The 72,089-nt window shown below is 41.5% G+C and overlaps 2 protein-coding genes, 1 long non-coding RNA gene and 3 other non-coding genes across 7 annotated transcripts in view; 2 read left to right on the top strand and 4 right to left on the bottom strand.

The window, feature by feature from the left end:
- Positions 1-51,942: 51,942 nt before the first annotated feature.
- On the bottom strand, positions 51,943-56,003 carry RPS12 (ribosomal protein S12). Of its 2 annotated transcripts, none has more exons than XM_037392096.1 (6): positions 55,897-56,003; positions 55,707-55,758; positions 55,192-55,308; positions 53,406-53,508; positions 52,805-52,906; positions 51,943-52,029 (listed from the first exon to the last, which is right to left on the bottom strand). In XM_037392096.1, the coding sequence occupies exons 2-6, from the start codon at positions 55,718-55,720 to the stop codon at positions 51,967-51,969; spliced, it is 399 nt and encodes a 132-aa protein (XP_037247993.1). In that variant the 5' UTR covers positions 55,721-55,758; positions 55,897-56,003; the 3' UTR covers positions 51,943-51,966. The 2 variants fall into 2 exon arrangements, with proteins under 2 accessions (XP_037247993.1, XP_037247994.1); XM_037392097.1 differs by having other exon boundaries at positions 55,707-55,755; positions 55,897-55,983.
- Positions 52,361-52,492, bottom strand: LOC119150617. Its single transcript, XR_005105159.1, has one exon. It is a non-coding gene; the product is annotated as a small nucleolar RNA SNORA33 (small nucleolar RNA).
- Positions 52,973-53,059, bottom strand: LOC119150618. The gene has a single exon (XR_005105160.1). It is a non-coding gene; the product is annotated as a small nucleolar RNA SNORD100 (small nucleolar RNA).
- Positions 54,390-54,464, bottom strand: LOC119150609. The gene has a single exon (XR_005105151.1). It is a non-coding gene; the product is annotated as a small nucleolar RNA SNORD101 (small nucleolar RNA).
- Positions 56,004-56,171: 168 nt separating the features above from the next.
- LOC119150031 lies at positions 56,172-60,142 on the top strand. The gene is made up of 3 exons (XR_005104917.1): positions 56,172-56,901; positions 57,388-57,504; positions 59,623-60,142. It is a non-coding gene; the product is annotated as an uncharacterized LOC119150031 (long non-coding RNA).
- A 3,914-nt stretch (positions 60,143-64,056) lies between these two features.
- Positions 64,057-72,089, top strand: part of SLC18B1 (solute carrier family 18 member B1) — an 18,000-nt gene continuing 9,967 nt past the window's right edge. The window contains exons 1-6 of the mRNA XM_037393036.1: positions 64,057-64,203; positions 64,701-64,840; positions 65,948-66,043; positions 67,728-67,801; positions 68,574-68,721; positions 71,541-71,697. Coding sequence (XP_037248933.1) covers positions 64,158-64,203; positions 64,701-64,840; positions 65,948-66,043; positions 67,728-67,801; positions 68,574-68,721; positions 71,541-71,697 — 661 coding nt within the window. The 5' untranslated portion in view covers positions 64,057-64,157. The remainder of the gene's footprint in view (positions 64,204-64,700; positions 64,841-65,947; positions 66,044-67,727; positions 67,802-68,573; positions 68,722-71,540; positions 71,698-72,089) is intronic.

Below are 72,089 nucleotides of genomic sequence, written 5' to 3'. Positions count from 1 at the left end.
TTCTCTATACACTTTTAAACTTCATTACTTCTGTGGTTCTTAGACAGCTATGTTAAACTGAACGCAAAATTACATATGCTGGACATACATTGGGATTAAAAGTTTCATTTTTTCATGAAGCCGGTAAATACAGCATCACTTTTAGACATAAAAGGCATCCCTACTTTTTAAGGTATGGAAATCATCAAACAATAGAACTAAGAAATGAAAATTAATCTGTGAGGAATGGTTGGGTTAGCACTGATAATGAAATCACTTGTTAATGACATGCTACTGACCTAACTGTAATTCTAACTATTAATAATGTCTTCCTTAAAAACAGCTTCATGCAAGGTTCACCTGTATGTGATTTCACCTGTGTGTGTGTCCAGGCACATACAGAATAAGTCTGTGCAGCTTCATTTTTGAAACTATCTGTTCAAGCAAAACCAAGATAAATTTTGCATTTCTTGAAGGACTCACTTATTAAACTCAATCAATGAACTAATTTGAGATTTACTTTTAAAATGTTAAAACATCAAATAATGCATACAAGGGAAAAGATTCTGAGCACTAAAAGGATATGATTTGTGTACAATGTTTTTGAAGGAAAACTTCAAATTAGCTTTCATTGATGAAGACCTGTTATAAACTGACGGGGAACTAGTTCTAGAAGTTGGTCTTTATTTGGGTTAGATTAGGGTAGTGAATTACCACATGGGTTTTGAGTGGTGAAGAACTGAAGAATAAATCCAACGGTGCAAAATGTGAATTCCCTAATATGGAGCTCTTGGTGAGAAAATGCCATCTTCATGTGGCATATTCAATTTATATGGGATCTGTAAGTGTTATAATGCTAATACTGACTTCAAAATATCAATGCAGTTTTCAGAAAACAGCAGTGTTGGAGTAGTGTTTCTGCCTCAGTCTTGTGATCCAAGGTGATAACAGAGGTTGGTGAAGAAGCTGTGGTGAGGGTACAAGTTTACTGACACAGCTCATTGCTCTGTGAACAGTGTGGGACAGAGAACAAGACTCCAACAAAACCAGCTGCTTGTGAACCAGGTTCTCAGCAGGTACAAACAACAGTTTCCTCATCTGCAACACCATACCCTTATTGAGTGCTGCCAACATTTATTTTATACATAGCGTTACAATCAGTGTTAGCTACAGAGGTGGCAGAGGACAGTCTTGGCACTGCTGCTTTGACGTTTAGAGCATGTTCTCCAGCCCGCAGTTCAGCTGCTGTTCCTGTAAGCATCATATGCCAAAGACAAAAGCATACAAAACCCATTTGCATTTCTAGCAGATCCACAGAGGAAACCATCAGCTTTGCAAGTAGGTATGTTTGGCCATTTTGCTACAAATCCTTCCTTCTAAGAACTCAATAATAGATTATTTCTGGGTTTGAAGTAATGAGATAGCTGCACTTCAACAGGCAATTCTCATTTGGGTGTATGTATAGGAATAAGGTGGGGGTTTTAAGTGGGATTTCTATAATTTCCTATTATAAAAAGTTGAGTTCACTAGAATTGGAAAAGAAGTCATATTTGGCTATTGCAAAGCAGTCAGGTTAATATGTGGTATGAAGCTCTGGCTTCTCGCTTGAGATACTACAGTTAATATTTGCAACCCCAAGCTATTGCAATACAGATTAAGCAGGTTAGCTGGAGCTGTCAGTGCTGGGCAGGCTAATGAGAATGCTCCCATTACTTGGAATTGCATGGAATAAAGAGCAGAGTTGTAGGAACTGTGGTACTTCAGCTAGACACGGGACATTCCTAGAATGCACTGTTGCATGGAGTTTAATGAGCAGGGCTTAAATTTGGGACACTTTCAAAGAAAACTCAGAGTGACAAATAAATCTGAAGAAATACTTAATTTTCAGAACAGAAAATTCATCCCAGGAAAACTCAGTAAGCAAAAGATCCCTGCTTTTACAAAAGTCACTGTGTGCATGTGTGCATGCATGCATGCATGTGGTTCCTGTGGTTATGGTAGAACAGACCATTGAATTATCAAACCAGTAATTTTGCCATTAGTTTTTCAGTTTGCTTCTTGCATGCATATTCTGTGGTCAAATCCATTAGTAAGTTATAGTGATAAACACCTGGAGTCTATCAAAAACAAAGAGAGTCTTATTCTGTAGGTACAACCAGCCTGGTGAACATAACAAGCAGAGATTAACTGCATAATATAGAACTCAAACAGGAATATGTTTTTTTATGATGTGCCAGCATAAGGGAGATCAAAGACTAAAGCCAAATAAATAGCAACTGGGTACCAGCAAAGGAAACATATTTAGAACTTAAAGTAATCAGAAACAAACCCAGTGTATGCCAACACCCTCTGAATTCAAAAGTAACATTTTCCTCTTTTTCATAAAACATTCAAGAGCTGGCAGATTTTGTTTTGGTGTTAAATCGACTGTTTTTATGACTGGAAGGGAATTTTCATTTCTTACAGACAATGGAAGATGAAGCACAAGAATCATCCCATCACCCGCTTCTCTCTGGTGGTTTTAGAGACTTACACCCTCTGCTGCCCTCTGATTGAATTTTCCTTGGCTGCTTTGAGGCATTTGCCAGCTTACATTAACCATTTATTGAGCTTGACTCCTTATCTGGAACATCGCCTGGCAAACTGCAACAATCTGTCTGGCATCTGGGGACTGGCAGAGCAAATTTTTCCAAGTGGCACAAGCAGACACACAGAATTACATGCCAACAGTATTTTGTGAGATGGTTTCATCAAAAGGAAAAAGCCCAAATGCCTAATGTTCGGTGTCATGCTTAGTACCTGCAATGCATCTACATAAACAGTTTGAAATGACTACTAGTACTTAAAAAACACTTGCAGGGTGGTGGGGATGGCAGAAGGGTTGGAGGGGGGAGCAGGGGGAAGATACAAGGGTGGCAGTGAACCAGCAGGCTGAGCCTAGGGGCAAACAGTTACATCTGTGTTTGATTTGTCAGGGATTTACATTAGTGAAACTTCAACTCTGCAGATGATAAGTAAGATTACACTTACAGAACAAGTTTATGCAAATAAAGCTTAGTCTACAGAGCATGTGAGTCCAGACACAGTGGACTTGGCAGGTTTCATTGAGGTTGGTGGCTGGGTTTAATAAGTTCATTTACATAAAGGATTAGGACATCTGGAAAAGTAGCATGGCAGTTTACTGAGATATAAATAACGTTAATTGAAAGGTCACAGTATGCAAAACACTTCATACATGCAAAAGAAAATAATGGAAAATGAAGGGGCAGAGACTTGCATCTTATTCTTGGTTACATCAAGCTAAGCTGTAGGTACTAGCTGCCTCATGCCTTTCTAAATGCCACTCCTGATTTTAGTTCCCATTACAGAGCCCTACTTCATGACAGGTACGCACATAAACAGTTCTTTTTCCTTAAAGAAACCAAAACTAAAATCAGTGGTTCCTATCAACTAGCATCAGAAGGCAGCCAGGATTCAAAGAATCTGTAGGAAATTACTTTAAAATTGTGATCTAAATAAGCAGTGGGATAGATAATTCAGTTTTACCCAAAAGCCTGATAACCTGCTCCAATGGCAACAACATCTCTTTTCAGCAGCAAAAGTAACACTGAAAAGTATGTTTACACTGGATTCCAACTTGCTTTACAAGTTCTGTGATACATACTTACTAGAATTCTGGTTTTGCAAACTAACATTCTAGTGAACTGGTAAGCATGAAACAACAAGTTGTACATGATCAAGCAGTCTGCAAGAACTATACTGTCCTGCAGGATTAACTTATACCTTGGTAAGCAATTCTAGGTCTTTTTCATTATTTTTAAGAGTATGAGATGACAGTTTCTCAGCATAAACAAACAGTTCAGCAGAGCGCAGGCAAACCTTTTGCAAAGGACTATAATGTCCATATGGTTATACTTCAAGCAGTTTCCAGTATAGATTATTTTAAAACAATTGAACTGTTGATTATACAAAGCTAAAAATAGCTTACTTTCAGAGTTTTTTTTTTCCTTTTCCCAGGGTTTTTGATAAGCTTTGCTTAGTTCTGTCCCTTCTCCAAGATATTAAGTACATACAAACAAAAGATTTCTCCACATGCATGCTCATTTAGACATAGCACTGTACACATACCACATTGGCATGTACAGGGGAAAACAACAGCAAACTCATTTGAAGTAATATATTGCTCTCTGACCTCGTTGTGCAAAAGCCCCATCTGAAGTGACTTGGATTTAATTCTTACCTGAGATAGAGCGATCTGTTAGAATTGCTGCAAAATACACTGAAGAAATATATATGCACAAAGCAAAATATTTCTACCACCTGGACTTAAAATGGTCAGTTTTGCTCTTATGCAATCCATTATATCATTGCTATATTCAGATGGAGTGAAAATCTGGTTGAAATATGGGGCAGGAGCAGCTGGTCTTATGTAGTCAGTAGGAATGTTGTTGTTGTACATATTGACCTTATGCAAGCGATTCAATATGTAAAACTAAAAGCCAAGACATATAAGCATGAGGTATGAACATATCGGCAGCCATGTTCAAAAGGGATTAGGTTTTGGAAGGGCCAGTTCAGCTGTGTGCTGCTCCTGGCATCTGTTAAGAGCAGGGGAAAATACTCTTCACGTCTTGGTCCATGAGCCAGATGTATCACTTCATTCATCCTTGTGGTGGGATGTTGATAACATCTGAAAGCAAACAAAGGTGATGATTTGGAGTGGCTGCTAGTAGGCACTCGCAGTTCTCTTTCTACATAGCATGCTCTGCTTTGGTTGGATCTTGCTCCCAACAGACAAGATTATAACTTGCCTTAGAAAAGTGGCCACGTTTACTAATGATTACAAATTGTGATCAGTCCAAATGTAGATGAGGCTACAGCACCCCAAGAAATACAGCCTAGATAAGTTAATGGAGGTTGTACAATCTTGATTCTGTTTGTGAACTTCTCACCTAAGGAAATACATGCCTCGGTAATTTCTTCCCCTCCAGTGTTTATGGTAGACATATGCCAGCAACCTTCAGCTATTCCATTCTCTTTGTGGGTGGACAGGTTAGTTGCAGCCTGCCACTGGTACAGGCTGAGGGGAGAGAACTTCTAGCCTCTGCTGCTCCTCTCTGGCACTCAAGCCATTACCCGCTCCTGACTCAGCTAGCCCTGTAAAGTCAGAGTTCAATTTCATGCTCCTTGAAATTACATTACAAAAATTATCTGCAAGTTACTGTAAACCTCTACATCAAATTCCAGTTATTGTCAATGCATCAAATCTATTTTTAGTTCTTACTGCAGAATATTCATGTCTAAAAGAACTATTTAAGTAAACTGCATACTAACTACCCAGCAGGTTACAGGTAAAATTGCCCCAGAACAGCCCCAGATCTGAGCTAGAGAGGTAATATTGCAGAGGGCAGAGCATCTCATGCCACTGTGAGTTATTCTGGTCAGCACTGCCCACTACAAAATTTCTCTTTTCCCCATTTCATGCAGTTTGTTCCTGAGGACACTTGATAAAACCAGTCTTATTTCCCTTGAAGTGAAGGTACAGCATTTTCCTAACACAGTATGAAATGTACAGAAAAGCAGCTTATTATTCCCTGTCTCTAAGTTAATTGGATATTAGAATTGGAATCATGTTAAGTAATCTCTGTCAAATCCTATTAGCTCCCTTGCTCTCTTCCAGAGTATCTGCTGAATGGTACAAAGCTTGTAGAAGAGTTAATCCTTATATAACTTATGAGTGCAGTCGAAATATTTTGTTTGTCAAGGTAAAAGAGACCCCCGGCCTTCCCATCATCCACACCACAGGGACAGCTCACCATTCTTCCCATGTCACCCTTGGCAGTAACCAAGAACAGCAAACTGTAGATACTAACCTCTGCTGCAATCATAATTTTCACAGTTGTTCATGACCTGGGTTGAGAATTTAAATGCATAAATATACCAAAGTCCAAAGCTATAGTTCCCACAGCAGCTATAACTCAGTCATTGGTATTTGGACATACATTGTGGAGTACAGACACGGTAATGCAAAACGCTAAAGCTACCCCTGGTTATGGTTGGCTGGGGGAACCATAACTCTGAGTTTCCTGACTTTTGTGTTAAGATCTAAACCATAAATATTGCTTTAATGTAGCTTTGTGCAGTGGGTTTACATTGGCATTGGGAGGTGCTCATACGGAAACAGTAGAGAATTAGTGTGGTATGCTTATTAAATGAGTAATGCTTTTAGAATAATTCCTGGGGTGAAATCATGGCCCCAGTGAAGTCAACAGAGCCAGGGCTTCAACTCAGAAACATCTTATTTATTGAGGAAAGAAAGCAGCAGATGTCCTAGTGGTTTTGATCTTTACTATAAAGGAAAAAATTCAGATCAGCTACCTCCCTCCAAATCAGGGCTCTAAAAGAGTAATAAGTTTATTCTAAAGGAATGATCAATGCCCCCAACCAGCAAATGGTTGGGGGGGGAGGTGGCTGCCTCCAAAGAAAAGCTTAGAGGTTATTGGGGTTTTTTGCTTTGCTTTGCTTTTTTTTCACATTAAATATCCCAAGGTGTCTGGTTTTTCACAGAAAGTTATTTGCCAACTAAAAAAATGTATTACTTTGTCTAACTTTTCCCTATTTATTGGTAGATGACAGTCAAGTTAATGATCTTGTAGATTATGAAGCAACTGAAAAAGGGTCCCCAGTGAAAAACTTTCAGGAAAGAAGGTTTGGCCAATCTTGGTATTAACTTCAGTTGTTAACTTCTGCATGCTTACTTTGAAGAAAGAAGTGACATAGTTTCTTTGCCTGGCAGGATGCTAGAGAATATTCCTCCTAGAGGGCTGGTTTATAGCTTATCATGATTCATCTTGCACAAAACGGTCTACCTCATTATGCAAATAAAAAGTAAAGAAATGAGAGATGGGCTGGTCACAAGAGCAGGAAAAATTTTGTATCTTGCAGCCTGTGACCAGCCAGAGGAATGCTCCACTTGTGCCAATCTGCCTTGTGTTTTCAGCTGGGAAAGACACTGTGCAAACTGATAGCAGATGGTAGAGCTGAAAATAGGTGCTTTACATGCTTGATTGAGAGCCAGCATTTTGTCATTTAGTTGTCTCACGTCATTGCACTGTGTTATGTTGTGCAATCGTGTGTGACATCCGAAATCAGTCTTACCAACACAGTATCTTCTGAAACAGGACTCTTACCTTGATGCAGTGGGCAACAGTTTGGTGTGTTTACTATTTACTTTCTTGGAAAGGCTTCCTCTGTTGGAAGCCACCATCTCAGAAAAATTTCTGCCAGCTTATCCCGATGAGAAGGGCCAGTGGTGGCACTTGGAGAAATCTCTTTCAAAGACTCTCAGGGGAAGAAATCCAGAGCCCTTGGCAAAGGCTGGTGCAGGGAGGGGGTCTGTGGAGAAAGAGAGAGAGGGTGGTCCCTGCACAGTGGTTGTGAGCCATGCAAATCCAGTGCTACTGGCTTGCCTTGCAAAATGAAAATGTTCCAGCTCCCTGCCAAAAAATGTCATGTGGCAGCACACTGACATCCCCTATTTTTAGCTGCAAAGGCAGCTATGAGTTCAGTTCATTCTTTCTTCACTGAAGCAAGGCTCTTAGATTGCTCTGCCATGAGCATGAAGTGGTGCATGTTGGTGAAGACTGAAGTCAGATTATTCAGAGGCTAAATCTCTGCCTCAGTGCATAGTAACCGTACTGTAAGCTGTTGAGGTTTTTTACTCATGAATCTCAGATCTACCCATTTCCGTGCTGCTCAGCCAATAGCTCCTTTTCTCCATTACATTTTCTCATCTGAGAAAGACAAAGGAGGGAACAGGAAAGGATAGAAGACAAAGATCACTGCACGTAATAATCTATGACAATCTTCTTCCATAAGACTGTTTCCATCACACTGCATTTGCTTCTTTCTAGACTTTTTAGAATCTCCTTTGTGTGCTAATAAAAATAATAAAGCTAAGAACAGGAAAACAGGCCTCCAAAATGTCCAGTTAGAAGCTAATGAATACAGGTCATTAGTTTCACGGTAATTTTTAGTTTAGACTTGCTGTGCTTGTCTTGCCTGTTAGTCTCTTCCCTTGGTGATGTTTCACTGAGGTGTTATCTCTCCTTGTTCTGCTTTTCAAACTTCCTGCAGTCAGGGGACACCATTCTGATAATTTCCACTTATACTGGCACTCCCAAACCACATCAGATGTTTTCCCCCTTTTATTGTTGAAAGCTGTGTTATAAATTGAGAAGTATGAAGTTGAAACTGTAACACAGGGATAAAAAGCTTGACCACAGTGCTTCAGATGTCTTCCCTGAGTTTCTCTTGTAAGTAGACTTGTTTCCTCTGCAGGAAAACATCCATCAGTTCCAATAGTGTCAGGTGTTGGGACAACATAACACAACAAAGTAAAGAAATTCTTGTATTCAGTGTATTCATCAGACCTGGTAATCAGTGCCACTACTACCTCAGCCCTCGTATAACTGCTGATTCCTTCCTCTTAGCTTCTTAAGTAAATCTGAAAGTAGTTAGTGAAGGAGCAGACAGGTAAGTTGGCTGGAATGTTCTCTTTGCTGTCTCCTTATAAAAATAAATGTCAGTATTTTCTTTTGATTAAGCATTTTTAATGAAAAAAAAAGATTTCTTTTGACAGAAGTATCTCAGGGAATTATGGCAAATCAAAGCAGCTGAGGATGCTCATCACAAAATGGTCAGTAGGAGCCCATACGTATAGGCACCCATGCGGGAGGGGATGAAGAAAGCATACTTGGTAAGCTTTGCTTCGCAGAACAAACATATTCATGGACATTTTACTCCCAAAATAAGGGAGGTTATGCCTGCTGCATTGCAACTGGAATAGAATATTCTCTAGAAACAAAGACTTGCTATGTTTTCTAAACTGTGTATTAAAATTACAAAAACTGTAAGCAGTAAGATATAGTGATTTAAATTTTCCAATCAAAAGTCATTGCATGCATATCTTTGGTAGATGTTATGGCTATTGAAAGAAATATAATCAAATGGACCTTAACATAAACCCTTATGAATATCACCATTGCAAAAATTGTCAGGAAAAGATCCTTGTTTAAAATACTGCAGTCTTCTATGACATAGGTATTTTTGGTGGGACTTTTACTTTGCATTCAACACGGCTTTATGTTTACAATTTGTTACATGGTTTTAGTTCTGGGTTTTGTAGTACTTAAGGTATGGGTATGGGTTTTGTTTTAAACTACACCAGTTATTTATTGATTTCTGATAGAACCTGGAAACTAAACAAAAATTAGGGAAGTTTTAAAGACTTATTTAAAATGTTTGTCAGATTTTTAAGTTAGAAAATCAAAACCAGATTGCACAAATGTTAAAGATAACACACAAATTACCTATGACATAGAAACATAAATCCTTCTACATAGTTCCAAACAGATTTTACTTGAGATTTGCATCCAAAGAGTCCATCAGCTTCAGTGGGAATTTGGAGTGGTACCTTATGGCACAATCACTCCTTTCTGCTAGCAGTTTCTGCAGGACATGCCCTCACATGAGATGCAGGGCCTTCTCAGCCCCTTGTGCCCTCAGCTTCTGGGTAGCTCACTCTCCATGCCTAGAAGGGAGCTCAGAGCCCCTGTAAGAAATGGGGCCTTTTCCACATGCTTCTACAAGTTTTTCAGGCATATTCTGTTTGGGTCCAAAGACTTTAAAAGAAAGAGCCAAGAAATGCAAAATTACTGAATAGGTTAAAAGTTATGCCTTCAGCTGAGACATGCATGCAGACCCTCTTCTCAGCAGAAATTGTCTTGCAGTCACCAGTTCCACTTTGATTGGAACACATTTAGCCATTTGATATTTATTCCTTTTCTAACTTTTTGCATTGACATGTAGCAATAATCGGTCCAATCCATGACTCCCATGGGACAAAGAACTAGTACAGGTCTGTGGAAACTACTGAAATCAATAGAGCTACTTCAGACCTGGACAGGTTTATATGGAAAAGAAATCTTGCCCATGCTTCATACAAGGGAGCTTTGTTGCTGAAATCTGTGTCATAATTGAGAGTTTGTTTGGTTTTTTAGCTTTCTTACTGGCAAGTGCACCATCCTGACCTCTGTCTTTCTTTTGGAGGCTTTTTGCGTAATAAAGAAGTATTTGGCAGAGGTTTAGTTTCTTCTTTTTTTTTTTTTTTTTTTCTTTTTGGGGGGGAGCGGGGAAAGAGCAGTAATCTTTCCCTAGGGTACATTTGGATGCTGAAGCAAATGTAATTTGGAAAAGCAACTTTTTTAAAAAAAAAAAAGAATATTTGAAGTTTGATCAAAGACATGTTTTTATCTAAGAGGATAATTCTTTTAATGCTAAGCTGAAATGGCAAAGGCTTTATTGCCTAGGAGGTACCCTATTCTGTACAGAGGAGTTAATTTGCTCTTTATAAAACTGTAGCGCAATAAATCATGTTGTTTAAAGCAAACCTCCCCCAATATCATACATCTGATGAAGGAAAAATTCATCTTGCATATTACCAAAGTAGTATTTTTATCTCAGCACAGAGCTAGTGGTATTCACAGACTTGCCTCTTCTCCTGTTTGCTTCAATAGTAACAAATGGGAGATTTCAAATAATGTCTCAAAGGTCATCCACAATTTGAAGGTCAAACCACTGCTGCAAATGAATCTGAACTACATCATCGTCTTGGCGATATGATGGTTGAGCTACTGTTGTTGATACTGTTCAGCTACACAGTGCACAGAAAAAACCTTTCAAAGAAACTACTTGGAGTTCTTTGCCATGCACACAGTCTGTAAAATCACAAAGTACAGTCTGAGGGAAAGGTAAAGAGTGAGATACAGACCGCTCCCTACAGTATGCAAATCAGAACCAAAAAGCTTTAATCCCTTCAAAATCTGAGGGAATGATTCAACCAGCTCCAACCACCCTCCAGGTCTGGTGGTACCGACACTCAGTACATGCAGCTCATTTTGGAACACAGAGTGCCTGGTGGCTGTGTTCAAGCTCTCAGGCACGCACAGAAGCACTTTTCAATGGACCACATAGAAAGCTTAGCTCCTGTGCAAGCAACATCTCTGAATCTGTGCAGGATGGGGTCTCAACTCAGCCTTACCCTGGCTATTTGGCAGGTGGCCCTGGGCACAGCTCCTGCATTTCAACAGCAGGAAACAGAGTCCAAAGGAAAGCAGACATTGCTGCCTTTGCTCAAAATAAGAAAAGAAAATTGTTGACAGTGCTAATCCATGCTTAGGATTTTAAAATATTGTAGAAATTGTCATTGCAAAGCACCCGTAGGATCAGCATCAGTGGGGAACAATAGGTCAAGATAAAGGCTGGCAAAAAAGGGATCTCAAAACCAGGACAGTCAGAGAGCAGAGCCAGATCCATACCTTCCCTGTTGCCTCCAAAAGAGCCTCAGAGATAAAAGGATCCAGGACAGAACAATGGGCAAGCTCAGCGGCTGTGGAGGATATTTAGCCACATCCTGCTCCCTGCCCTGGAAGGAAGAAAGTGACCATCAGCAGGCACTTCCAATGGTCAAAATATCAGAATATATAAAGTTATGACCTACAAATTGCTAATGGTTATTTTCTATTTTTTGAGATATCTCCTCAAAAAAACTCTCATACCCTCTGGTGTGAAATTCTAAAATGAAATTTTGGTGGAGAAATTCTAAATCCTGGAGGGATGCTGGGGTGACCACCAGTTCAGTCCAAAGCAGATGATAGTAATGAAGTAATTTTACAAGCAACCTATACTTAAAGAATATCTTAATCGCTTTAAGGAGACTGCAGGGGAGTCTGAACAAGCTGACCCAAATGCAACTCTCAAACCTGATGAACTTCAGCTACTGTTGTTAGTAACATCCAGAATAGAAACAAAAGCCTTCTAACCCATTAGGTACAGCAACTTGTTTCCACCCTATCATCTTTGTCTGCTCTGTGTGCTTTCCTAACTCATTCTTATCATATTTAGATTTGTATCTTCACTTGCCTGCTGTTTCACAGAGTACACCAAGTAATGTATATATTTCTCTAAAATGTGAGGGAGCTGAGAATGCAAAGGCATTGATTCAGATTAATATCTACCTTTTGACTCATATAATAAAGGAGGAAACTTAACATCAGGTTCTCCTGGTGCTCCCTGTAATATCGCATCATCATAACACGATGGCAAAGACTGGAAATGGCATATAATCACACATTCATAATTTAACAGTTTCCTTTCACGGTAGGACAAAAAAATGGCAAAGCAGCAAAACACAGCTATGATGAGGTCTGGTTTGCAACACTCAAACTGGTGTTCATGATGCTTGGAAAAGAAGGAAGAATTCGCTTCCGACATTTTGGGAAAGTGGCAATCTTAAATCAGCTCTGCTAGTTTTGTCTGAGAGTTGGCATGGATTTACTCAGATAACTTCATCCAAGTTCTGTTGGTTGGCCAAGGAGATCTTAAAGTTAAAAACCAGATAATCTAGTAAAACAAAATAAAAGGCCTAATTAGTGATGGTAGCTCTGGCCTCATAAGAAAATTATGTGATGGATTTGGAACACAGATCAGAGCACTAGCTCTACAAAAGTGTTATTCCAGCCACAGAAGGTCTTAAATACACCTTTTAAAATGTATAATATAGTGCCAGATGCTTGAGCCACATCTGAGTTTTTCAGGGTATGCAGTATTTGATCAAAGTTAGGCAATCACTGAAAAAGAGTAAAGTTGCTAAGGACCTGCCATTATAGTTAGTGTGAGCACTGATAAACTGATTCTTGATCTTGTTCAGAAAAACTCTTGGTGGGTGGCATATCTGTGAAATAGGTGTTAACTGGAATAGCCCAGTTTCAGGTCATGTTTTTCAGCTGAAAATGTAGTTCTTTCTAGTACTTTAATAAAATAAAATAATACAAAGCAATAGTTTGTCTAACTAATAGCCAGACTTCTGAACTGTCTTGTTATAGCCAAAATGTCATCCAGCTCTGAATCAAAATCTAGACAGTTTCACTCTTGCACACAACCAGTCCCTGGCTGGGCAGTTTGGCTGCATCTACACTCTCTTCAAAATCCTTATGTAGGTGGTGGCTAAACTGCTCAAATTCTCTGATCTAGCACCTATCCATACTGCTGTCTTCAATCAACCTGACATTTCCACGGTGAGATTCAACTTTACATTAATGTAGTTGACCAGCTTGCAGATACTTAATAGAAGGACAGCCTCTTTCTTAACTTGAAATTTAGTCAAAATATACTAATATCAATAATGAAGAACAGGAGAGAGTCTGAAAGGCAGAGGATGTTATGGACAGTAGGTGGAGCGTGGCCTTGGGGGAAGGCACAGACACCGTAAGTATGTCAAGCTGGGGTATAACAAGATAAGCTGAAGGAGAACCAAATGTTTAATGACACCAAATAGAAAATTACTGGAACTATGCGTGTGAACTATCCTAATTAGCATACTAAAAGATCCATCCACGTACACACCCCACCCCCACCCCCACACACCCCAAGCAAAAGAAGCCCCCTACTAACAAAGCCCATCCCAACATGTGCAGTGAAAAAAAAGAATGCTGTAACTTCGCATGGAGATGAGACTTGTAAGAACCAGTGAGAATTAAGGGTGACTAAAAGTAATTGTAAACATTTGCTCAAAGTGTATAAAGTGTTTTAGCATGTGTTATGAAGTGTGCTAGCTTTGTGGATTTACCACCTAGCACCCATCTCTGCACAGGTATGCAATAAGCAAATACCTCAACTCAGTGTGTGAATTGGTGCTGCGCACCAGGTAATGAACTCCGTTTGTGAGGCAACATTAAGACACATAACTTCACGTATGTGCATGTAGGTGTTGAAACTGGCATTGTAGCTAATGGAGATCTACTGAATGCCATCAACAGTGTCTGAATGGCAATTCCAAAATTGACACCAAGGGCATGGTTGATCGTGTTTAGGTGTCCCACACCATTTGAGATGCTCTAGGATACCTGAAACACACCCATAGGGGAGGTAAAGGTGACACGTCCCATAGGAGACCCATGATTTCCTAGACTGGCAGCTAGGAGGTCATGCAGGACACCCTGGAGCATCTTAAATTGTATGGTTAAATGACACCTGTGCACGGACAGATGAATTCAGTGACTGGTCAACCAAATGTCTCTTTAGACCCCATAGACTTACTACAAGTTCTCCATTGGCTAGACTGGGATTCAGACACCTAGTCTGCGTGCAGACAGCTGAAAATGGAAACCGTAATCCTGTAGAAGCCTTGGTCATACTGAACTTATTATCCTGCAATGTGTAAAGACACATTCAACTCTGGCTGCCTAGCAGTTCATGGTCCTTCACATGGTCTACATGGGTCCTTTGCAGGTAGGCTCCCAGGTTGTATTATACCCGATATTGGTTCCATAACAATCAAATCCCACAAATATAGTTGGTAAACACAGAGGTGGCAGAGCCAGGTGATAAACAGCTGTCCATCCAAAGGTAAATATCTGCTCAGATCTGCACTAGGGGACAATGTGGGCTGAGATCCCATATTCTTCCCCTTCCCATGGACCTTAAAGATAGCCTCATCCCATTTCTGGGATGGGGTTAAAAATACAACAGCTTCAATGGGAAGAGTTAAACGAAATCCCCATCAGAATGCTGCATTTAAAGAATTGCCAAGGTGGAGGGAAATCTGGCTTTGCATGCATTCCATTGCTGATGGAGGGCCAGAAGGAGGGGACTCTGCCTCCCCTTTGCTGTCATCAGATCCCAGTAGCAGCTCATACCCTCAGCCAGGACCTCAGACAGACACATGCTCCACACAGAGCAGAGGGGACCAAGCCCTTAAGATGGAAAATCTCTTCAGAAAGACCACGTTTCACCATGCTCTCTCCTGGTGGAGTCCCAGCCTCAGCCAGCATGTGGCAAGGATGCTCTCACCACACAACAACATTCCAGTTTCCCAGAACCAGCAGGTCTCTGGTTGTCTTCAAAATGTGTTGGGTTATTGCCAAACCATTCTCCTACTTTTCCACAGTCTTCTGCAAGCAGGAGAGCAAACCAGGTGCCATGATTCAGCTGCTTCAACCACACTCGTGTCAGCTCTGTGCCTTAGTCCATGCAGACATGTGCTACTTTCTCCGCCCCTCTGCAGAAATCATTCTACAGTCTAGTGGTACAAGGGTGCAGATCAGCCTGCATCTATATAATTTGCAGATATCCCTCAGGGCATTGCAACACGTTTAATGAAGTCTGCAAACTTGCCAGCTCCCCAGGCCTCCCTAATTAGGCACTTGTGATATGACAAGCTTCTTAACAATATTATTTACTTTTCCTGAGACATAGCAAGGGAAGGTTATGTTTCTCTCCCTGCAGAAACCAGTAGCATGATGGATGAAACTTCAGGAAATATTATACTGGATGGTTGTTTAAGTTTTAATATAAAACATATTTGTGTCTGAGCTGGACCTGAGTTTTTCAGCAATCTGAATTCCTGTAAGGGTCTTTTAATTTCCTTCCTTTGATGCAATTAGTTTTTAAAATCTTTCAGCTCGATTTTCTTTTTGCTAGGAAAGAAAAATCATTTTCATTCACACAGCTCCTTTTGGTATTACACTAAGATGTAAGAGGGGAGCTCTCTCTCCCACCAGTGGCATTACCTCCAGTAGAAGGAAAGAATCCCAAACCAATTCAACTAGCCTGTCAGTCATGTAGATGAGCATGCACACAATAACCAAAGGGGGAAGAGGAGAGGGGCAGGTACCAAAAGGAGGAGGCAAGCACCCTCAGAGGTGACACTCTCTACACAGGATTCCTGTGAGGAGAGCAGAAATCCTCCACCTCTCCCACCGCTCCTTCTTCTGCCCCCCGCCAGAGCATGGTGCTGACCTGGGGTTCTGGCACCCACCTTGGTGGCACTTCCCTCAGCAGCTTACATTTAGAACAAAGCGATGCTTTCTTCAAACTGAGAAATGGTGCTCTTCGCTGCAGCATCCGCTCTCCTTAAGACCTGTTCAGCAAAATGAAACCAAACAGCATTTGGAGATTTCCTGGGATGGAGCCAATCGATCTCCAACATGCAGCCCCTGAAATGGCAATAAACACAGCTAAGGCGTCTGAACCGCAACTCCCCAGCAAAGTCTGGGAGTAATGTGGAGCTGCTTCTTGCTTACCAAACCAAGTGTCGCCACCAGCACCAATGAAGCTAGCAATACTCTGCTGGTTATACCCATTACAGCCTTTCCAGGACTTCAAGCATCTGGGAATCACTTTACCGTGCTACTAAGTGGCTGTCATGACTAACAGCTGTTTCCAATAGCATTTTAAGCTCAACCAAAATAGCAGTCTCGGGAAAAATAGAAACAAACAGAAAGTTTACCACATTTTCAAACCCCAAAAAACCAAAACATCTCTTCAGATGATGAACCTCAGAACTTTGTTTTACACCTGTGGATCAACCTTAAAATCAGGAGGTACTGGGAGATGGCTTCTCCGACATTATTCTGGTGGTGAAGAAATATATCCCAAACAAATTTAGATAGATAGGAATTGCAGGGAACCTAACACTTTTTAATACACACTAACGAACCACCAGCCAAACCAATTCAGTTATGCAACAATACTTGGTTTCTCTCCTTTGCGGCACCTCATGCCAAGGAAGAATTACAGCGACAGCAATTTGTTTCAGATTTACTCTGTCAGATCAGTTGCTGATAGCTTCAGACCACCCTAATCTGGGAGAGAAAATGAAGCTATCTGTTGACAGAAGAGCTGTTGGTGATTTTCCTGAGGCACTTCATTGTTTATGTAAAACCATTAAGGAAGCCAGGGGCGATACAGGTTCAAACCCTTTTACAAAAAGATAACCAAAAAGACTTCAGATTTATGACTCCATCTCAGTTCTCCTCATAAGATATTGCAATCTTCTTGACTCAGATGAAATGCAAGTCTAAACACCAGTTGTGACCACAGTGCCTGCTACTATGAAGTATTTGGTTTCTTCTCATAGAACACTAAACAGTGGCTTAGCTTTGGGAGCTATAAATAAATGAACTGCATCTTGAAACAAACCCCAAAGTTTACATCATCTTAACTATAAACTGTAAATTAGGTGCAATGGAAGTTACATTAGATCTTTATATGCTACTTTGAGGTAAGGCTTTCAAAGATGTCTAAGGAATTTAAATATCCAGTTCCTATTAATTTTCATAGAAAGCTATGCTCAGCTCCCTCAGGTAGTTTCAAAAACTTCATCTTAACAGACTGTGTTATAAACTCTAAACCTATTAGATCCTTGGAGAGATTCCCATTGAGTTTAGGAGAACTGGATCAGGCTCTCACCACCTTTCCAGGACAGGGATCTCCTCCCTGGGTACCAGGGTCTGCAGCATCGTGGCAGAGCCCCAAATGCCTCCCTAATTGCAATCCCCTAATCTGTCATTGTGACTTTTTTCCCTAGAAACAGAGTGAAAAAGGCCACTGTAGTGCACAAACAAACTTAGAAAGATTGCATACAACTCCTGCACCCACCTAAAGAGTCTGTAAATTTGCAGACTTTCTTGGTTGAGGAAGTTGGCAGCTGTTGTAGCCTCTTCACATGCCTAGAGAGAGCAAACCAGGTGATCTTGTCAGATAACTTCAATACTGGGACAGAGATGCAGAAGAGGCTGTTAAGATTATTTTATACCAAGGTTGGCAAGACTATCAAACAGTTTCCATCAACGGCAAAACTCCCAATGCCTGCTGTGGCACCGGATTTCCCCTGGCCGGAGTGTCTGAGCACTGGGGGAAACTGCAGACCCCCAAGCACCACAGGCACCCTCAGGGCTCAGGTCCATCTCTGCATCTTCTTAGTTTAAATTTTGACCAACACTGGGAGGGCACGTCCTCAGGTCTGAGCAGTGCTGATACACCATAGACGTGTCACCTCAGGACCTTCACCCAAGGACCAAGTCCTGACTGAGTAGTGTGTCCATTACCTACAGCATCACTTGAGGGAACTAGTTAATTCTTTATCTTTGCAGGAGCAGGCTCTTTTTCCACAGGACTCATTGGAAGCATAAGTTAAACTGAAATTTCATTCATACATGTGATTTAAGTTTGCTTTTTCATCATAGGAACAATGCCGTTTGAGAGTCCAGATGACATAATGCTGAATATTGCAAAAATGAGAAAATAACCACAGGTAATTTTAAACCAAACACAAAATTATATTAGTTGCACTTGAATTTAAAGCCAAATTTTGGATTAGGGCTCCATTTATTGGCAATTCTGGGAAAAGGTTTCAGTATAATCCCCAGTTAATGAAACCTTTGCTAGTGAATTTCCTTTGTCAACACTGCATTTAACGTGAGAAGTGCTTATACCTGCTAGATCATCAAAACCTGCAAAGCTAATAGACTCAACTGGAATGTAAAAAACAGGGAGGATTTTCATTAAACTTTAATAAAAGGTTTTGGCCTAGAATGGTGTAGGGTGATTCCTTTAAAAACAACTCTACTATTACTATTCTCCAGTTTCCAAATACTTTTTTGCCATGAAAATTGACAGACAGCTATGCTAAAAAAACATATATTGTAAAGTATTTCTTGGAAATGTTGCACAAGTAAAAGAAAAAATTCAATTGTAAAATCCCTAGAAACCTAGCCAAGCTGAGCCTGAGCTTTAGATCCTTTTGGTCTTGTGCAGTGCTTACAGACTCGGATAGATGCCAAGACCCAAATAAACTGGTCAGAGAGAAAGGCAATCTTGACCACTGTGAGCGAGCAGTGAGAGGAGAGGCTAGTGTAGTTCGCTGAAACGCTGGACTCTCCTGCTGCAGTGCCAGGTTTCCCTCGGTGTTGGTGTTGGGGTGCATGGTGACTGACAGGGGTGTGACAGAGAAGAGGTCTAACCTGATCTCTGTCCAGCACATCCATCCCACTGTGCCGCAGGGGCAGTCTGGGTTTAGCTGGGTAGGGATACCTGCATCGGATGCATTTAAGAAAAACTACCTTTAATGAAAGACCTCTAGGATGGCGTTTTCATGAGACTTCTGTGCCAAAGGTGAAGCTGCTGATTCTGTTTGTATGTCACTCAGAAATGATCAGGGGCTATCTCTTGCTGGTAACATTATTTATGGCATAGGTGTTTCTTCTTTCAGCAATGCGAAGAAAAAATGCTTTTGAACACTGCTACATGACCGTATTCCCTACAACCTAGAAAAACTGCAATTTTGTAGTCAGCCCTGACACTACTTTGTTTCCCTTCATCCGATGAAATGAGTCTTGCACTACGGTCTCATTGCCGTTAACTTTTTATCCACCTGAACTTTAGGTAGTCCCCTTCTCCTGTATGAAGCCATCTGCCACAAGGACCTGGGATTTAACAGTGAGAGACTTTTAAAGAATCCTTCCCACTGCATGAAGCATGTGCTGAGACAGGACTTCGGAAATTCAGTTAATGCTTCCATGAACACAAGTAATGTGTGAACGTGCCTGTGGCTGTGTACTTCCCTATGAAACCTTAGAATAGGATTAAAGTGACTTTCAGGTCAAGCTGGATGACTGCACTAAAAAAGAAACACTTTATTTTTCCTTTAAAATTTTAAACTCTTCATTTCAACCATGTTGACTTTGTGTTCACAAAAACAGGAATGCTCATGGAAACAGTATTAAAAATATTTTTAAATACTCAGGAAAAGCAAATTTTGAAGTCCTACAAAAAATATTTGCAGTGGAAATCTCATTCCCCTCATCCATCAGGAAACAGAAATACACCATATATACTGCACAGCCATTACAGCTGTTTGAGGTGTGCCAAGAACTACTCATAAATTAACTACAGACATAGAATTTTGTAAATAATTTTGATGAATAACTAATCAAAATCTTCTCAATGGCAACTCAGCTGAAAAAAAAGTGGAAACATTTGTTGGAAAATAAGGTATTACAGACTGCATCTCTAGCTTGACTGCCCAGTTATCTGAACAACTGTGTTACTTTCTGCCAAACATATCCTGGCTGACTGGTCAGAAAAACTTTTGCTTTATATTTCTTCCCTTTCACTTGCCTTATTGCTAGCTGAGTTTCTCACAACAGTGCTGCCTGAGTGGGATCTATGGGACTGTGCAGTGAAAATCCTAGAAAAATAGGGGAAGTGCGCCCTGAGTACGCTCCCACATCAGCACACAGATCCCATCCTGACTTCTTGCAAAATCCCCTTCTCTCATTTATGCTTGAAGTCTCCATTTTTAAAAACACCTATGCCCATGCTTAAGTTTCTCTCTGTTTGAAATGGGCCCTAATGTGGTACAGATCTGTGACTGACATTAAGCATGCTGTAAGCTTGATTTTCTATAGAAATGCTTTCCTGAGTTTGAGCTTAAGCACTCAGTTACTAGACAGAAAAACAGATTCATAATCTTTTCTGCTTCTACTTTATTACATTTATAATCACCACAGTGCTGTATTGTCAAACACTGTACAACTAATTGTATCTGGAAAAAAAATCATATCATTAGGTTGATATCAAACACAGGATGAGTAGAAGCCAAAGGCAGGATATCTGCAGCTGGGATTCCACTTGAGCATAACAGCATTGTCTTCATTCTTCTAGCCATGGGTAGAAGGAACACGAGCAAAACAACAGATTTTGGTGATAGATGGATGATGTGCACAGCACATCAAACTTCATACATAACATCTTGAAATAAAAACTTAAGAAAACCTCCACTGAAGCCAGTTTGATGTCAATGAATTAGGGGTTGAATTCCTCTTCGGAAGCATCACTCTCCCAGCTGATGAGAAGAAATTAGCATTAAACCTGCCATTGTTGTATATAAGTAAGCAAAGTTAAAGGAAAATTATTATCATCTGAATTGTTCTGAAATCCCAAAGCTTTCTAAGTGCAAAAGTTTTCTTCCTTTCACATGCAAGCTAATTTTTATGTGATGCAGCAGGGTTATTTTAAAGATTTTCTACAGGCTGAAAGTTCAGCAACAGTGTAAACCTCCATTTTGAGTTGTGTTCTGTTGTGAATGTTGTGGTGAATAAAGGTAAATCAGTTATTGGACTAAAAATAAGATGTTTCAGAATCAGATTGTATTTCACAAATAAATAGAGTTGGTCCATCAGAAAAACTAGTTTTCAAATGCAAGGAATGCTATAAGCAAAACTGGGAGGAGGAGATTTAGATGGTAAAACCTGGAAGTGCTTCTCAGAAATTATTTATTACGTTATGAGAAAAACGCCCAAGAACACTATTGCACAACCAAGGATGACAACTTTGGCTACAAATGCATTTTTGACTCAGTGGCAAACAGGAGGAAAAAAATAGAAATAGGGTCATAAATAACAAATGCGAGACGAAGATACAGCAAGCAATACACACTACAAAGTGTGGAAAAACGATAGAGAAAGCCAAATATGTTCACCTGATTGGGCTGGCAATAAAAAATTCACCATAAAAGTAAAAGCAAACATAATGTACAATGAGATGGCAAGGGTTTGAATGTGTGATAGAAGTGCTGAAAAAGCATAATAAATCATTTTCTTCTGTATTTTAAAGGCCTAGCAAGATGCAATACCTTCCAGTGTATTTGTAAGTCAGAGCATCTCCTGATGAGGAGGTTCATGTTACCCCTAGATGGACTGTACCCCTGTTCTTAAAGGAGACATTTTAAATGACCACAAGTGAATGGGTACAGACAGCAACATGGGTCTCACAGTCCTGGAAGGAACCAAGGTGTCTGTATGGCTGACGCTGTGTGGCCCCCATTAGAGCCACAGCACAAGCCCTCAGCCTGACTTTCTAGCAAAAGGGGTGAATGTGGGGGTGCAGTATAACAGGATAAATAAAAAAGGCAAAGGACAGTGTGAAGTCACCAAAGCAGGAGGTACAAAGGGGATAGGGAGTTTGAGGAGAGAGCCCAGAGCTCTCTCCAAAGGCAACCATGCAACCATGCCCCACCAGGACAGCGAGATGATGTGGGACCTCCATCTCCTACTTCTTGCGGAGGGCAGGGACCTCACAGGGGACGGAGGACATGGGGACCAGGAAGTCCCCTTCTAGGTGCTGCACCAGTTTGCAACAAAGGCAGCTTGCCTCTCCCATAAAGGTCACAAACCAGATATGGTTGGGATATTTCTTTCAAATACTTATCACCTAGTTATTTTATTGCATTTCTAGAGCCTATAAATTCAGCTGTACCTTAGAAGGATGCCTACGCACCCGAGCCCTGCTCTCCGCTCACCAGTTTCCACTGCTCCTCCTGAAAGAGGTTCCTCTGGTCCCCTTCCTTTTTGGCTGAGGGGACAGACACCTTTGATTTACTTTCTGAACACTGGAATTTATTGTGATTTGCAATGATTCAGCCCTCAGCACTTGAAATGTTTATGACATTTTAAAATATTAAGAAATATAATATTCACAAGTATAACATAAATAAATTTAAATATAATAAACTCCTCTTGCTTCCAGCCAACACAAACTGTGAAACGAGAAACTCAGGGACTGTCTGACTGAGGAAAAAGAGACTAAATACACTTATACACACATGGAAGCCAAGGGATTTCTCCATCCTGGGAAATGTCTTGAGGTTTAACCCCATGCACCAAGAAGAGCTTTTTGCTGTTGGTTTAAATCTTCCTTAGGTCCCTTATTCAGAAGCCCATCATATGACCCAACTGAAGGAAAGCACACCCTCAGACAATCCAGCAAACCACTGCTAAAGGCTTGGCCAAGGAGGGACCTCTCCTAAGCCCTGGTTTTAAGCACTAAGGGCTGACCAGCGTTTCCCCTGCTCTTCTGGTATTCCTTACATTTGCGTCTGGCTCCCCATTTTGTGCTCTGTCTGCAAACCTTCCACAGCAGCTACGGCACCTTGGTTTATGTTGGCATCGCACTTAGTGCCGCAGAACCATGACCTGTGGACACCCTCCCCAGGTGCTATCAAAAGACTGGGAAGTAAAGTCTGCAGGTGTAGTACTGCTACCACCAGTGCAGGCGAGAAATAGAAAAAACAAAATTAGCATAACTTGGATACTGGCTATTTCAGATGCAAACATAAATTAACAAATATTTAAAAGATATGCCATGTCTCTGATAGAGAGAAATTATACAGAAAGATACACATTACACAGTGGATGAGAAAGGTTAACAGTAGAGCTAAAATTGCGGGAAAAATACTTCTCAAGAGACTGAGATATCAGTGTAGAAAAGAATTTTCTAGGGAAGTAAGATTGCTTTCAGCTTTCAGGCTAAGTACTATATTGGACAAAACCATTTATAGATACACAGTAACAAACAATCTTGTACTGTCAAAAAAATGAATAGATGATGCAAAATTTTCCTGTTCTGGAACTGATACATGTAAACAGCTATCTCCTTTTTCCTTTTACATAGAATATGATATGAATGTCACTCTCCTTTGAATGTATTAATTCTTCAGAAATATTGTCCAAATAGCTCAGAAGTATTTTCAGGATAAAAGTTGCCTGTTAATGGTTCACTGACTAATCTATGTTCAAAAATAACAAGACATTTCTTTGGCTCTGCTTCTATTTGAGGAAAACATTTAACACTTAGAAAAAAAACAAATAAGAAATAATTATTCTTGGTTAGCTAAACACTCCACCAGATTTTTTACCCTTATATCCATGAAACTCAGAAAGAATCACTTACATTTACATACTTCCAAGGCACAGTTTGGTTCAAAAGAATCCTGCCTTTTCACATGACATCACTCAGACTTAATTTTACTTTAAATTCTAATTTTTGTTTTCTATAATCATGATTGCTTCTATCACAGAGAATTTAAAAAGAAATATTTAACTAACTGCAGTCACATCAGCAGGACACAGAAAAGCAGTATTAAACCATGTATTTTCTGACTTGAATATTGACATTTGATTCTTTTGGATTTGATTCTTTGCATAGTGCACACTTGGTTACAGTCAAATCATTATTAAGCTGTTTTCAAAAAACCTAGTTTTGATGTCTGATGTGAAGAATTTCACCATTAGACTAGTCAGTGTTTAGCTTGTCTGTGAGCACAGGACTAGCACAGAGCCTAAATCCTTCACTGGCCCCTGAAAGGGCTAGACTTCGGCACTGCAATCTGTGTATCACAGAATTACATTGTATTTCAGTATTTTTAAATATGCTAGCTTTAAAAAAAACAAAGGCCAACCCTTTATTACTTTGAAAAATGAAAGCTTTTATTAGTAAAATACCTTCTGGCAGTACTCAAGCCCTTGAGTTCAACAACCTGAACTAATGCTCAAAGCTAAGAACATTCTTGCAAACACCCAAAGAAGTGGCTTGTGTCTGTAGTTGAAAAGAACCTATTTAGTAGAGTGAAACCTAAGCCAGATTAGTTTTCTTCTCCAGCAAGGAGAAGAAAAAAATTAATTCTTGCATCCCTTTCTCCCAGTGCATAAAAGTGTGTAAATAAGTTCTCATCACTTTATTTTGCAGAAGTACAAACGATTCTTCATAGGTGAATTCCCCATCTATAATTCAGAACGGTATAGCCACCCCATTCTGTTTCATATATCTATTCCAATACTGAATCGAGTCATTGTCCACTATTTATCATTTCAGAAAGAGAATTAAGTATTGCCCTGTTCTTCTTAATCAGGCTACTTGGCAGAAGTGGCTTAAAATAAAGAAATACAAACAAACTCTGGAAAATATCTTTGTGAAACTTGCAGAATTTTAAGGACAATTCAGAATCAAACTGTTTTCTTTCTCCTATTGCAGAATTTTTTTAGATCAAAAACCGGAGAGCTTCCAATCTAGAAGCACCTTCTCAGCAAAGATGACTTCACATTACAACAATGAATATATTAAAATCTTGACAAAAACGACAGAGTATATTAACAGTTGCTACATCAGATTTCATCTTTGTAAAGAAGGGGTTATCAAAAGAAACTAAGTTGCATCTGAAGTATTTTTACCTAGCTAAAACAGAAGGAAAAAATGAAGGCATGTTGCATTACAGCTGCTATGCTTATTAAGAGCCAGCCTCTCCGCCACTTTGGTCCCACCAGGTAGTACCTGAATTCTTTAAATAATCCCACTGAATGCAATGGTAAAGCTCACAAAGTAAGGTACAACTATTGTGATTAACAGTGGCAGAATCTGACCTTAAGGTCATTTTAATAAGCATTCTGGTGACTTGCTATTTCCTAAGGACCCCTTTTCATAAAATGTTCTGTAAAAATAAGCTCTAGAAAGATACGGTTTCTCCTGCTCTAGTATTCCAGACATTTGGAAATCCTGGTGAGAACAAAATGCTGCCTGCTTGTCACAGTGATGGAAATGCCCAGGAGAGCATCTGTACACCAAGGGCCATGTAAATGACAACATTAATCTGTCCCCTGTGGGTCTATCCTGGAACTGCCCTGGCTTTTCACCACTGACAAACCAAGACCATGGGTCTGACATTGTCCTCCTGGTCTGCTTGTCACACAATCCCCTACCTGGCCAGCAGGTACTTGCTTTGGAGAAAAGGGAATGATACAAACTAAAGGTGGGGAAGCTTTATTGGATTGGTTTGTTCACCATATTCCCAGGGCAAGATTATTCCCTACAGGGTATTCTTCAGTACTTTGTCTAGTCTGGTTTAAAGCCTTTATGGCAGAAGAAATATGGGCCAACATGGAGCAAGCTTGGCAAAACTGCACGGGGAAACTTATATTATCCCAGCTGCAAGCCAAAGAGTATTAGTCCATCATTTTTAAGAGCACAAAACCTACTGACATTTTAAGCGCTAGATTCACTTCAGCTAAGATCAGCCCTCAGCATGGCTGCAGCTGCGCCAGGGCCACGAATACCACACATACCTTCAGGACCAGAGCTGTGCTGGGGAGTGGCCACACAGACTGCAGAGCAGGATTTGCTTTTGTGTGTGCACTGGCATGAAAGACTTAGGTAAAGCCTTTAGAAAAGCACAAAAGAGGTATTTAATCTTCAATATTAGGGAATAAAGAGGACATTAAAACACACACTTAGCTGCAGAACAAGCTGCATGGCTGCATTACCAAGGTACTAGCTAGGCTGGCAGCCAGAGAAGCGATGCAGCTGCAGCTGCTGTGAAGCTCCGCTAAAGCAAGCAAATGCTTATTTCCAGCTCAGTGTTACCTTACTGGGTGGAAAGATACAGCTGCTGATGCTGTTCACTTTGCCAGGGAAAAAAGTTCCCAAGTCCCTACCTTAGGGACTGCTGCAGAGAAAGAACCGCATGATCTTGAAGTAACTTCTGCCCTTGCGGCTTCCCATTGCTGATGGATGGCTCCTGCAGCCAGCAGGTTCTGCTGGATTGGGTACCCATGATGGAGGACACCCACAGGCAGTTAAATACAACTCTCAGACATAACCATTCCTCTCTGGTATCTTTATTCATGTGTCTCAGTCTAAATCCTGAAGTTTTAACTTGCTCCTGGTTATCAAGCTACTTTTTGCCTGATTTCATGAGTAAGTTTATACTTTGAGATAAAGGTAACACACAAGTATGTCAACCTATTCCTTAAGTACCAATTTAAAGTTCTGGCATATCAGCAAAAAGTGCCTTCCAAAGTGTAGAAATATCTTACGTAAACTGTTGATAGTATTTCACCAGCAGAAGCTATAAACATGGTCAATTCTCCCTCTGCATTACCTTCTAGCTGTTGTCTCTGTGCAAAAAGAGAACAGCAAGTGGTTTATGTACTGATTTGTCTAGCATAGAAGAAATGCAAAAGGTATAAACCAACTGGTGCTGTCACTGAAAAAAAATACTTCAGATCTTGAGTGCAAACTGCAATATCCTACAGAGATTAATATAAGCATGCCGGGTTTATGGTTATTCATTATTAAGCTTCTGGGAAAATAAAACAATATATCCTGATAGTTTTAAATACGTATTAGATCCTCTGAGTCGCTACTGATTATTTAACCCATATTTTTGTCACCATATTTCAAAATGACCTGAGAGACAGCACTCAAAATTTGCAGTTATGAGAAAAATTGGCAAAAATAACTTTTTTACCCTTAAAAAGTACACTTAAATGCTGACTATAGCAGATTCATCAACAGACATGCCAGAAAATGGAGGGCAAGAGCAGGAGGCAGCTAACAATAACTTTGAACTGACCCTTGAATGTCAGCTACCAAACGATGCTCTCAGGATCACACAGATTGTATTTCCCATAATGGGAAATAAAAGCCCATAGTGTTCTGCTCAAGTGAACGATTTGCTTTGGTCACAGGACTAAGAAGCTAAATATTTCTAGCAAACATAGGTACTTGGAAAGTGCTGTTTTAAAGTCTGCCTTTACGTTGGCCTTGGGAGGGCAAGAGTAACCTGGCCCACCCCATTTAAAGTGTAAACAGATCTCTCCGTGGGTAGAGAGGAAAGGGTAAATTAATTAGCCAGCTTTTATTTTGTCTTACAAAGCTGTTTTTTGAGGTGGGGAGTAGAGGGGAGGGGGTCTGGAGAAACAAACATCTCTCGCACAAGAGCCTTTAGTAATACACCTGAGTAAGAAAAGACACCAGCTGAATTCAGAGAAACAGCCCATGCACAAACCCTGAGCAGAATTACAGCACAATTATGTTAACTGAGCTAATTGTTTTATGCATATCAGGGGAGTGTGTTATGGCCTGCCTTAGATCAGGCACTGTCCTCGTAGGTACAGAAAACACTGCTGAGTTCACTGTTTCAGTAGGCAAGACAGAGCAAGAGTGAGGGAAAATAAGTGTGTAAGATTAATTTTGCAATTAAAAGAAGAAGATTAGATAGACCATGGATGGGTAGTTCAGAGGAGGATAAGGAGACCCACGCCGGCACAGGCGATTTCCCATCACGCTTTCCTCTCATGGTGTTTGGATGCCATGGGTTCAGCTGAGGTACTCGAGAATTAGTCCTTTCTACAGACATTGCTCTAGTTACTGGTGGAACCCTTTGGGCACATAACCACTTCTGAAAGCCTGAACCTGTGCTGCTCACAGACATGGCTGTGGAGAAGAGTGAGGGACAGCCTGGTAACAGCAACAGTGAAAAGGTAAACATTTCCTAATCTACTGCCTTTGTTTTGACGTCATCCCACCTAGCCTATATTCCCTGCTTCTTGAGGAAGATTTATTTGTGATCGCTAAAGAGTTGATAATTATTTCATTTACCACACACAACAGCTCTCTTTGCAAGGATACAACCAGCACCCCTTGGCTACAGTTCTTAGGGGATTCATGCTGCTTTTATCGCCCTGAACTTCTCCTCTTCCTGTAAGGCAGGACTCCCGAGAAGAACACATTTTATACACAAAGTTGAGGTTGCTAAAGCAAACAGTCCACCACAGATTTCCCCCTTAATATACACAGCTCATTAACCACCATGGCTTTAGATTTCTAATTCAGCAATTCTACCGAAAAACCACCCCAAAACTGTATTAGGTAGAGGGCCATGTTCTCAGCTCAGCTGGTGGAGCACATCCAGTTTTATGTAGCTGTATCCAAGATCAGAATTTGATTCCAGCATTACCTTGGGCTTAAACAAAACCTCGAGGAAGGACCTGTCAGTAACAGCGGGTGCTGAGAGGAGCAGACTTCACTCTCTGGAAGTCCCCCTGCAGCATGCCTGGCATCCTTGGTAGCTCCTGCAAGGAGTCCTATTCAGATCTCCATCAAGAAACACACAGACCTCAGTGGATATTTTGTGGGACCTTTTGACAACTGATGATGTGCTAACCCACAAAAAGAAGAAGGCGAAGAAGGCAAAGAAGATGAAGAAGACAACAAAGATGAAGACCGAGGAGAAGGAGGAGGAGAAGAAGAAGAAGAGGAAGAGGAACAAGAATGAGAACGAGAAGGAGAGCAACCCTGTGTTTAAAGTTTCTCGAAATTTCAGCCTGAAAATTGCACAGGGGATAAGGAGTCAGCCCAGGCCCCCCTCCATCCTTGGCCAGATCTACATCCAGCATTCCTCTGTATGTTTACAGCTGTGGAGAAATTGAATTACCTACATAGTATTATTTTAGCATAAATGAACAGGAAGACTGCACCAAAATTGATGACCCAGCGGGTGTTGCCCCTCCCTGACTGTACTGTATATGCAGAGCTTTCTAGATTCCAATTTATTGGTTTGTCAGAAACTTCAGTTATTTTCATCAAGTTGAGTTTTACATTAAACATTCCTCCCCTTAATTGGAACCATGCGGATACATTTGGGCAGCATCCATATTCCTGCTCAAATAAAAGGGGTACTTTGTTACAAATTCAGCATACTTTGCTGTTAAATTATATTTTGCTAGCAATTACAATTAAATATGAAGTTCACACTTAATAGCAGACCTTGTAATCATGTGGGACTAGTTCTGTGAACATCATGCGTGGGTGGGAGAAGGGAGAGCCCTGCAGCCTCATTTTAATAATGAAATAAACAGTTCTGCTGGTGAGTAATTCAGGGATTTTAAAACATGGCAGTGGCAGGATGGAAATTGTTTAAGAAGCTTATTTAACCCTCTCACCTGCTACTTCTAGCTTGCTCAGGAATTACCCACCACCCAACTGCAGACAGGAGCAGCACCAAGAGATTTCGGAAGGGATCTGGGAGTGGGGCAGGGCATTGTGTCACGCCTGGTTTTATTCTTGCTTTTAGTCCCCTTGAGAAAATTGTTAAGGATAACAAAGTCTAATTTGCAGAAAGCTCTTAAAGTTCTCTTCATTTCTCCCAACTGAACTCTGAATTACAACAAATTTCTAAAAAAGTTCTGCTTTTCTGGCATTTGTCTTGGAAAACAGGTAGTGTTGTTCAGCAAATTGAGATTTCATTTTAAATTTCATTTGTGTTTTGATATTTTTACTCATGTTCCTGTTAGCCATAAGTGTGCCTGTTATGGAAAGGTATCAAGTGGTTTCAATTAGAAGATGAAGAGGAGACATTTTTTTTGCTATGGAAGGGCAGATTTGATACATCAGTCAGTACAAAGCAGTACCTTTCAATTTTAAAAACAGAATGTGAAATATTGCAATTATTACATGTTATGGTGGTATTTCTACTGTCCTGAAACATGTTTCTACTGACATGTCATGGAATTATAGAATACAAATTGTAATAAAAAATACAAAATACAATCCTTACAGGAAAACTTTCTCATCCTAATTTTTTTTTTTTTTTTTCAGAAAACAAAACTTTAAATTTGGATTTGTACATGAGGAAAACTTACAAAAGAATCTAGGGGACTAAGTCTGAAAAGACACTGGGATGAAATCTACTTTGCTAAAATAAAGAAATCCCAAAATTAACCTGATGAAAATATTCCTGCTCTGCTCAAGCTAATTTCCTAGTCTTTGCCCTTCAAATCCCTTGCTGTTTTGCAAAAAACCCTAATTTCCATGCTGCCCATTTAGAAGGAACTAGAACTTGTCCTCCACATACAGTTGCTACTGTCCAGCTACTGTCACCCATCATTTAACCCAGTGCATGCCCTGCTTTCCTTCCAGTTCAGTATGTTTGAAAGACCGCTCCACGCGTGTCCAACTCACAAATAAAGCAAATGATGAGACTGATGCTGTGTGAGCAGTTCAAGGCGACTGCCTTTGCTGATGATGGCAGCTGCTTCTGTTTATGGTCACACGTTAGCGGCCAGCTGGAGAGGTGCATGTATTATGGGGGCTCTGCGGACAGGATCTATGTCCCCAGACACATGACTTCCACACTGAGACTTGCAGTATATACCACAGAAATCTGCACTGAGCATCTCCTCGCTGCAGTGTGGAATTTAAAGGAGTGTTTTCCTTCTTTAACCCACATGCATATCCTGTTTGTTTCCACTACTGTTGTTCCTGCACAAAGTGCACCGGGAGAAGTCTGTGCAGATGTAAGCCGTTCAGTTCTCTAAGATGGGGAAATTAAACCACTCTAAGAGCTACAGAAAGCACCATCCTACAATGTTATCACTCTGTTTCTGATATCGCACTGGAATGAAACCCACAAGAGCACACTGTTGTCACTGCAGAGCCTGTCTTACTGTTTACCTGGAGCAAACTGCTGGACTCCTGTGGTCATGCCCAGAGCTGACATCTCTCTTGAGGGCTGGTCATCCACAGAGCTAATATCTCTCCTGGGGGTCCTGAGGGATGGTGAACCACTCCCCCAGCTTCAGCCTTTTCTGCTTTTACCTCTTCTCTCTGCCTGTGCAGCCATTATTCCTGTAAATACTGAAAGTTCAATTATAGATGGGTGAACCTCATGGCATTTGAAGCACTGAAGATCCTTTGAAATACACTGGGGGTTCTCAGTCTAGTTCCAACTCAGAAAACACTTATCTTGGTACAATTTATCTCCACATTTGTCTCATTGCACAGCTGCCAGTCACTATTTCAATTTATGTTGGGAAAAAGACTTTTTTTACACTAGGACTCTTCTAAAAAGATGACAAACATGACTGCACAGACAGCACATCAAACTTTGGAATCTGTGCTGTTTGATTTATTTTGAAATATTACAAAATAATGTTCCTTAAAACATCCAAAAAGTGCCCCCATTCTGTTACTAAGCCCTGATGGTTCCCAAAGGACTTCCCTGGCCAGCACCTTGTGGTTTATTTCTCGAAGATTCCCAGTGCTGGGCTCTAGCTCATGCTTTCTCTGGCGGTGGCTAGATTGCCCCAAAGGCAGACAACACAAAAAACTTGCAGCAGAAGAGACAAAACCAGAAATATTCTACTAAGCCTGAAGCACTGTTATTTCTTCCACAGCTTGGATCCAAGTCCCCATCATCCTGCCTGAAATGGTATTGCACTAAAAATGACTCTGCTTTGCGGCGATAGATGCTTTCTGCTCTTTAAACAAGTCCCCTTCAACAACACATATTCTCATCTGTGCATTTTTAATAGAAACATAATTTTTGTCATATGTTATAATGAATAGCATACAACTAAATGGTGCGTATAAGTCTGTAATTCCATCTGGGAGTTTGATGACATTGATAAACCACTCGGGTTTTGCTTTTGTGGTTCATGCCATTACAGCAGCTCAACAGGATTACAGTCCTGTTAGGCATAGCTGGTTATAGGCATTATACCATATGATAATGACTGCATGTTTTATTAAAGAAAAGATTTAAATTTAAATATGTAATTTAAAATTCTCATCAATTGTCTGATAATATGGTGTTAAAAATTATCTTTATATTATTACCTGAGTGGCTTGTTTATTTTATTTAAGATTCCTCATCTCACACAAAGAAAATACTTTAGTTGGATTTAATTATATCTATATTGAGAGACCAAAGCATTTCCCTTGTAATTTTGTGGCATCACTTCTTTTATAGGATATGAAAACCAAAACATAGCACTGCCCATAAAGGAAAGTGAACCAGACAAGTCTAGTAATTTCATAGTCTAAACTGAGTTAAACAGATACACACAAAAGCAGATAAACAGTGAAAGCTGTGGGTTTACTTTTTTTTTTCTTCCATTTCCAGACACTAACAGTGATAGTAGTGGCACTGCTAGGGATTGTTTAAAATATAAATAACATTATCCTTGAATTTGATTATAATTAATAGATTGACCAATCCATGTGTGCATTTCCCTCAGAATGAAGCTTATGTCAAGACACATTTCCCTCTTGTCTGCAAGTAAAGCTATGAAATCTGTGTGAACAGGAGCTTTCATTCTTCTGCACTTTACTCCCGGTTTGTCTGGATCACCATGGGTTTTAAAAACTTCAGTCATGCATCCTGTTTCTAGTGTGGCCTCACTCCACTAATTGCCATTTAGTTCACAGTGAAATAACTGCACTAATGACTTCAGCAAAGTCCAGATGTTCTAGGTCAGACAGAAGGGAAATATTTCTGATCTGAATTTTTCTACTTATACAAACCACTGGAAATGGTCACCACTGCCTGCCAAAAGATTGCGGGCACTAAGTCTGAGGTCCTGCTGTTTGGCTCTGCCCCGTGTGTTCTGTGGAGTGGTTATTACCTGTAACACCCCCTGTATTGGATTTCCACATTTCACTTTTTGCACCAAGTAAACATCAAGCAGCACCAGCAGGAAAAATCACTGGGATGGGTCCTGGCAGGCCAAGGCACAGGGCACACAGGACAGAGTGCAGCTAAACTTGCCCTTCCCACTGGTGGTTTCATCGAGCTGCTGCTTGCCCAGCGCCCTCACACCAGCCTTGGGTGCCTCGCCACTGCTCCCAAATGCCTGCTCTGGTGTACCAGGAGAGAGCAGAGGCACTCACACCATCTCCAGTCAGCAAATTTAGGGGAAGAAACTAGAGGGCAAGACTGCCCAAAGAGTAGGTGGAAGCTATTCTGCTGAAGCCTATGTGCTCTGGATCATCACCTCTATGCTCTGCAGGTGATGAGAAGCTTCCAGGCAGAGGTAACATTCACAAAGCATCTGCTCTAAAGGACAAGCTACCGTTTAAAGTGTTTGGACATACTGGGGCACATTTGCCCATTTAGCCCAATTTCATGCAGTTTCGGACTCCACTCTAGACTAGAAAAGCTGAAACTTCACTTTCAACATAATGCGACTCATAATGCAACTTCCACCCTGTGGCTAGGGCCTTCTCTGTATTACAGGATCTTTGCAGACATAGTTTTCACAACAAAGTCTCCAAGCGGAGATGTGGCGTACGCTGGCAAGACTTTTTTTCTAGCAGTGTTTATACCAGCTACCCAAATGACATAAGTTATACCTCTCAATAGACCTTTTTGCTGGTATAAGAACATTTACCAGAACTGACGATTTAATTAGTGGTATGTTTCTTCTCTTCCCGTGCTCTTAGGTGACAAAGCTGTATATGCAAGATGTTTGAATACAGACAGACCTACTACTTCTGGGGAAGCTATGCAATGGCCAGCAAATGATTCCAGCGCTGATGGGGAGTGGAGGGAACTGAAGAAATACAGCCGTGACATGCAGGGAAGCAGCCTTCTCACGGATCCTGGGCAACAGTAACACAAAAATCTGGGGTCGGATTTAGGGCTGCATGTTGCTCTTACAGAAGTTCTCCAGAGCCAAAGTGGAAGGACACAGAAGACAACCACCAATTAAGCTAGTTTCTCAGTAATTTAAGATACCCAAGTCCTTTCAATCAACATGTGTACTGAATTCTCATTAGCTTTACAATATCACAATGATCAGAAAACCTTCAGTGTGGTACCTTCCCACCAAACACGTCTTTGTCGTCCAGGTACACCTTCTCAATCAACTAACCGACACAGATACTTCCTCTGTTAACACCATACAACTACAATGACTCGTGGGAGGGCAAGATGGGAGAAAGCAAGAAAGGCTCGGGGGGGGGGGGGGGCGGGCGCAGGCTCTGTTCTCTCTTGCACATTGTTGTCAACTAATTAATTAAGCTGACAACAACGCTGTCAGCTAATTAATTAAGACAGCCTCATTATAAATGCAACGCAGAAAGAACACAACTTGATGCCAGGTGGGATCTGCAATGCTGTCAATTTTTTAAAATGTTGTTTAAAGTAGGCAAATTTGATCTGGAGCCATTGAAAGAATATATTTGGAAGACCACCAACCAGGTCATTTTTACAGAATCCCTTTTTGTAAATGTAATGGCATTTTAATGGAAGTTACACTATATACACACATAAACAAGAGAAAATTAGTGTCTATCAGTTATGATAATGTTTTCTGCTGAAACTGAAAAATTACTGGAAAACCACTTAATAACTATGCAATGTTTTATAATACTGTCAGGTGAGCGATTTCCTGCTCTAAGGGGAGACACAGCCCTGCAGTTAATTTCACTGGGTTGCACTCAGGGACTGTTCCTATGCATACAAGTGCTCTTAGTAGTTACCTTGTTTGTGATGACATAAAAGGGGGTACAGAACCCACCCTCTGCTCTGCCAGAACCCAGAAACATGAGATAATTTTGGTATTATAGGCCAGTGAGAGAAAAGGCCATAGAGATTTTTGGTATTTGTTTTTGAAGTTTTAGTTTTATCCTAGGATGAAGGAGTCTGAGCATCTCTGCAACAGATGAACTGAGAATGCTCCAACCTTTATTGACAGTACCACCACTGTAATACAGCTCCTAATAATTTGTTTACCTCAGCATTAGACAAATAAATCAGAAGAAATTGATCAGGAGGCAGAAAATTAAGATTGGGTAACTCAGACTCTATGGCAGGCATGATACACCTAACAGAGTTGTTGGGCAATTTGCAGCTGGCATTGCCAAGCACAACTAAGTGGTGGTATCACCTGAAAGAGGCACAGCCATGCAGCAAAACCCCTTTAGCTCTTTCCTCCTTCTTCCCTTCATGTGGCTCACCATTAGATCAGAGCTGCATCTTCCCTGTACCACACTGATCTCAGCACTGATCTGCAGTGGAAAGAGTTTAGACCTTATTTGTTCCTTATTTTGCACTTTGTTTCCTATATTCAGTGCAAGCAAAACTGTGCATCTTTCCTAGGGTTAAACACATTTGTGGTTTTGCCCATATTATACATTGCTACAGCTAGACACAACTCCAAGCCCTAGCAGCAGGTTTGTACAAAAGGTGGGCACACAGTTCTGATTCCTCATTATGAAGTGGGGGAGAAACCAAGTGTCCTCTGTGTCTTACAGATTTTTTCAGAGTGGAGGAAACACCCTAACTTTTCAAAATATACCTTCCAGAATAAACATGCTGTGGAAGAGATGGCAAGGATCTTCTGTTGTATTAGGTGTTTTCATTCCAAGTAATTTTATTCCTAGGATTAAATAATCTCTAACCCTGATTTAAGTTTCCATATCACCTTCCACTGAAGCCAGTGAGGACGAAGGGCCCAACTGTGCACATCTACTTGTGAGATCTTCCTTTAAAAGTAGGGGCAGTTACAATGTGCTTGCATTTACTGGGATTTATTTAACTGACTTTCAGCATACCTGACTGGCCATGTGGATTTGCAGTCTCACGGACTGCGATTTGGGCTTTGGGGTATATCGAGCTTGCATGCTGAGAGCAAAACTGCAACTTTGAACAGCTTTTAGGTGGTTGTGGTCAGGGTAAAGCAGCCATTTGGTACTGTGTACACACTATTTTTAAGCACTGACCCCATCTTTGATCTCCTTCCAATGCCTTCCCCACATACAGCTCACTAACAGAGCAAAATACACTTCTTTGTGGCGATTCCTGGGTTTTTTGTTTTGGTTTTGGTTTGGGGTTTTTTATGTTGGTGTTGTTTTTTTAAAGGAGGGAGATTCTCCCAATTCTTACTCACCCAACTTGGAGAACAGACAAATATTAGTGGCTGCTAGTCAGATTCTAGCAGAAAAAACATGGAAGAAAGAAAACTAATGGTTGTTCAACTCAGGCTTTTTCTGTAATATATTGTCAGGACTACTTAAATGGTAGACTCCGACCCAGACGGAGCCTGAGGTAACTCTGTTCACAGCACCACAAGGGCCCCTGCACCAGCGGCATGCAGACATCTGTGTTGGTCATCAAAGGCTCCTTTTGCAGTTCCAGAGGAGCTGGTGCTTCATTTCACTCACCATTTTAAATACCTACTTTAAGATGAGATTAAGTGACCCCCATTTTTGTTTTACATTGGCAGTAAGGAGATTCAGGGGTGGCAACTGTGCCTTATAAATACATGGGTTTGATAAACAAGCCTTCAGATCAGAAACAGAGACACCAATGGAGACATGAGGGACCTTACCAGAGGAAAGTATTTTGGTATTCCTGGTATTCTGTCCCATGAACTGCTGCTGCATTTGACTTTAGAAAGTCACTGAAAAAAAAAAAAAAGCAGACAAAGTCCCAGCCAAGATATTACTTGGACATAAAGGACCAAACTTCTTTCTCCCTATTCCCAGTTCAGGATTGTATCCACTGAACTACAAATCAGGATCTCTCCAGCTTTCTCTCCTTGCCCCAACACTTCAGCATTCCTGGCTGCACAGATCCACCTTCAGCAGGGTGGGGGGACACTGCCTACACAGACAGACTGAAAGGGCTGGATGAGTTCCGAAAATAAACCAGTAAAAATTGCTACTACAGAAACTCCCTAACACAGGAAACAGCTAATAAAATGGACATCTGTTTGCTAGAAAAATATATACCAAATTATTGTACATTTAAAAAGTCTTAAGGACTTCAGACTTTCAAGTACAAATGAGTGTGAAACCGACATCATGATTATTAAAGTCAAGAAATAAATGGGTAGAGATAACATTATTATCTTTGAGTACATTATCTCTTTCAGGGAGGGAAATATGTAATGCCCATGTGCACGTGTAAGTGTGCGAATACATGCAGTGGGGGAGTCAGGAAAGGAAACAATTTTATTTTCCTAGACTTCCTAGGAAAAAGAAATAGATAGTGTATTTTTCCTTAAATAAACAAAGTAAAAGTTGCAAAGTAACAATACAGAAATTTCTCCTTTGTATCAGCACAGATTTCTGAAGTATTAGACTACAATACATTTTATAATATGATGAACTGGTAAATGTTTTCAAGGGTAAAACAAAGAATACTATCTTAATCTAATGGAATATTTTTATATATTTTTATAATAAATATATTTTTATATTTATATAAATATATATAATAAATATATATATAATAAAATATATTTTTTAAATATAGCTAAAAGAAAATATTAAAATTGCTTGATGCAAATAGTAACTGCTGTCTTGACTTTGACTTTATGCATACAACAAATTAGCTCACGTTTAAAGCTGTAAGGATTTGTTTGGGCTTGTCATAGTCTTTCTGTTTGCCTTAATGTTATCTTACCATACTATCTTCTAAGTATAGGAATTTTACTTGGAAACATTTTTATTTTTTTTCAGTTGACCACAATTCCTTGAGATAATTGTTTTAACATTGCCTTTATGGCTGGGCTGTTTCAAGTCTATATAGCATACCAAAATTATCTTGTATTGAATTTGAGAGCTTTCTCCCAGGAACCAAAACTTTTAAAATGCAATTCTTTCCTTCCCTGAGGTCATTTTCTGACAGTAAGAGCTAGTGGGCTTCTAAGTTCTCTGCTCAAAGCACCTTCAAGGCATTTCCTTGCACTCTGTTCTTTGTTTTATAAATTTTCTCATGGCTACCCAAGTAATTTTCACCAATATTCAGCACAAAGTTTCACTAACTGCTCAACAACTATCAGTGAGCAGATTCCAGGTCTTCCAGGTCATTCAGATGCTGCAAATTGCCTTCAGACCTGGGAACCACTGCAGCCAGAATAAGCCAGTCCCTCAGAGACAGAGAACATGAGGGACCACCAGGACTCCTACAGCAAGGGCCCTCAAACTTTTTAACCAGGGGCCGGCGTGCAGATGCAGTGGCAGGCAGCCATCTGCGGCTGCTTGGTTTCCCCCCCCAACCCCCGGCGGGGGGGGCAGGGGGGGTCTGTAAATACCGGGGGGCAGATTGAGGACCCTGGGGGGCCGTATCCGCCCTGCGGGTCGTAGTTTGAGGACCCCTGCCCTACAGGAACCGGAGAGACATTGAAGACCAGTTATAAATCAGCTCACCACCTACATAAACCTATTTTAAGAAAATAGAGTTGGTAGACACTGACACTATCCCAAACCCAAACATTACAGTAGTCATGTCACAACCATGAATCTCTCATTGGCACATCATATGACTATCAAAGTACAGAATGATGGCAAGTCATTTGTATTTTGGGCGACTTTATCAAATATTCTGTAGGTTAAATTTCTGCTCTATTATTACCAGTAGACTGTAACTTTGCGTACAAAGATTGGGATCCATGATACATACACCTAACACAATGCAGTCTATGTCCTAAAGGGCTTCCAAGCTAAGTAGAAGAAACGCACAGCAGAAATAAAAAGCCACACTACCCTCACTCTTTGCAGTTGGCGAGCTGAGGGACAGATTTGCTCTAGGTTTCACAACAATGACTGGCAAAGCTGGGAAACAATTCAAGACCTGTGTCTGAACCATAAAACCATGCTTGCTCTCTTGGCATAGAGAGAAGCAAGAACATGCCAGAGATGCAAAGCAAACACCAAGTTGTAGAATGGGCTCCTAAAGTATTTTGTTCCCTGGAGAGAGATTAAAGTCTTGCAGTACATATAAACACCTGCCTAATGATGACAGAATTAAATTTATTGCTTCATGCAGCAAAAATGCCTCAGAAATAAGATACTAGACATACTACTGAGATCATCCAAAACATAGCACATGTTGTAGTTATCACAAACTTCAGGTGATCAGCCTAAAACATCTGCAGCACATGTACTATCTGGTGAACACCAAGGCACAGCTCATAGAAACTCTGCCTGGGACCCTCCAGAGATTGTAAAGTAGCTGAGACATGATAGACTCGAAAGAACACCTCACTTCATGAACTTCCACCACTACCCCAGCACAGCAGCACCAGTGGAAGCACTGTCAAATGCCTAAGCTGCGCACCCTCTCCTTCAGCTTATCACACTCTTAGGTTAGTGAAAACACATTTCTGAGGCTGGGATAATAAGTCTGAACAGAGACCTTAACACAGAACTGCTGCACCTTCTCCTTCAGGAATCAACTATCTTCTATAAGCACTTAAGCTAAAAAATATTTCTAAAAGATGACAACTGGGCATCGGAAACATAATCAAATGCAACATTTTAAACAAATATTTCTAAACCCTCTCGATACATCCACAGGGTTGAAAAACAAAGCTACACCACAACCAGCATTCATTAAAACACACAAAAAAGCTTTCCAGCTCTACTGGGTTTAAAGCTGGTATGAGTAAAGGCAATTTCCATTAAAATACATCTGACATGATGTTAAAGGTGAGGCACTGTAATTTATATATTGGCTGTAATATGTTTAAAATCCCAGTACAAATGGCAAAACAATCTACACTAGAGTCATCTGATGTTGGATTTCATTTCTCTTATAAAAAAAAAAAGTTTTCATGTCTTTTTATTGATAGAAGATGTAATCAAAATGGTCACTTTTGAATGAAGATTGTTAATCATGCAGGTTGAGGAGGAAGCGTATTTTCAGATCATAAATCAAGTGAAAAAGATCCATGTTTATTTTCATTTCTTCTCCTCTGGACCAAAATCCCTATTTTATTATCTGGAGCAACTGGCAAATATTTTAAAATACAGTCCTTACAAATTACAGATTTAGCTTCACTCCTCAGATCTCAGGCCAACAACAGCTAAAAGAAAGAAAAAAACAAATAAATCCTTGCCCCCACTCACCCTTTCACCACCTTCATGATTCTGTTCCTCTCAGAAAAACTTAAGAGAACTGGTGAACTTTGCAGTGTGCCACAGAAGCCAGAGCACATGGGCTGGTTTAGATCACAGGGACAAACACTTTCTGAAGTGCCAGGAGCTCCCTCACTATCATACCAAAAAGGTGCCATTTCACCTCTTTTGCTAGATGAAGTATCACAGAGAGAGAAGAGCTAGTGTCTAATATGGGCAGGCCTGGGTGATTAGTGAAAAAAAACAACTTTCAACTCCTTTTGGAAATAGCCCATCCTGGTACACAAAGGCAATATACTTGAAGGGCAATAGATGGCATGTGCCAACTTCAGCCCTGGACCGACTTCAGTTTCTGAGCTGGCTCGGTAAGTAGTTCCAAGTGAAGTGCATTGCAGCAATGGAATATCCAAAATGACAAAGGCACAGAAGGTATGTCCACTGCAAAACTGGACCAAGTTCAGAAGGAAAAAAATCCAAGAGATTTTAAATAAGATTTCCTACAAGTATCTAGAAAGCTAACTGGATTACGTATGTTCACAGTTCTAATATTCTCAACTTAAATGATAGGAAAAAGGCTTACTGCTTCTTCTATAATCTACCACCCTGAGCCACCTTCAGTCTTGCTAGCCTTCAGTTTTTAGCTGGATGCTAAATGAGCAGATTCCTGAAAAAGTCTAGCTTCCTGACTTCCAAACGATTGCAGTAGGCAACTTCTCTTGACCATGAAACAAGAAGCTTTAGGCAGCCATTTGGGCTCTTTTAGCACTCTTGGGAGCATGCCCATCTTACCTTTCCCATCAGAAGTGCCCCGCAGGGTGAGAGCAATGTCCCACTGTGGCTGCTGCAGAAGTTGCTTAGGAAGAGCATGTGAAACGAGCCACTATCTGAGGTCCAATCCTCATGCCCCTTCTGCATCCTGCTATTAGATTTCAGATGTCAGAGAGAATATTGCTGCCTATTCTCAATATTATCTGGTTTGTACCTTTTATCCATTAATTGTCTAATCCATTTTGAACCACTTGGTATTTCTGACTTCACACTTTCTTGCAACAGCAACTTGTAGAAGTTTATTGGAGGCTTTGAAGAAAGGCACTTTTAAAAAGCTGTTTTAAATTACATCCTATCAGTTTCAATGCATGTTCTCTGATCTAGTATTGTAGGTTTTGGTAAACAAGTTTAGCACTTATCTTCTGCACCGACTTCTTGATGCTGTAAATCAGCTTCATCCCTCCTCAGCCTCTTCTCCAAACTGAAGTGAGACCATAAGCCTGTTATTACTTTCTTGTAACAACTTCAGATGTTCTTTTCCATAACTTTTTTTTCAAGAAAAAATATGCCTTTCTTAAGATGTGGAGACCTATTGTATGCAATACTGCAGATGTGGAGGCATGAAGATTTTCTACAGTGGCAAAATGTTCTCAGTACCATTCCTGATGCGGGTAATTTTGCCTGCAGCTGCACAGTGAGCAAACGATGACAACTGCAAACTCAGCATGGCTTGCGTTATTCTAAAGCACCTCAGAGTTGTTCTGGGGATACCCAAATTAGCTCCAGACAAGAGACCAGATCACACAACACCACAGGATAATGTCATGCAGAGATACTTGCTTAAGTCCTGGGACATTAAGAACTACATTAACGCAGTGCACAGACTCCTCCTAGATTGGACAGTACCTTGTCCAGCTAGGTTGTCTGCAATCACAGCGCATCAGGCAAAGTGGAGAGGCCAGCAGTCCCTCCTGCACATTTGAAATGTCTCAGAATGATAACGCTTTTCTGGGGAGCCCTCTCCTCTTCCCTTGAGGCATCCAGAGCTCTGCATCCGATGTGAATAGCTGAAGTCAGTGTACTACAGACTTAAGAACTGTCAATAAAAATCAGTGACTAACAAATTCTCCCCAATTTAAAACTTGTTTTCAGTGACTGAGAAAATTTACTGGTACCCCATCTGAAGGGCAATGCATGGCTGTTATGTGACAGAGGAGAATGGAAAGTATGAACTGCTTCCTCTTCACCCAGTGCTGCACGTCTTCTCCCTCCCTGTGTATGCCACTGATGCACCTCAAAAAATATTTATGAGTTCTCATTCAAATACTTCAGCTGATAAATTTAATATTGCATTCCCTGGAGTAAGCAAAAAATAAAATATTGCATTGGCCTTCACACATGTGGAGATTATATTACTTTACAATGAAACCCAGCAAGCTGCACGTTACAGTTTTTACCGCAATCTCCTTGGTAGGAATGTTTCAAATACGTTGCATATGTGTGAATACAATATAAGCATACTGAAACGCTTTGAACGCTGTAATACATCAGACACTTGAGGCAGTGGGGGGAAAATGACGAAAAAAGCCTTCACCTATCTTGGCTGTTTTCTTCAGTCTATACTGTCCTTTAAACGCTGAATGGTTTTGCTGCTGGCGTTCTCCAGTCTCATAGATGGTGCTGACAAAGTGCACTTCCATTCACACTGACAAAGTGAACTTCCAAACAGCCAGCTACTCAGACGTACCCCACACACCCCTGTCAGTTTGTACCTTGCTCATTAAACATCCCCGTGAAAGAAAGCAGGCAAGCGTGCCTGTCCCATGCGGTACAGCTCCGAGAAAAACTGATTAAAGGAGTCGCAGCTGTACAACAAAGTCCTTCGGTTAATGCAACGCGTTTCTACACACCATAAAGTCTAAACATCTGACTGACTTGGATTTTACGACGCTACAACACTGGAAAATACGCACCGAAATCGACAACATTCAAAGGCATTAAAGAGCCGCATTTCACATTTGTTTCCTAAGCCGCCAGCTCGCCGGATCACCGCGGCACCTGCTGCTGCGACGCCCGGGCGGCCCGGCGCTCCGCGGGCCCGCGCCCTTTGTCTGCCCGCGGCCTTCAGCTGCAGCACGGCTGCCACCTCCTGCCCCGCCAGGGAAGCGCGACCGGCGCGGCGGCGGAGCCGGGGCGGCAGCCCGGGGCCTGCGGGCAGCCGGCGGCGCAGAGCCTACCCCTTTGCCCCGGCCGCCCGCGCCTGGGCCCCGCCGCTGTGGGCGGCCCCGCCGGGCCCCAGCCTGAGGCGGGCACAGCGCGGGGCAAAGCCCGGCCCGCGCCCCTGCTGAGGGGCCCGACAGGCAGAAGCGGGCTTGCCCTCACCCGCCTCCCAAAGGGGATTATTTCCCCATTCCACGCGTCGCGAAGTTACGATCAACATGCTGCAGGCCCCCATCCACGTAGCCCAGCCGATGTGAGACTTCTGTGACCTCAGTTCTCCAGGGAAAGGCCGGCTTGGCAGCTTCCTGTGCTTACACCAAAACGTCAGCAGCTGTGGACATTCCTAGCTCCCACAGAACGAGGCACAGGCACGTCGGAGCACCCAAAACCCAAATACGCACCATCTACCTCCTTCGTGAACGTTTCGACATGCCTCACCAACCTCTGCACGTGGGCTCAGTGACAGAGGCAAATCTACACCACCGTTTTTAACCACAAAACCATAGCTCTGTTGGGTTTTGGTTTTTTATATGCACAGCAACCACCTTCATGCCAGAGCCCTGGACCATTTTTAGGGTCTGCTGGTCTGCTTTGCTTTTGAATGACATAAGACAAATGTAGAAAAAAAACCCCATATGACTGTATGTTTAAAGAATATATATGTGCCAAGAGACTTGAACAGGGTGGCACACAAAGCCTTTTTTTTTTCCCCTAATATTATCCTGAGCCTTGTAATCTGCCTTTGAAACGGCACATGCATGTGTACGTGTGCATGTATTGTCACTTTTCCACCAAATTCTTCTGTCCCTTGACAGTCATCCTCCTTACAGACCAGCGCTAGAGGATGATGAGAAACAATCATCCATGAAACCAGTGGCAAAGTATCAGCAAGAAACCAATGGTAAGACAGGGGCCATTCGAGCCTCAACACTGGACTCTCCTGTGTCTCATTGACTCGGCCTCTTGCTCCTCCTGCTCTGCCCCCACCTACTGTTAATTATGTTGCTCAGCCTGCCTTTTCCTTCCTACACATCCAGTCCTCCCCCCACATCCATCATCGGGGAGCGCTCCTTTTCTCCCCACCCCCCACTTTCCCATTACATCTCAAGTCCCTAAACAAAAACACTTGAACTTCCCAAAAGATTTTAAGACGTTAGGTGAGGTTTAAAAAAAAAAGTAGTAAATAAACTACTATCAAATACCTTATACTAAACAGAAGTCTCAGAAATAGCTATGTTGCTTTAACTGACATTAAAAAATATAAATATTTGAGAGGGACCCTCTACAAGGAACAATTTCAGGCCATGGAAAATAAGCTTAGCAAAGTTCTCAACAATGTGATTAGGATCTTATGGGAAGGGCTAGCTAACATTATCTATATTCACAACCATGCTAGCTCATCAATAACAACATGATGGATTTTATCATAAGATAATGGTGACAGCCATACAAAGGGTGCTGCAATTCTACCCCTTTCTCTTGGCTGTAGGCCAGTTTGGCTAAAGTTTTTCTTCTTTCCTGAATATATACAAAATCCCGCATAGCTCATGTGCAAACAGTGTTTCGGAGTGGTTTCACACAATTGCAAGTAGAAGAGGCACATATATTCCAATCTACTTCCGCTTGTAGAGGACATGTAAATAGGCTTGAGGGTCAGACAGAATGATGATGCTGTTCACAATGATCAGGAAAGGATTGAGACATACTGGTCTTAAAAGGAAATGTTAAAAGATGCTGTGCTGAGTTAAAAACAGATGGTTAGATAGCCATGAGGGGAAAAAATATATCAATGGGAGGAATGGTAAGGTGAAAGTCTCTGCAGAAATGGGACTTGAATTTATATGTTTTTTAAAGTACAGTAGCTTGCTAAATTCCATGCACATAAAGGCATTTCTTCTTCATGTGCTGACAAACATTGTATTTTGTTACCCTGAAAAAAGCAAAACTGAAGGGTGTTACTTAAATATTGTCCGTTCAAATAAATGGATGAAAAAGGGAATATATACCATAGCTTGTATTGACATAAAAACACTTTTATATATATGGATATCTAAGGGTGTTTCATTTTTTTGTGGAGGGGTTCTACAAAACATGACCTCCATTCCCTTAAACACATACTCTTAAAACTAGAAACATTTTGGGTTTTTTCTCCTATTTGCCTTCCTAAACCTGTCCTAAGCATCTGTATTATGTTATCCAACACACTGGCTGCTAACAATACAATCAATATAGAAGGTTACTTAGGGGGCATGGCTTTTTGATGTCCTCAATATACAAAGCTTATTTTAACAGGGATTTGAACTCTTTCACTGTGGAAAATGTCTTAGAACCATTCAAGGCGGGGCGGGGGAAGGAAAAAATGAAGCATACTGGAATTACAATTTTTTGAAGTATGAAAACAGGAAATTTGCTTTAATAAACATTTTTTTGCACATCAGCATAAAATATATTTTTTCAGTTTCATAACTTGATTGTAAAATTTTACAGGGCAGGAACTTGGCATGCCAGGCACTGACGTAAATGCCTATTATTTCATTCCTTTTAGAAAAGAGTATCTGACTGCTTATGTGTTGGTATTTTTGTAGAGTATCAACATACAAACTACTGTTCTGCTTCAGAGAATAAAAGTTATCTTACAGACACTAGCCTCAGTCAGGCTATAGCAAAGATGAAAGAATTCCTGACATTGACTGAGCTAAAGGACTACCTTGTAGGTAACAAGCTTCCGATCAGATAAGCAAAACAGCTAGGTTGATTTGTACAGAAACATTTTTCTGTTTGTAGACACATTTTTATATAACTCTGCTTTGTGTCTGATAATCTGTCAACAATATGAAGTATCAGATGATTGTTAAAAGGATTTTTTTTTAAACAAACCAATCAGGTACAAACAAAATTATTATATCAGATTGTAATTTTTTTAAAAAATTATGGTTGTTGTTACTTTACTTGAAAGTAAAGTATCAACAAAATTGAAAGTATCCACATTTTGTTTAATACTGTATTGCTCACACAGGTCTCAGTGAAAATATTATAACTACTTTTGCTTAAGTACTATATATAGTCCCCCAATTGCTTTTGAATTGGAAGAGGAGGGGAAAAGCTGTTTTAAGTCAAAGTGATTTTCAAGTTAATTTCTACTAGTTCATATAACATAACATGACTCTGACCCCTTTGGAATTAAAAGGAGAAAGCATAGTTACCAATGGCTGAAAGTTCAGATATTTGTATAGTGATTTACTTCCATAAAAGGTTATATCATCATTTAGAACAGGTCAGCTACATGAAGCAGTTAATGTGGATTTAGGGGTTTCTGTAGGACTTTCATTCAAAATTAACAACAGTGCATGAGAAAATTATGAATGTGTGGCATCATTATATAAAGCATACTGTCCACCTGCTCAATTTGGTGAAGAGACTCTCAAATGCTTGCTGACCAATGGCCAAAAAAGTTCCTGTGAATTTATGTTGCTGTCTAAACCCCTTGAGAAAATAATTTGCTATTACTTCTGTTTTCCTTCAGGCACAACTGTACTCACCAAGCATCCAGTGTCTTGTTCAGTGGCCTAATGCAAATTAAAAATCCTACTGAGGCTTCACATCACATCCCAAACACATCATCTCAAAAGGCAGGACTGACAATGGATGTATGTTGAGTTCCTCTACATCATTGCATGAGACCCCTTCGTGAGGTCTCCAGGAAAGGGAGCATGTTTCAGGGACCATGTTTGCACCAGTTCAGTAACATGGACACAAGGGACACAAGAGGGGCGCTGGCTTACAGCTGGGATATCCAGGTTCTGTAGTATAAACAAAGAAAAAACCAAACAGGTAGAGGCAATTGTAAATCAGGAACATTATTCAGCAATACTAGGGCTTATGCTTATTTGTTACAGAAAGTGTCAAGGATGCTACATGCTTTAATACTAAATATATTGTTTCTTCATGTGGGATTAGTGCTCACCCTCCATAAAATACTTCATGTGTTAAGTAAGAGTGGAAAATAGACTTTTCTCTTAGCAAAGCAAGCAGAATAAACAGTGCTTTCCAAAGGAGTGGTTGGAGCCTGCAGAAGTGTTTGCACAGCATGGCAATTTGCTGCTGACAAGCCTTGATCCTCTGATGTTTGTGCTGCTGCAAAACATGTCAGCACATTACAGTGGGAGATCCTGATGTGAATGAGTTGTCCTGATAAGACATTACCTTCAAGTGAGTGCTCAGGCTCCCACTACACATTACGAGCACACACACCTCCTCCTCAACCACAATTAGCATGCAGTAAGCATGGAGTAGCACTGCTGTTATCCCAGGCTCCAAGGGATTGAAACAGTAAAACGGGCACTGTCATGGGAAAGAGCAGAGGGCAAGTGTAACCAGCTACCCTACAGGAACCACAGACAGGGCCACAGCTCTTCGAAGTGGGAACTGTGCAAATGCGTCACGGTGGTGCTGTCCAGACGCTCAAACTTTTACCATCTTAACGCAAAATGCACAAGACACAGAAAAGCAGTGCTAGCCAGGATGACACACAGGTGGTTCCAAACCAAACTGAGCTTAGCTGTTCTCAAGGTACCTTTTTATTTTCAGTCTCACATAGGATGTTATTCCAATAGTGTCTAGAAGCCTGTACTTAGCACCTTCACAATGACTTACCAGCATTCTTCAAAGCACTTTGTAAGCTTTCTATTTCACATGGAAATGTAAGAATTTAGGCCTGGAAAGGACTACCAATCCATGCAAACCCACTGAAACCTGGTTATTTTAGTCCAGAAAAAGAAATCCATTCTGCTTCTTCTGCCAACCAGAAGTCAAACATGGTTTGTTGAGCACACCATTCTGCATTATCCCTGTTTCACAAGGAAAACCTGCAAGGAACATTAAATATGATCAGCAACAGAGCAAGTCAGGGTCAGTCCTGGAACTTTCCAATTCCCAGTCCTATGTTTAGTGCTGTCTAATCACACCCTTTCAGGGGACAGGTGATGGGTACCTTTAGGGTGATTAATACAGACAGCTGTAATTTAGAGCAATCCAAAGTCTACTCCTCTGAAACCTTAACTGAAATCCTGCAGGACATGTCAATTATCAATAGATCTTCTGCGGCAAAACAAAAATACCATCTATCAAGAAAAGTTAAGAAACCGGGTCTCTTTAGTCTACAAAGCAGAGGTCTCAGAGAAGCAGATGCTAAGTCTTCCAGTATGAAGAAAGATTAGCAATCACTTGTATTCCTTGGCCAATTTAAAAAAAAAAAAAACAACAACACAAATTTAACTTTCACAAAAGATGAAGGTGAACCAGAAAGTTTAGGTGGAATTTAGTTCTCAGGAAATTTTTGAAAATAAAACTATCCTTAGTGTGTGATTTAAGTAAAAAAAAAGGTACAAGTATAAAATAAACTGAGTCTTAATCAGTTCTCTAACACTGACCCTGCATAGGTTCTAAGGTCACTTCCAAGAAATGAAAGATTACAGGAAACACCTTAACTTGATACCAAGCATTTAGATCAGAAAATAAAGATCCCAACCCAATTCCTTCTGGCAGTATTTCAGAAGTTCATTGGTTTGAACATTGAATTGGTTCAGTCCCAATGAACAAAATCTTGTATCCTGGTTTCAGCCAGAAAAGCGTTAATTTTCTTCTTAGTAGCTAGTGCAGTGCTGTGTTTTTGATTTGGTGTGAGAACGTTGATCTCGCACTGATATTTTTAATTGTTGCTGGGTAATGTTTGTACTAAGTCAAAGGCTTCAGTTTCTCAGGCCCTGCCAGCAAGAGGGCTGGAGGGGCACAAGAAGCCAGGAGGTAGCAAAGCCAGGACAGCTGACCCAAACTAGCCAAAGGGATATTCCATACCACAGAACATCATGCTCAGTACATAAACTTGGTGGAACTGGCCAGGGCCTTGTGATTGCTGCTCAGCAACTGGCTGGGCATCAGTCAGCAGGTGGTGAGCAACTGTATTGTGCATCACTTACAGGGGTTTTATACCTGTAAAAAAATAAAAGGAATTACCTTCCCTTTGGATTTTCTCTCTCCCCTTCTCTCTCCTTTTCATTATTACAGTTTTATTTTATTTCAGTTATTAAATTGATCTTCTCAACCCTCAAGTTTTACCTCCCCTCTATCTCCTCTGCTCCCCATCCCCCTGGGGATGCAAGCAGCTGCATGGTACAGTTACCAGCTGGGGTTAAACCACACCACCTTGGCATAAAAAAAAGTTCCCTAGTATTAACATTAACATTCATTACCATGTGTAAAATGTTAAGGTGACATAACCTAACCACCCCCCACGCCCCCCAGCCCTGACCTTATATTGAGCTATCATTTCATTGTTGCAAAAGAAACACCACATAACAAACTTGCTCCTGGACTACAGGTCTTACTTGATCCCCTTTTCCCAAGAGTTAATTGATGATAGATGATGGTAATTAAGAGGAAACTTATAACCCAGCTACTGCTAAAGTAGCAATTCCAGTATCCCACCATATAAATGAAACATAGAAACCATTTTGATGTTATTTTTCTCACACTGAAAATAAAATGTTATATGCAGCAGAATATTCTGTGAAGTTGAATAGCAACCAAAATTGTGTCAAACAGCCCTAAAGCCTTAAGCAGGTTAACCTGACATCATTATACATCCAAAAACTATCTATACATTATTTACTTGCCTGAACAACTTGCCTTTGTAGTTAGTGAAGTGTTACCTGTAATTAGGGGCTATACTCTTTTCCATTCTCCTGGATCAATTTGTATTAAAAAAGTAACAAAATTGAAAGCTGTGTTTTAGCCACCAAGCCAAACATCTGAAAAAGCTCAGTTTGCCTGCACAGACTTAGCAAAGACTTCAAGTTTGAGAATAAAAAAGATTAAATCTTGCAAAGATCTTCACCTACTAGCCTGGAGGGGCTTACTGGATCACATTCATTACCCTGCATCCAGATATGTAAGGCATTAAGAGGATTTTACTACTAGCAGGTAAATGTTCCGGTACAGAAGCATATTCAATTAAGAAAATTTTCAAACTCAGCAACATACAGGCCATCAAACACAGGTAGAACTCCCATTTTGGCACCCAAATCCTTTTGTGAATTTAACTCTGACAGAACAGCCAGCCAAGGAAGAGCAAATCATAAATCCTGTTAGACTGCCAACACCATTTCAGAGAATTCTTTCTCTACAATGTAGCTGCCAACAGTATAAAAATATGAAGACCAAATAATAAAACTATTTTGTGCTAAACTCTTGGAAGATGCAGCTTTTTAAGGCAGACTAAAAGATGAAGTGTGCTTCTGTATACAAGTCCGATACTCAAAATTACTATCCACCCTCAACTGACAATTGGAGTTTTTCAATAGTAGTGTCCTTCAAATCCATTTAGAAATTAATATTCTTATAAATTATTCCTATTCTCAGTACTTAGAAACCTCCAGTAAGTTAAAGAAACTTAATTGCAGATCTTATTTCATATCTACAGGAGTGAAATTGTACAATTTCAACTATATTCAAGAACATCCACATAAAAACTTTAACATTCATAATTTCACTTCCCTCTATTTGCAATACTTGCTTGATATTAACTAACCTGTTAAAAGCTACTTTAACCCTTTCACTGAGAATTTCAGACAAGACTGAACATATATAAGTTCAGCACAAAGATACACATTTTTAATCAGAGTTGGAACAGGTGACTCCATGAGGCACGCCTGAAAATATTCCTACAAGAATCTGTCAAAAATCCAAGCCACCTCATCTAGCTACTAGAAAGCTGTGACAGGGACAAAACTTAAGAGACTGAAGAACTTTAATGAGGGCTACAAGTGCATCCGAGCCATCCACACTACATGAATGATTGTGTATATAAACTAAAAGAGTTACAAACTATAATGAAAATTCAAGCTGAAGAGCCCGAGAAGACATACACATTCTCATTTCCTTGGTCTACAGGTGCCCAGCCCCATACTTGCATTCATGTCCTACTTCTCAGTGTAGCACAGGCAATTCCTTGACTCCACTTGACAGCTGCTCCCCAGAAAATGACATAAAACAACTTGCAGGAGAGAATAAAGTAATTTTGTATTTCAGTCTGAATCCCACCTTGTTTGCAAAAATTGACAAAAACACAAGTTCTGCACATCATCTAACTCCTATGGAAACCAAGACTCTGGGCAAGTCAGAGTTCAACACTGCCTTGTTTGAGCAGCAAGATCTCAACGACTTTGCTACCTTGATACTCAACTTCTACATAAGCAGATCTAGAAGTACAAGACAATTCTTATAATAATCTAATTCCACTCACAATTTGAGAATTGGAGGACACACACACGACATGATAACATGACATCTTGCATCAAGTAAGTTCCCTGTATAAATTAAGATAGCATTAAAAAAAATTCCTGCAACATTCCAGAAGTTTGGCAACATTAAGACTGTTCTCATTTGCTTCAGCAGAGGGAGCCAATTTTCACCACAGATGCAGTACTTCAGCCTCTCCCTAAAAAGTTACTCAGAATCCCTGCAGGAGTACAGGCCTAAGCACTGTCAAACAAAGGTATTAATTCTCAATCAGCATTTTTGCAACTGAACAGCTGTGCCAAGTTCCCCAAGTTGGTAACCTCTGGGGGAAGGAACAGGAAACAAAACCCTAGAATACAAATGGCAAGGATCACCATTATCTTTTTGGCAAGTTGACAAGAGTTAACATACTAATAAACTACACCAAGACCTGCAAAGTCCTTTTATCTTCTGATGTTAATCCTCTGCAACTCAAAGAACTACCCCAGACACCCACACATTAAAACACACACACACTAGTCAAGTTCAAAATTTATTTTCCATTCATTTCTTGCACTTGAAGTACTCTTCGATGACATCTTTGGCCTGAGATTCCTTGCCATAGTCCTGCAACACAAGATAACCCGTTATTAACATACTGATCCATTCAAAATTTTACAACCAATTTTTAAAAGGACAACTGAGACTCTGACACTTTCTCAAGGCGTTCCAAAATATTCCCAGAATTCTGCCCATACAAGTAACCTCAAGCAATATGCCAGATGCTTTCTCTTCATTCTCTAAGAAGACTATTCTAATAAAGGACTATTCCACTCAACTGTAACACCTACTGTATGCATCCAAACAAATTCTTATTTTCTGCTTAAAGAAAGCCAAGTAATGTGAAATAGCAGCGAAGTATGGAAACACATGCAGAAGGCATTAGCCTTTATTGCTAAGATGTAGCCATCTCCTGGGACCTCAAAGACAAAGTCTTCAAGGCTCGTACTGTGGCATTACTTTACCAGTATCATTTTAAAATATGGTCTGCAAAACATTTTCAAGTTGAGCAGACACATTTAACTGGCATTTTTTTTCTGATGCAAAACTTCATCTCTTTCAGTTAAAAGGTCTTTCCTTTAAACACTTACTGTCAAGTGGGCATAGATACTTCAAGGAGACAACTGTTAATTCACAAAACGAGCAAAAAGTATTTTTAAATAAACATGAAAGGGAACATAGAACAGGGAAGCAGTTTATTTTCACTATCAACAGGGGAAAGCAGCTGGTTTAAAAAATAAAAATCCAGGAGCTCTATTAAATAGTCCCTTATCTAAAGCAACCTCATTTTACTGCTCATTTTCAGAAGTCAAGAAATAAGCTGTAATTGGCATCATCTTACTTTGACAACCACACAACTGCAGCCCACTACTTTGCGAGGTTTTCCTTCTCTGTCGATCTTGCAGAGACCTACCCATTCACCGAGTTTCTTGTTGTCATCAACCTATGTAAAACATTGCATCCCATTAGAACCAGCCACTTTAACATAACTGGATTCAGGAAAAAAGCTGCTGTACACTCAGAAGTATTGGGTAACGGATGGCTGCTTTCCTCACAAGTATCAGCAGAGGGAGCCAAAGTATCATCACTGTACAGCTTCGAAGTATTTTAATATGAAGAAACAATCATAGTGAGACTCCTCCCATGCTCCACAACCACTTGCAGCATTAATTCCAATTCTTATTATACAGGACAAATTCACTTTAACTTTCTAAAATACCTGATACACATCCTTTGCCATTTAAATCCCATTTCTGTAGTGTTTCTATGATAATTGCAAAGAACTAAAACAATACCTGCTGCAAAGAGAAATTCTGCTTAGATAAGCCATACACAAAATCTCAGTGTTTCAGATGTTCAGGTCTCTATACACTGAAACAAGCTGCTTATATTTCAAGCAGTATAACAGTTCCAAACTTGTGTCTCGATGTTCTGACACTCACCTTTATTAAGTTGATCTGATGTTCTGCACAAAGTGCTTCAACTAATTTTACATACGTGGGTTCATCACAGTTTGAAGCCAGAACACAAAGATGGGCTTGGCGTCTAAAAAAAAAACCACACCTGACAAATGTAACTTCAGACACTGCTTAAACTTCCTTTATAATCAAAACCACAAAATTCTGCATGTGCAGTTCTAGACAATCGCTACCTAAGTTTAATTTTTAGTTTTGAGATACTGTATGTTTTTTAAATATTAAATATACTTTTGATAGGAACTACCGTTATGTATATGAAAACATAAAAGCAGTCTACTCAGATATTCTTAGCTTTATTATCAGATTCTATTCCAGTTTCAGAAGCTTCTAAAAATCCCACTAAGTTCTCAGGCTCTGAAAAAAGATATAATGACTAAATAAACACAGGGCCAATAAAGGACTGGCGTCAGTATTAGAAAGCAACCAAGTAGCAAGTTGCTTTTTCTTCATTACCACAGATTACGATAATTTAACAATAGAACTGTAGTTATTAAAAACTTGAATTTCTGTATCAAGTTGTTATAACCCCTTCAGTACAATCTTTTCTACTTACGTTCAATGAAGCTGTTATGACAGGGCCCCAATTCTAATTAGGATCTTTGTATACTGTAGTACAATGTTAAGAATACCAAAGGGATACCTGACAACAGAGAGAGCTGTATAGGTCTTCCATGTTTAATCTAATGTAATGTGACCACTGCAAAAAAGTCAGTTTTCTCTATGGCCTTCATCACTGGTTTCACTGGAAAGTTTCAGGTGGTTCTTGCTTCCAAGCAAAAACCATCACACAAATGTATATCGATCTTATACATTCATCATCCTCTTAACACACAGCATATAAAGTTGTAGCTGAACTCAAAAGAAGTCCTACAAACTAGCTGTTGCTTGTCTAAGTTGTATTTCTCTTTCATTATTTGGTACCTTGTCTTAAGAGCTTTTTGCATACAGGTTTGTCAGACCACTGTTTTCACTCATAAGTCGAGTGAAGGGGTATCCGACAAATTGTTAAGTCATCAGCCAAACACTGTAGCATTACACTTAAGCACTATTTTTAAATGTGCCTGTATACAGACACACACACAAACAGGTGTGTATGTACATATATATATACACATGTGCATATATAATACTTCACCCTACCGATAAACCCTAACTAATTACTGTGGTTGGCTCATGTATGACAAGTTTAATATTGTACCAACACAATTATTTACAGCTGCAACAACAACAAAAAAAAGATTAAACTGGCAAAAAAGTTAAGGCAAGCTATGGATTTCAGGTTTTCTTCATAAAAACTAACCAACTCTTCCAGGTTAAATCTGACATACATATTAACCTATTAACCCAATTAAAACTTAGAAAATTTGGAGGGGCATTTTCCCCTCCTTAAAACACAAAGTTCTTGAGCCCTAGATTTCCAGAGCTACACACTGCAAGCATCATTCCATTTACTCCACAAAACCAAGCCACATGAAAACTCGATGGCAGTGAGGTCACAAAAAGACAAAACTTAATGCACTAGATGCTGTTATTCTTGAATCTCCGAGTTTAGCATCTGTATTTTATGACCACAGTTAAACACTCAAAACAGACAGAAGACAAAACTCACTAGCAGAAAAACATGATCTTGCAAAAGCTGACAACTACACATGTCGACAAAGTGACCTCTGTGTGTTCAACATACCTCATCACAATGTATCTCACCCAGTTTTGCTGTTCACCACAGACAAAGTGAGAAAGCACCACTTACTTGTCCAAGGCTTTAGCTGCTTCACGAATACCACGAGCTAGCCCATCATGGATAAGTGCGGTCTTCAGCACTTCTTGCAGGGCGGTGTTAACATCCATGACACCTCCAGCAGTAATGCTAAAGACAAGACAGAGATTACTCTGACCGTGCCAACATCTTGCAAGTGTAAGCAAAAGCTTCCCGTTCACCTGCAAGCATCCAATCGTTAAAGAAATAAAAACAAGGCAAAGAGCACTTGAAAGATGAACTTGACAGAAACCAAGAGACTGAATCCTCCTGGCGAGCCAGCCAGCTGCTCTCCCCATGCTCCCTTACCAAGAAGGGGAAGCCACGCACACAGCGACCCTGCCAGCCAGGCCGAGCAGCCAGCCTCCCGCCTGCAGGAAGCACGCGGCGGCCGCGCCACGGGGCCTGCGCAGGCAACGCGCGGCCCGGCCCGGAGCGGCGCGGCCTGGCGAGACGCGGCCCGCGCGGTCCCTCCGCCCGCCGCCCCCAACGGCCCCGGCCCCGCTCACCCTTCCTCGGCCATGGCGCTCTCGGTGGGTGCTGTCCCCGCCCGGGTTCCTGCTGCAAATACAGACACAGGCCGCCCCAGTGAGTGGCGCCGGCCGCCCCGGGGCCCCCGCCCGGCCCGCTCCCGCCGCGATGCCCCGCAGGCCGCGGGGATTCAGGCCGGCAGGCCCCGGCGCCATCACGGCTACTCACCCCGGCACCACCGCAAGCCGCCAGCGAAAGAGGGGGCAGGCCTTCCGCCTCGCGCTCTTATAGCAGGCGAGGACCCCAGCCGCGCGGGCGCGGGGGCTGTCCGCCGCGCTGCCTGATCCGCCCCTCGCCCGCCGCGGCGCCTCCGCCCGCGCTGCCAGCGCCGGCCCGGCCCGGCCGCAGGGAGGGCGGGCTCCCGGGGGAGAGCCAGCTGCAGCAGCCGGCTGGGGGCCGCCAGGGGCTGGGGCCCGCCTGGGGCTGGTCCCCCTCATTTTCCCTAGGGCAGTAGGGTGCACCTGTTGCCACTAACGTGGTCTGGCTTCAAATGGCACCGTTCCTCAATACCTGGCAGCCTAGAGGAAGATGGAGAACGAACGTTAAATCCCTGCCGTCTTTCAGTGGGGTTACAGCACTTAGCTGGAACTTGGAAATTTTATTTAAAAGTGCAATGGCGTGTTCCCGTTCCTCTCCAGCGCGCAAGTGGTTCGGCTGGTGGCGTGTGCAGCATGGCCACCCCATTACGAACATGTTACGTGCCCTGGTTCTGTCAGTCTGGCTGGGACTTTGTCCGTCCTGTTCCAGACTGGAAATTGGCTGTTAGGAGGTCTACATATTGCCATCTTCATAAAAAATACATAGTGACACAATATAAGAAAAACAAGTAACAAATAGCCATGATTTGTAGCTAATGCAAACACATTTGTTACTAATGTTGTCGGTCACCTTTTTTACAATATGTCCCTCGTTGATCTTCCCGGCATCAAGTGGCAGGCTGTAGGCTAGAGCCAGGTAGTGAGGAGATGCTCTGCACAAAGCCAAAGTGACCCATCAGGGCTGACAGGGCAGGGGAGGACAGAGGGAAGGTGGCGGCAGCTCAGCTGGCTCAGGACTGCCTCCAGCTCACAGCACAGCCTTGCTGAGCCTGCACCCAGGGAAAGGCCTGTGGCTGCAGCATCACCAGGTTCCAGCTGGCTCTCTCCCTGCTAATGTCAACTCTGAGGCCGTCAGGTATGTACCCTTTATATTACAGAGGTCTAGAAGTGGCAGAAGCAAACCGGAGCCCTCTCAAGACAGTCACGGAGACGGAAGTGTAGCGTGGGGCACTCCTGCTGCACTCTAAGCTACCAAGGGCAAAGACAGTGGGAACAACACTGCCTGTTACTAACACTGACAGCCTCCAAGGTGCATATGGCCACCTCCCAACTACTGCTGTATATTGCTTGAAACTTAAACTGCAACCCCAACTGCAGTACCCCATTGGGTACAGGTGGGAACATGTAATCTCTTTCATACTGCTCAGACCCTAGTAAGCACCCAAACACACAAAAATTACAATGCCCATCTCCTTTCCCCCTCTCTCTCTCCAAGGAGAATGCTCTTCCCTATATTCATCTATCACTTAACCTTTCTGTATTCCTTAAAAAGCCCCAAACACACCTAATCTATAGAGGAGCTTTTGTGCTGAATGGAACAATAACCTATTATTTCCCTCAGGATCATCAAAGGATAACAAGAAGTCTGTAGCCAGACACATCAGTATTGCCAGACAAGCAATTCTGTCCAGGAGATGGAAGTATGCACATCTGAAAGATTTGTACTGCAGCAAAAGTGGTAATCACAATGAAATTATAATCTAATATTCTAGAATTAGAATATGCAAAAATAGTTTTCCTAGTACAATTGCAAGAAAAGAAAGCCACAGTAAGATAAATTATGTATGTGTAGAGGGGAGGTTTTCATTGGCACTGAACTCTGTGTTGAAATGTTGGTATAGCATAGTATGTGCATGTATTTGTGTGTAATAATTAATGGAGGTGTGTGATCCTGTTTAAAAGTAGACTCCACTGCACAGTGTGTTAATGGGATCTCATTGTTCATGTGGGCACTCTGCACACTGTTGGCACTACTCCACCTGCTCCACCTTTCTGTCTAGATTCCTACAAGGAGTAGCTAGCTTCTTTACCTCTGTATTTTCTCTTGGAGTTAGATCCATTGAGCACTCTGCAGTTTAAATGCTGGCATACAGCCACGGGGCATGACACCAGCAAAACAGACACAAGGACTGCAGTCTTGTGCTAAGAGAGTAATTCTAGTGCACTTGAGGGTGGGTAAGCAGGGTAAAATGCTGAGTGCTAGAAAACAAGGACCTGCCAGATGCAGTGCAAGAGCCTGCCTGTCTTGTCCAAAAAGCAGATTCATGACCCAGTGTTCACTAAGTCAGTTTTCACACACCCAGGGAGACATTGCTTATTTATTTCAGGTTTGCACAAAGCTGGGGGCTAGGTGGTATTCCAAAAAGCAAGCCCCCCAGATGAAACTTCTCATGATCTATTTATAGAGTTAGTAAGTTTCCAAATCCCTCCTCTTTACACTGACTGGTTAGTAATTGACATATAATATGGTTGCACAACTATTTCTACTATCGTGAGTGCTCAGGAGAGGGGTCTTCACCTGGGCAAGGCTCTTTTTGACTTAGGGGTGTGATTTTTAGTATTGTAATGGGAGCAGTTCAGTTAAAGATACATGGATCTTGAATCTTCTTGCCAAGTTGGCAATGCATCCTCAAAGTATCCTTATTAACTGTTTCTTCAAAGCCTAATTGTTCCAGAGTGTCCTTGCTCAAAGAATGGCTATGTACTTTTCTGATTACAGCCTAAACTTGTTAACTTAACATGTACAAAGTATGCCTTGCACAAAACAATCAGAGCATTCTGCATTTTCTGAGTTATCCTTCAACACCTGGGCTCGGGACAGCTGAGGTGGTGTCATTGCATGCACTAGCCTGGTGTTTCACTGAGCAGCCAGCCCCAGCAGAGTAATTCGGTCCTCTCAAGTTTTGCTTACAGACAGCATAACATGCTGTCTATAAATGTGGATTTGGGGAGAGGAAGAGTAACCATGAGCTGCTGTCACATGACATGCAAGAATTTGGATTCTCACCAGCCTGCTGTTTTGGGCAATCTATTTCGACTCACCATCTTGCTGCATGTATTTAAAAATCCTTTGGTTATAGCTACTACCCTCTGTGCTCTCCATTCATTTCCTTGACTCCCCCTGATTGTCTTTTGGGGTGGCAGCCTTCCTCTTTTTTTCCTTCTATGATCAAAACGGCAACTGCACTTGGGGGCTTCTTCAGAAGAGTGGTACTGCAGTGAGGACATAATGCTTCACTCTGTCTCAACCATCCTCTTCCTGCTCCTTTTTGCTTTCGCTATTTCTATATTTGTCTCTTGCTGTGGTAATCTTTACCTTCACCCTGTGCTCACCCTGGCAACAATCACCGATCTTTTCTTCAAAATGCCAGAGTCCAGTAATAGCTTAAGTGGCAACTTGTAAACTGTGGAGACTCAGAAACTGAAAATGAGTAGCTCAGACAGTGGCACAGTACAGTGAGGCAGACAGGTCAGCAAGTGAAAATGCCAGGTATTAGAAACTCCCCAGAGAAGTCCATGACACTGCTAAACTGAACAATCAGTTCTGAATTTCAGTTCTGAACAATCCTTGCAAAACTTATTTCCGTCTGACATTTGTTTCTAGAAATACAAAGCACAGGCATGTGCTATGATTAAATTTCCAGTGTCACAAGATAGAATTATCTCTTTTTCCTTGCAAAACAGACATGATTTCTCAGCCTTGTGGAATATAGAGTTGGAAGCTTTCTTGTAAGTTACACCAGTGCACATTTCGCACTTCTTAAACTATTTTCTTGTTTATTTCCTGGTCGCACAGTCCAAGAAAAGTTTCTGCATCATAAAGATAGGAGACCGGGCTATTTTTACTGATTTTCTTGCCTGACATCCACAGAAGCCCTGCTTACCAGCCCAGAGAGGAGAGATGTGTATTTTTAAGAGCCTCCAGGTAAGAGTTCAGAACAGCCCACACCACATGCCGCTATTCAGGAGTGCCAGCAACGTCTTTGTTGAGTTTCAAGCGCCTGGAGGAATTACAGTGAGACCATTCTGGGGTTCAGAAAGAGAACAAGCTATGGCATTTCAATACTGATTTGAAAAGAAGAAAGACCTTGATGTCATTGTAACTGAACAAAACAGTTTGCTGGTTTTTGTTGCCTTCCGCAGATTCTGGACTAGTCTCAAAGGATGTGGTTATCATGTGGCTACATTAGAACCATTTTAAACTTTTTCCAAATATGTGCAGCCACTATGCCTTCTGGCAAAAGAAATAGTAATAGGTGTAGAAGAATGGCTGCAGAAGCATGGCCTTAGAATCTCTGAAGATCTGCACAATCCAGGCGTGGTATTAGCATAGGCCTGTAATCAGAATTGTACTGAAGTTGCTGTGCTGAAGTTAACAAGAAAGGTAGCCTTGAGCTATTCTTGAATCCTGAGACCAAGTAATTATGCTGTGCCAACAGGCCGTGGCTGTAACAAGCTACAGCTGCTGGGAAAGCAGGTGCAGGGCCAAGAAAGATAGGGACCGGTATGGGAAAATAGGGAGTAACAAACTACAAGGCTGAAGCACAGCAACACAATTAGCTACATGGATAGAATGCTTATCTTAGTCATGATAATTAGGGGTGTGAGAACCGCGCACGTTTTAGAGACTATTAACCAATTTTATTTCTGCTTTACGAATATGCATGTGTATCAGTTCTATATAAGTAGCGTTAGAAACTAATAAAGTTGAGCAAGATGCATAACTCATATTGAGCATCTTCTTGACTCCAGCAAACCCTTCTTCCAACAAATAGGATGCAAATAAGCAGTGGCTAAGTGATTTCTGGATTGTAATGAGCAAGTATTTCTAAGATCTCTACAAATACACAGAACAATAATAAGGGATATGTATTCCCCCATGTGCTGAGCATTTCAGAACGTCCTGGATGTCCACAAAGGAAGCTGTTCTTAAAGCAGTTTTTCTTAATATATTTTTGTCTTGTGGACGTGAACAAGGGATGTAGACTTTATTTGTAGTATTTATAGAGGACTAGTGTTCCAAGGCTTGAATTCTACATATGATTTGGGATCTGAAAGGAAAGATACATTATTTTAAAGTTGCTGAAGACATGAAATAAACAAGAAAGGCTTGTATGCTTAAAAAGAATTATTTTTGTTAGACTTGAAAAAGTGTTGCGAGAAGCTGGTAACAAGTCCCAGTTCAAAGGTCAACAAATATTTATAGCTGTGCTGGTCTTGGCTGGGATGGAGTTAACTTTCTTCATGGTAGCTGGTATGGGGCTGTGTTTTGGGTTTGTGCTGGAAACCGTGGATAATACAGGGATGTTTCAGTTGTTGCTGAGCAGTGCTTACTCAGCCAGGGCCTTTTCTGCTCCTCACCCCACCCCACCAGCGAGGAGGCTGGGGGTGCACAAGAAGTTGGGAGGGGGCACAGCCGGGGCAGCTGGCCCCAGCTGACCAAGGGGGTATCCCATACCGTATGGCGTCATGCTCAGCATATGAAGCTGGAGGAATAAGGAGGAAGGGAGGATGTTTAGAGTCACGGTGTTTGTCTTCCCAAGTAACTGGTACATGTGGTAGAACCCTGCTTTCCTGGAGATGGCTGAACCCCTGCCTGCCGATGGGAAGTGGTGAAGTAAATTATAAAGGCAGTTGCACATGGCTTTTGCTTTACCTGTTAAACTCATAAGTTGTCTCACTTGTACTCTCCTGATTATCTGCCCCATTCCACTGGGAGGGACTGAGCAAGTGACTGGCTGGTGCTTAGTTGCTGGCTGCGGTTAAACCATGACGCTAGCTTATGAAGAATTAACAAAAATGTTCCCTTGACCAGTTTCTTCTGGCAATAATGAGCAGTGCATAAGCAAACGGTATGCACGCATAGGGAGTTCATAGCCCTGTTTCATTATTTGAGCCATAGCTTATGCTGATCACGGTGCATCACTGCTACTTTCCATGCTTCAGCCTTCTACTGCACACACTGACTTTGTGGAAATCCGACTCCATAAGCTTTATTGAATTACTCATTACTCGCATGTAATGAGAGGAGGACTGGGTTTTGAAAGTAGTTGGAATCTGTTGAGGGGGTGTCTACACTGAGAAGAGCAAGTACTTGGAGTGAAAACTATTTCACCTAGCCACCAAATGAAAGCTTTATTCTCTCACAATTTTAATCTCTCTCTAAAAGTTTCTTATTTGCTCTATTTGTGTGCCATGCTTTGTATATATCACCTTTTTCTTATTACCCTTTTGCGAAGTCAGGATGACTTGCAAGTACTCTTCCTCTTTTTGGGGAGAGGGGGTTAAGGCTGCTCAAGGGGCAGTATCTATGAAAAGGCTTTATGTTTATGTCTTTTTCTGGTGGCAGACAGGAAACAATAAAAGTAGTTCTTAGGGATTTTTCAACTTCACAGCAATAATACTGGAGTACTGTATCCAGTTCTGGGGTCCCCAGTTCAAGAGAGACAGGGAACTACTGGAGAGGGTCCAGCGGAGGGCCACAAAGATGGTGAGGGGACTGGAACATGTCCCTTATGATGAGAGAGCTGGGCCTGTTTAGCCTGGGGAAGAGAAGACTGAGAGGGGACCTTATCAATGCATACAAATATCTTAAGGGCAAGTGTCAAGAGGACAGGGCTGGGCTCTTTTCAGCGGTGCCCAGCGACAGGACAAGGGGCAACAGGCACAAACAGCAGTGCAGGAAGCTCCACCTAAAGAGGAGGAAGGTGACAGAGCCCTGGAACAGGACTGCCCAGAGAGGTCATGGAGTATCCTTTTCTGGAGACATTCAAAACCCACCTGGATGTGGCCCTGTGCAACCTGCTGTAGCAGGGGGTTGGACCAGATGGTCTCAGAGGTGCCTTTCAACCCTCACCATTCTGTGATAATATGTGCCACAACAATACATTGTCAAAGTAGGCTTCAGCAAAGGAACGTGTGGCTCTTGTTCCTTGTGGCTGCTAACTAGTTTTAAAGTTTCCTAATCTTGTGATGAGACAGTAATTCTGCATTTTCCTGTCACATGGAGTGTGGGATTCTGAAGTTAGGTACACGACAACATTTGCTCTGAAATGTCCTCATTATGCATCTTAATACTATAACTTGTGACTAGATGGAATACTGATGGCCTAGTTAAAATAGTGCTTTTGAAGAAGTAATGACTGGGTTTTCCTTTCAAGCAACAGGTGGTCTGTCCTTTATTACATTTGGAAGAGGTCCCCAGCTCATTCCTCATCTCCTTCCTCACTTTCTTCCAGATGAGAATTCATGCAAAATGCGTTGATTTGATGTGCGGAATTAAACTTTATAACTCAGGATAGGTTATAAAGCAGGTATGTCTAATTCATCGGTGGGCATCAGGGTGGATAATTCCAAAAGCACCTGCTGCCCTGACTTCTTTGTGCACGTGTGATTTAAAGTATACATTAATACATATTCAATAGATGCCCGAGAATAGGTTGGGTTAGGATAATTAGTCTACCTAGAAGTCATTAACCTAAGTCTCCTCCCATTTGCGCTTGCGCACTGTCTCCTGGCGGGGGTCGTTGAGGATGAAGGCTTAGTAGTCAGTCTCCCTCAGTCTGAACTTTTCACCTTCACTCTTTCCACAGACTCAGTCATGTCTGGAGTTTCTTCCAAACCAAAAGCCAGGACAGATCCAGTTTTCCAATCTCAAGGCACAGATGTTCGCATACCAGTGTCTTCTTACCAGCACACAGAGCATCCCAGGTCCACCTTATCAGTACAAAGGGCCTAATTTGCAAAGTCATCCTGTGAAGCTCCTCTTTGTACATACAATGAGAGTTTTAATTATTCTCAGTTTTTCCATATCCAGTTAATCTAGTTATTTCTAAGCTTTCATCAGACTCCATCACCACTTGCTCATCTCCAGGATGAAATCACTCCTGGCCAGTTTGTAGCTGTTAATTCTTGTGGTAACGTTGTCGTTCAGCTCCTCTGTTAATTTTAATGGATCCTGCAACTCGCTAGGGGCTGTGTAGGTGATCAGCGGTTTTGCTTGGTCTGCCAGTCCCAGGGAAGCCCTCACGACTGCCCCGAGCCAGACCGGGGAGCCCGCAGGGTGCTTCCGGCGCCCGCTGGCGCCCAGGGTTTTTCCCCGCCCGGACCGGCACCCGCCGAGCGCCCCCGGCTGCGGCCCGGGCACCCCGCGGCGGCTGCCCCCCGGCTCCCGGCGGGGCGTGGGGCGCAGCAGGCCGCGCCCGCGGCCCGAGCATGCTCTGTGGCGGCGGCCGGGGCGCCGGGGCTGGCGTTGGCCCCAGGGCGCTGCGAGCCCGCGGCCGCTGCCAGACGCGGCTCCGGGGAGGCACCGCACCGCTCCGCGCCTTCCCCATGGGCAGCCGGGCGGCGGACGGCGCGGGGAGCGCGCAGCCCCCAGGTGGGAAGCGAGGGGCGCCCCGCGTTTCTCCGCCGGCGGCACGACCGGGGCCGGGGGGCGGCTGCGGCGCCGCAGGCTCTGCCTGCCCGGGCCGGGCCGCTCCGCAGCGCCGGGAGCCCGCGCTGGGGCAGGGAGCGGCGTGCGGGCGTCGGGCTCGGTCCTGCGCGGGCTGAGCCCCGCCGTGCCCAGCGCGGCGGCCCCGAGAGCTGCGGCTCGCGCCGCCGGCGGGCGCGGGGCCGGGGCAGCCCCGCCACAGCCCGTGCCTGCGGGGGGCCGAGGGGCGGCTGCGGGCTGCGCCGCCCGGGGAGGGGGGTGCTGCCGGTACGGCGGAGCCTGCGCTCCTGCGTGGGGAAAGCGAGTGGCACGGCGGCGCTGAGTTCCCCGGAGCCGGGAGGTACAACTTCTGTGTGCGGATCGTAGTTTTCAAACCCGGTCTACAAACTGTGTTTCCCTCTATCAGCGTATATTTTTTCCCCCTTTTTCTTTTGTATTTGAAGTACGTGACGTGCCAGAAGCACTTGCCGAGGAATCAAGAAGGTTTACCAGGGAACAGCTGTTTACAATGGTTGCAACTGCTTCTATAAACTTCAGTTCAATGATATGCTATTCAATCCTTGGACCCTTTTTCCCTGCAGAGGTAAACAAACAATTTAGCCAGCTATTCTTTAGTGTATTTTGCATGTTGAAACTTTTAAAAAGATCTTTAACACCATGGGACCTTTATGGCTGGCTGTAAGCTCCGAGTTAGATGTTTCATTTGTCGGAATTCGTAGTGGTAGCCTGATGCTGGCTGAAATAGATTAGAGTGTATATAAAGGTGACCTGGCTTCTGCCCATGGATTAATTTAATCTTCCCTGCGGCTGTGGAGGAGACAGCAAACTAATAATAAAGGATAGAAATTGAAATGGATGCTTGGAGAAGTGAAAGTTTTTTGCCCAGTGTTGCATAGCAGTTTGGTAGTAGAGCTGAGATTAAAACTCTGTCCATGTCCTGACTTGCATTTCAGTGTGTAGCCACTCAAGGACTTTTTATTTGTGGCTACCTCTCTGTTAATTCATACGGGGCCATCGTTCACTGCCTTAAACTTCCTGACCTAGCAACTGGAGGGGAAAAAAAATAATCTCTGCTTATGTTGAGTGAATACAATGTTTAAACATAGGGTGAAAAAAATGGTCATGCCATCTTTGCAGCAGAAGTCCATTTCTCTCATGACCAAGTTGTTCCCAAGTATTAACAAAGAAATGTTAAAATTATTTTTACTCTGAATATTTCTATATACTGCTTGTACCTAAGTAAGTGTACTTTGCCAGTTGCTTAAGTCGAAAATTTGCCTGGTGCTTGTTAGAGGGAGGCGTGATAACAGTGAAGATAACGGATACCTCTGTTCACTGCCCTCTCACATGGCAGGGATCAAAGCTTTGTAGTTAGCTCCATTGCACACCAGCTGAAGCCACCTGTATAAAGTCTGGTTACCTGTTCAGTAGTTCAGCAAACAGCACAGTGTTTCCATTCATTGAGGAATGAATGTTGCTTTTCCCTTGATTACATATAGCTTAAATAGAAGTGCAACGTGTCTTTAAATTGCTGTGTTGTTACCTTATGAGCCCCTAATACCTTTGAGAAAGGAAATTGCTTTCTAACTGCACTAACAGAGAATTAAAAAAATTCAAATGTACAAGACATGAGTGTTACTCATCTCACAGATTTGCCTCTGTCTTTACATAGCTGTGATCTTTTTTACAGGCAGAAAAAAAAGGTGCCAGTAACACCATTGTTGGCCTGATTTTTGGATGTTTTGCTTTGGTCAATTTCTGGACTTCTTTAATCTTGGGAAATTATGTAAGTTGAATAGAAGCTGTAACTTATTTCTGTGATGATGCAGGTTGGTATGTGAAAATAGTTCTCTAAGGCTGAGAAAAGAGATGTCTCTTCAGTAACAGTCCTGCAGGCCTGTGTCTACAGTAACTGCAGCCTGGCCAGCCAGTCTGAAGCTGATCTACGTCTTGTCAGTACGACTTAAAAATTACTCTTCTACAGTTCTTGAGGGTAACATAGGGTGGCAGACATGCAGATGTTTTGTTTCTCTGGTTAATTGTTCTGTTTGCTTCAGAGTAATCTGCTGATCAATTCACCTATTACCTCCTTTCCCCCACCCCTCATTTTATTTATTGCACTTACTTACATATTCTGTTTGTCTTTGGCAATGTTCTTAATGTGTTTTGGTTTGGTTTTGGTTTTTTTCCAGTTAGCTGCACTCCTACGTTTATGGTATGTTGTCTTTTTTTCCTTAACATTTCCTCCTGTTATGACTCTCTGCTGCTTAATTTGGTTTCCCCTTATATTTCATTATACAGCAATATGACATAAATGTCTCTAGTTCTTGCGACTTCAGTTTTCCCACAGATCCAGGATTTTTCTTATGCTGGAGGAATTGCAAATAAATTATATAGCAGTTTGTTTATATGCTGGAGCACAGCTGTCTATGCATTTTTGGCTACAGCTGCTCAGGATCATACCCTGAGTTGGGGCTGCTTCAGTGTCACGGTCTGCTCTTTCTTTGGCTGGGCAGTCTCTTTGCTGACTCCATGGTGAATGATTTTCTTTGGTGCTGAGGTGGCTCTTAAAAGGTGTCACACCAGTGCCATCAGTAAGTTCTATCTCGGTGCCTGTATCGGCATTTACCTATGTCGCAACCCTCACAAAGTACTTTGGAGGGCAGAGGGTGTGCACTCCATCCTCACTGCAGACAGGTGAAGTGATCACCAATAGAGGTGGACAGTCCAGCAATCAGAAATCCTGAGGACTTCAGTGGAACTTGCCAAAATATGGGCTTTAGTAATAATGGCTGAAATGCAGGGACTTTGTCCAGGCCTGAACAAGAAAAGAATCTGAAATACCTGCTGTCCTTAGGGGAAGTTACAGCATGGAACTGGAAGCTCAGATGTACTTTGTTATGGGATTGAGTTAGCTTTATGGCAGTGCCTCTTGTCCTTCACCCTGGTGGTGGAGTCTGAAATGAAGGAAGGAGGGGTCCTTTCCCTGGTAAGGAATGGGGAAGCCTGAAGCTACTGTCCTTCCTATGCTAAACCTTTGTGCTATTAAAGGTTGTGATAAATTTGCTTTAAAATCAGCTTCCAATGACTCTCCTTAGCCATGTATGTGACAGGTATTGCTGACTTGGCATCACTGACAGTGCTGGAGGGGGAATGTATTATTTTCTGTTTGTTTATAATGAGGAATGCTGCTGTAACCTGCTGCTCTGCAGAAGGTGCAGCGCACTGCTGTGAAATAGTTAACTGCACCATTGTCTTACTGAACTGGGTTAAGTCACTTAACCGTTCAGAATATTTTTAGGTTCTGTATTGCATGAAGGCACACTGTCAGGAGCAGTGTCTCCAGATCTTTTAGTTACATATGCTATGAACTGCCCATAACGTTTTGATTTCTTAACAGTAACTTACTTTGAAAGATTTTTGATCTAGACTTGAAATAATGACATGTAAAAATGGTGTTTAATTTACAGCTTACACATATTGGAGCAAAATTCATGTTTGTGGCAGGGATGTTTGTTTCAGGATGTGTGACCATTCTGTTTGGGTGAGTAGTTTTTGTTGGGTTTGTTGCATATGTCGTCTTATCGTTTTCATTCATGTGCAAAGGTGGACACAAAACAAAACTGGAAACTCTTGGGCATCTTCTGGGTGTTGGTTAGGTTACCTAACTTTTTGCATCTTTTTTATCTATCCTTTGTAAAGCAGAACAAACACTTCTGCCTTTCAGAAGGTTTCAAAGCCTGTTTATTACTTTGAGAGCAAAGGAGGAAGGTTCTATGTATTAAAGTAACTACTATAGTTCATGAACAGCAAGTCTGTCTAAGTGCAGCAATAAGGGAACTATTTATGCATGATGTTTTAATTATTCTTTTCTTAAAAATATTGAGTGCAAATGAGAAGCTTTGCCTGGCAGACAGAGAGGCCAAGACACTAATCTTAGCAAAATAAAAGTTTTATTAACAGTGAAGGAAGCTCTTAATAGGTAGTTGTAACTCATTGCATCTGTCTCCTTGCACAATTGCTTGGGAAAGCTATGAAATAGCACAGAAGATGGCACTGGAGTTTTTTACAGGTTAGGTTTTTCATACTTTTTTCACCACCAAAGAAAGGGGAAAAGGAGAAAGCTGCCAGAAATATTTTGGTAAAGTTTGAGTGACTTCACTGGTAAGATTCAAAAAGATGTGGCAATAGAAAGCATAGAGTGTCTTGTAACTGTGTCCTTTAATGAGTAAGAGGTGATGCTCCAGGGCCTTTAATAGATGACTTGTTGCATCTTGAGAGATCTCCATTTACTGAGCATGATTCTTTTTTTTCAGAATGCTGGACAAGGTGCCAAGTGGACCTATATTCATTGGTTTGTGCTTTTTAGTAAGAGCTATGGACGCAGTAGGTTTTGCAGCAGCAATGACAGCATCATTTTCAATCCTTGCAAAAGCATTTCCCAATAATATAGCTACTGTCCTGGTAAGTGCAAAAACCTGTGTTAAAGCTGAATACCCGCAAAACGATAAATTGCCAGTAGGCAGCCTAAAACTGGGAGGAGAAAACCTGCTGTCTCGCGCAGGCGTATTTGAAATTGTGATGTAATGTTTGTAGTCTAGAATCACAATCCTAGAACAAATTTAGAAGTATAAAGCAAGCAGTGTGTATTAGTTGCCTATGTTTTGAAGACAGCTGACCATTGACGGCAGTAGTTATCTCTTCAATTGAAATCAGACTATCAAAACACTAATACAGCTTTTAGTGACTACTTCTACATGGATTTTAAGAATCAATGTGGATATATTCAAGAAATTTGATTAATTCATTCAAATAGTATTGATTTAAATGACTGAAAGATGCAAAACTGGAAACAATTTTGATTTCATTTTTTTAATCTATTGATAAAAGTGATGTATTTCTCTATGAGAAATACATAGAGGAGACATAGAGGAGAGCTAGAACTGGAAATCTGGAGGGCACTGTTTCTGGTCATCAATGATTAATTTCAGCCGGAGATATCCTTATTTAGTCAATTTTTGTGGTGCCAGGGAAAAAAGTTTTGTATTTAATAAAATGCTGCTTTCTGTTTCTCTTTTTCAATAAATTATAGTTTCAATTCAAATACAGACTGACAGAAATAACTGGTTTAAATTTTAATGAGTGAACAAATGTTAGAACGCCCTTCAGAACATTTAATAAAATCAGAAAGGTCGATGCTTTTATTAATATTGTTGTTAAGCTGTATAGTTACTGTATAAATAAATAAATGTCTATAAGAATATGACCTCATAACTAGCAAAAACTAGTAAATTGTATGAACAGTGAGGAGCTGGCAGTTTCTTTGGAAAGCAGGTTACATATTGTAAGGGTGTTTTGGATTTATTCAGTCAATAAAGTTAAAGTTTCCTGTTTGTAAATTTAAAGATGTAATTTATATCAGTCCATCAAGTAATTCTGACTTAAAGGGACTTAGTTATCTGTCTTATAATCAGACTTTAAAATAAATGAAATTCTGTGGTGGCAGCACAATAAACACGATGCATAGCTGAAAATGGTATGTGATAATGAAGATCACCTCAAGACCACCATCAGAAATGCTACACTGCTATGGTTTGGCAGCTACCTATGTTTAAAATCTAGAAAGGGTCTATCAGAAGACAGATCTCTTTTAAATGTTGATCTGTTTGCTATATTTTATACTAATATCTTGTTCTGCATGCGAGTAAACCCTCTTCAAATTCATTCATGTAGACTTACTGTCCTTAAATAGACATGATGGAGAGTTCTTGTTACTGTGAGCTCTGCTCATGGTGGCTGCAGAGGCAGGAGGCAGAAGACAGAGCTGATTAGTGGAAGCAAGGTGCATCTTAGGGTAAAATCATATGACCTGAAGGAATGGAAGAGGTGTTTTTAGCCTTGCTTTCCATTGCCCATCTTAATAGTGCTAGATACTGAAAAGCACTTTCCCTCTCCTTACCCTTTTGGTACCAGTTTTTGGCCCACCTTTTACCCATTGGGTACCCTAGAGAATGTATGGGGAAGTTATTAAATGTAGACATAATCAGCCTTGTTGGAGAGGGGAATTCAGCATTTGTCAACATGATCCATCCCGCTGTTGGAGGAGGTATGGACTTCAGAACACAAGCGATATTACTTTTCTTACAGTATCAGGTTTGCCTTGTTCTTCTCGATCTGTAATAATGCAATGACGCAGCCTCCCCCTGCCCCCCAATAGTTCATTAACTTAGAAGGGCTAAATGGTGTACAGCCTGATTTGAATTGAAGTCTCACCAATCATAAATATTTTTAATGTATGTTTGATGAGCAACACAAGTAAAAGCATTATTTGGATGCGGTTAACTCATGGGCGTTCCATGTGCTGAAGTTTACCAAAATGTCTCAAATCTATCCAGAAATTTTGAAGACTTGCTAGTCATATCTTACTACTAGTTATTTCCCTTCCTAGGAAAGGAAAGGCTGTGACCCTGGGCTGACCTAGAGTGAAGAACTTGGCTATTGCTGACTGTACCTGCTTTTGGGCCACTTAGCCACTGTGACTTGTATCAGTAAAACTAAAGATGGGAATGAATCCCTATACTATATCTGCGTCCCAGAAGTTAGCAAAATGTTAATTGTAAGCAATTATTACCATCAGCTGTTAGTGCTGGTTTGAGTGTTGATTAATCAAGTGTTGGGGCAGATGTTAACAGTGGTGATTATAGTGTTGTAACACAAGATTTAAGTGTTTAAATTTATTAAATTGATATAATTATTAAATTATAGCCAAAGTAATCTGAGTTATTCTCGTTGCAATTTCCCTGTCATTCCCTACCATTTGTCAGTTATAGAGAGAAAGCTTTAACTTGGCACATGCAGCTCTTCGCATGCGATGATGACCCATCCAGGCAGGCTTGTTTGGGTCCTCCCCCTCAGGCTAAAGTGTGACAGCAGGTGGCAGAGATGATCACTTCAGCTTGAGTTGTCCAACAAATACTTTCCTAGCATGTCTTCCCTTAGGACTGAGATCTGTTAGGTGACAGCAGAGTGGCTAACACTGCAGTACAGGTGGTTGCCTGAAGCGAAGCAAAAGAAGTGATGGTTGTTCATGCAGGCAACTGAAATTCCTTTTGCTATCCCACTTTGTGAAGGTCACTACCGGCAGTTATCCCCTGTAGTGATGCAGTGCCTTTTTTCTTTTCACTGGCCTATGCTGTGCTGCACCTCAGTAAATGGCTTGCTTTTTATTGTTATGTTGGAGTTTCCCAGCTCTTTATCTTTTCATTTTCTTTTTAATCCTTTAGGGCAGCCTTGAAATTTTTACAGGACTTGGACTGGTGCTGGGTCCGCCTTTAGGTGGCTTTTTGTATCAATCGTTTGGTTACGAGGTTCCTTTCATTACACTGGGATGCGTAGTGTTGGTCTTGGTGCCTGTGAATATGTGCATATTATCAAAATACGGTAAGCATCCTTCCTCCTGTCTCCTTAAGTCACCTTAATTTCGCATATATTTAACTGTCCTTTAAAAAAATACCAGCTTCTGGAGTCTGGTCCAACTTGGAGGGCAAAGCTCCAGCTGAATTAACTTGTGATCTTGATCAGTCCCATGTTTTAATGTTACTCTAAATTAATGTGTGCAGATGGCCTGGAATGAATCCAACACCTCATGCCCATCTCTGCAAATACTAAGAACTCTGTGTGGAATTGAACTGAGATATATTTTTGTTTTCTTTTGTCTTGTTAGCTTCAGGGCTTATAAAGGGATCAGTTGTGTCTGCTTAGTATCAGTTTGTCATTGCAGCTAGTTGAAAAAAAGCTGGAGATAGGTTTTGCCTAAAACAAGAGAACTTGAC

The sequence above is a fragment of the Falco rusticolus genome, chromosome 6, assembly GCF_015220075.1.
Source record: "Falco rusticolus isolate bFalRus1 chromosome 6, bFalRus1.pri, whole genome shotgun sequence".
Classification (NCBI taxonomy): domain Eukaryota; kingdom Metazoa; phylum Chordata; class Aves; order Falconiformes; family Falconidae; genus Falco; species Falco rusticolus.
Note: the sequence above shows the minus strand (reverse complement) of the source record. Positions and strands in the feature narration are given on the sequence as shown.

What these genes read in the sequence shown, in the direction of transcription:
- RPS12 (XM_037392096.1), bottom strand. An exon ending in ATCAGATCAACTTAATAAAG is followed by an intron (nt 52,907 to 53,405) that starts GTGAGTGTCAGA and finishes TGTTTTACATAG; the next exon opens with GTTGATGACAACAAGAAACT. An exon ending in GCAGTTGTGTGGTTGTCAAA is followed by an intron (nt 52,030 to 52,804) that starts GTAAGATGATGC and finishes CTTGTGTTGCAG; the next exon opens with GACTATGGCAAGGAATCTCA.